The sequence below is a fragment of the Lathamus discolor genome, chromosome 2, assembly GCF_037157495.1.
Source record: "Lathamus discolor isolate bLatDis1 chromosome 2, bLatDis1.hap1, whole genome shotgun sequence".
Taxonomy (NCBI): domain Eukaryota; kingdom Metazoa; phylum Chordata; class Aves; order Psittaciformes; family Psittacidae; genus Lathamus; species Lathamus discolor.
This window is the reverse complement of record NC_088885.1, coordinates 54547245-54613249: the sequence shown is the minus strand read 5'-3', so window position 1 is coordinate 54613249 and position 66005 is coordinate 54547245. Positions and strand designations below refer to the sequence as shown.

At 37.3% G+C, this 66005-nt stretch overlaps 1 protein-coding gene across 1 annotated transcript; it reads left to right on the top strand.

The window, feature by feature from the left end:
- Positions 1–14366: 14366 nt before the first annotated feature.
- Positions 14367–54594, top strand: LOC136009028 (sodium channel protein type 5 subunit alpha-like). The gene is given in 26 exon segments (XM_065669117.1): positions 14367–14639; positions 16162–16280; positions 17122–17208; positions 18229–18357; positions 22534–22637; positions 24533–24775; positions 25368–25431; positions 26028–26172; positions 27399–27581; positions 29523–29714; positions 31304–31406; positions 33120–33358; positions 33481–33633; positions 34716–35069; positions 35838–36284; positions 40186–40297; positions 41448–41602; positions 44188–44395; positions 45800–45888; positions 48193–48447; positions 49130–49183; positions 50074–50215; positions 50746–50846; positions 51665–51929; positions 53419–54421; positions 54423–54594. Coding segments are annotated over 26 exon segments (5391 nt in total).
- Positions 54595–66005: the final 11411 nt, after the last annotated feature.

Sequence of the window (66005 nt, the reverse complement as noted above, 5' to 3'; positions counted from 1 at the left end):
CCTGAGGTGAGGTGTTGGAGGCTTTATACACACCCTTCAGAGTGTCCGGGTTCACCACCTTTGCTTTATGGATCTGTGGTGGGGCACATGCTTACAAGTGAGATCCTGCCTTGCCCCTTGTTTGAGGCTGCCCCTCTGAGTGGGTAGCGAAGACTCAGCTACGGTCCCCAGAGAACCAACAGATACTGTATTATTTTATCTAATGAGAAAGGATTCCTGAAAATGATTGTGTTATGGAATGAAATGCAATACTGCTTTCCAGAGATGCTTCCTCTCACCCCAAGTCTGGAATATCACTTTGGCCATTAACCATTAGTGCGTAATGTGTCAGCTGCGGCGGTGAGCATGTTCTGGGTGAGGCTCTGTATGAAGTTGTGTACACGACTGTCTTCTTGGCACACCTTTTTGATATACTGGTGATTTCATTATGGTAGAACAGTGAAGGTGCTATATAGTTAATTAGTGAAAAAAAATATTACCGTGAGAGGAAAAAAATGTGTAAAGAAATAAGGCAAATATGATACACTCACATTCTTGTTCAGTGCTGGTTGCAACCATAAGGAGAAGACATAATGGCCAGTTACTTCTGCTAATTTAATATTTGCTTTTTCTGATACAGATCACATTTTCTATCAATGCTGAATGCACAGTGTCATCATCACAATTGCAAGTGGAGGGCATGATTCTGAAATGAGATCTGCCTTAACCAGAGTCCATCCTTAACTGCTGTATTTCTATGTGGAGACCTCCTAGCAGCCTTCCAGTATCTGAAGGAGGCCTATAGGGATGCTGAGGATGGACTGTTCATCAGGAACTGTAGTGCCAGGACAAGGGGTAATGGGTTCAAACTCAAACAGGGGAAGTTTAGATTGGATATAAGGAAGAAATTCTTTCCTGTAAGGGTGGTGAGGCACTGGAATCGGTTGCCCAGGGAGGTTGTGAGTGCTCCATCCCTGGCGGTATTCAAGGCCAGGTTGGATGAAGCCTTGGGTGAGATGGTTTAGTGTGAGGTGTCCCTGCCCATGGCAGGGGGGTTGGAACCAGATGATCTTGAGGTCCTTTCCAACCCTAACTATTCTATGATTCTATGATTTGTACACTTTTATCTCGTTACAGACATGGAAAGCATATGATTTAAGGCATCTCCTAAGACAAATGTGAAATCCATTTATAATTTAATAATTTTTTTTTTTTTCCAAAAATAAAATTAAGTTGGTTTTTTTTTTTTGTTCAGGGTTTAGTTGTGTACTGGCTTCAGGCTAATGGTAATTGTAAAGTTATTTCAGATGCTGTCATGCATAAAATGTGTAATTTTGTTGCATTTTGGACTGGAGAAGAATGAGGAGGCATGAAGTTTTCTCTAAGTGAATCCTGAGCAAAGTGCGTTCCTATACTTCAGTATGCATTAGTACATTAAGAGGTTAATGACTTCTTTTTATAACAATGATTTTCATGCCTACTTAAAGTAATTTCTTCTTTCCCTTTAATATATTGAAATTTCTATATTGTTTTTGTGTTATTCTTTGATAAAATGAAATAATAATTTAATTCATAAACCCTAATCATCATTATCCATAATCACCAACAGATTTTCGTTGAGTAAAGTTCATATGGTGTCAAGGGCAGTCATCAGCTTTTGAATATTTCATTTTAATTTGAATTTGTTCATGGACATATAATTTTTGATTTTTACATTATTATGCAATTTCAAAATTGCTTTTCCTCTTTTTTTGTGCATCGAAGAACTTTCTGTGGATAGTCACTGCTATTAATATATTTAATGTGTTGTTTGTTAGATCAACAATTCGTTGCTCTAAGGAGAAAAAAAGTACAGTGGTCCCTTTGTTTCACAGAATCATTGCAGCTGGAAGGGATCACTGGAAATTGCCTGGTCCAATAAAGATTGTATTTACTGAGGGCTGCTAAAAATATGAGTATTGTGATAGCAATAATTTTCTAGTTTCTATGTGTATGTTTATCAAGCCTGAAGTAAAGACAATATTATGCAGAAAAATATTGTAGGTAAGATTGTTATGCTGTAAACCTTTCAGCCTTTCATCATGATAGAATCAGTCATAGAATGGTTTGGGTTGTAAGGTGCCTTAAAGATTATCTAGTTCCAACCCCTTGCTATGGGCAGGGACACCTTCCATTAGATCAGGTTGCTCCAAGTCCCGTCTAACCTGGCCTTGAACACTGCGAGGGATGGGGCAGCCGCGGCTTCTCTGGGCAACCTGTGCCTCACCACCCTCACAGGAATGAATTTGTTGATAATACCTAATCTAAATCTTCCATCTTTCAGTTTAAAGCTATCCTCCTTTGTTCTATCCCTATATGCCCTTGCAAAAAGCTCCTCGTGTTTGTATAATTTTAGGAAAGTGGTAAGATAATCTAGTTTATAATGGTAGCGGTTTGCTTTTGGATTTGGAAGAGAAGGATCGTGGTGAGTAGATGAGTCTAAGGATTATTTTTCAATTTCCATGAAAATCTGATTGTCTTTGGGCAAATTGTGAATTTCTGAGAACACTAGACTTAGCAAACAGGTGTTGAGCCAGAAAGGAAGTGGAGGAGAACCAAACATGCCTTGGAAGTGAAGCCAGGATGTTGAGATAAGGAGAGAAGTAAGGATGGAAATGCCAGAATGCATTTAGGGTGACTGATCGTTGTAATAAGTAATAGTATAAAGATGGTATTTCCTTAATAATAGTAGGTTTAAGATTACTATAGACCTTGCCAGCTTCTGTCTGCTGCTCCATTCCCTCTTTGTGAGGTTTGACACTCACAGCATTTAAAGCAAATGTTAGAAGTATTTAGAAATACACTGTAAGAATGATTTGTAGCCTGACAAGTACGAATTACGGTGTAAAGTTCAGATGGATTTTGTCTACAGAAGAGAAGATGAAAGGAAACATCATTTCAATTTTCAAATAATTGAGAAGAAATGTGGAATAAACTCATCTTTGTGTCCAGGATGAATGAAACAAGAAGTAACAGGTTGAGCTTGAAGTTAGGGAAATTCAGGTGGAGCACAAGAGGAATATTTTTTGGCAATGAGAATAGTGAAGCACTAAAATATGTTGCATATGAAGGTTTTGGAATTACCATCGGTTGCAAATAAATATCTCCAGGAATTACACCAGTGGAGTTGATGCTGTTCCGGGCTAAATCATGAGCTAGTTTGCTTTAGGATATCACTTCCAACTCCATTTTTGAAATTAAATTAAAAAACTACAAGTAGATTTTTTTTCGTAAACAAAGGGTTATTTAAACCTCTAGGAAAAGCAGTAATAAGTTCTGTAGTTGGGAAAAGAACTACATGAATTCAAGATATTCAAAGGACACGGTAGATACTTCATAGCTGGAAAATGAAAGTACTGTAGCCTATATATAATTTATGGGCATTACTCAGTAACTCTGTCATAACTGTTTGAAATTACTGGATATAGTCTTGTGTTTTATGGGATCTGAAACTTAGTGATCTTAATTCCTATTTAATTTTATTGTGTGACTAATTTTCCTGGCATATATTTTTCTACATATCTGCATAAGCAGACATTCAGATAATACCACCCACTGGTTGAAACTCCTTCATGTCCAAAATATTCTGTAAAAGCCACAAAAATGCATTCACAGACAACCTAATGAGCCCAGTTTTTGCTGTGGTTCTCCAGAAGCATTATGTCTATTACTGTTCCTCTTGCTGTTGGAAAAGGCCTGAAAATATGCAGAATATTATCTGGAATAAAGTTGTGATTTTAGGTGACAGGCAGATTCAAGGTCATGCTGGACAGAGCCTTGGGTGGCATGGTCTAGCTTAAGGAGCTCCTGCCTATGGCAGGGGGGTTGGAACTATATGATCTTAAGGTCCTTTCGAACCCAAACCATTCTATGATTCTATGTTTGTTTTTCTTGCACTGTTTACAATGAGGAAATATTTGTAGAAATCAAATTAAAACCACTGCAAATGAATTTGCAATAATTCTAATTTTGACTGCTGGATGGGGAGTTAGTTTGTGCACTGGTACATAGGAGTGAGAGAGTTAGAGGAGTCACTAGGGCAGCTGGCATGTCTGAGTGCGTGTTGCAACTGGCTACTTATGAGCAAGGGGACTGACAGAAAGATGACTACACATGCATTCTTAATGGCCGTAATTTCATAGAATCATAGAATACTTTGGGTTGGAAGGCACGTTAAAGCTCATCCAGTTTCAACCCCCTTGCCCCTGGCAGGGGCACCTTCTGCTAGACAAGTTTCCCTGTCCTACCTGGCCTTGAAGACTGCCAGGGATGAGGCAGCCACAGCTTCTCTGGGCAACCTGTGCCAGTGTCTCACCACCCTCACAGTAAATAATTTCTTGCTAATATTGAATCTTAATCTACCCTTTTTCAGTTTAAAGCCATCCACCCTTGTCCTATCCCTACATTCGCTTGTCAGAAGTCCCTGTCCAGCTTTCTTGTGAGCCCCTTTAGGTATTGAAGCTGCTGTATAGTCTTCCCAGGGCTTTCTCTTCTCCAGGCTGAATAAGGTACTTACTGCATGCAACTAGGAGATATGGAACCAGTGTGATGGCAACTGAAAGCAAAGGAAGAAACAAAATTTCCCAGCCATTTTGATAAACCAGATACCCCACCTAGCTAGAGAGGAGGGACAGACAGAGCTGAAATCCAGGATGATTGGGAGAAAGGAGTTAACTTATTATTTCAGCATTATCTTGCTTTTAAATTTACTTTTTTTGCATTACTGTAACTGCAAACAATGTCTATGCTAGTTCATTAGCATATATGGTTGGTCAGTTTATTTAAAATTGTAAAGCTGCATGGCATTACACAATATTTATGAGTTGCATTCTTGACATGTTGAAGTTTAGACTTTAATCTTACAGGGAGCTACAGTAATAAACAGGTTTGAAACCAAATGGCTCAGTCTTTGCTAATGCCCTTGTATTTGTCATGTCATGGCTGTGTTTGGAGGAATACAATAAAAGCTGAGACTTTAGGAATAAACTGTGTTATCAAAATGGCATCAGAAGTGCTGTAAACCTCTCAGAGACTGTAGTAGCAATATTTTACATGCTCTTAGCATCTTTTGAGAAATATAAAATGCTTCAAAAATACTAGGACTGTTTTTCAGAGTACTAAGAGGAAACAGATGGGATAACTTGAACTTCAGGCACTCAGCTAATTTTCAGGCTTATTCAGTGTACATTAGGTCATTAGGCAGAAAGCTACTTTGTGTAACAATGCATTAAATGTGTACTTACCATAAAAGCTATTTCCTGTTATTCTGTAAAGCCAATTAGCTATTTTCCAAATACCAAATTTCATGTCTCTGTCATTTCTTGTTTCATTGTCCAGCATGAAAAAAAAAAGGAAATGGCAACCATATAAATTATTATCTTAATGAATTCATTGTGCTTTATATTATTTTGTTTTATTGTTTATTTGCTTTATTGTTTTCTAAGAGGGATTTGGGTACACTTTCGTTTAGATCAGAGATACTTATTAGGCAGAGCCCCTCATTTTTCTGTGACAGACTCATGCCTTTATATATTTTGTATAATATAAGTTTCTGTTTGTGTGTTGATTTTGGTTTTATTCTTATTTGGTTTATTATTATTTATTCTGCATTCCAAGTATTTCCCCACTACTCTTCTTCTTGTCTGCTGTTCTGTATTATTTGTGTTTCAGGGATATGATAGTTTATAAAAGACATTCCTGGCATCTCATCTAGGTCTCGAAATTAAGAAGAATCCTGAAGCTTTTGGCTAGCAGCTAAATCAATTCAGGCCATGAAGGATGCATTTGAGTTTGCACTCTAATAAACATCAGTGCAGTGTGCATTATTTAGAGATATGATGGCTCTTAATGTGATACGTCAGAGGTTATAGTGTTTCCCAAATTGTGGCCATGCCTCTCCCTGCATGCCAGTTTAGGTTACAGACAGAAGGGAGGATTGCAAATTCTCTGAAGTTGCAGCTGTAGTAAACAGAAATCTCTGCAAATAATTTTCATTGCAAGTGTATCTGATGCAAATGCTTGAATTACCAATGTGTATGAAATTTTATTGCTGAGCCATGAACTGCCTCCACTACATAAACTTGTAAGGAATATCATTTATGAGCTGTAAGCCTCAGGGTTTATAACTGTTACACTGTTATATATTGAAATTATGAAATTATTATGAATCGAAAGAATGTAGCTCCCACGGGTTGAGAATACAACCGCTCACCACCCATCGACCAATACCCCTCCCGACTGAGCAGTGAACTAGCCCTTCCAGGTAACTGCCCCAGTTTTACATCCTGGGCATGACATAGAATCATAGAATAGTTAGGGTTGGAAAGGACCTCAAGATCATCTAGTTCCAACCCCCCTGCCATGAGCAGGGACATGATGTGGCATGGAATACCTCTTTGGCTAGTTTGGGTCAGGTGTCCTGTCTCTGCTTCCTTCCAGCTTCCCTTCCTCCCTGGCAGAGCATGAGACTCAGAAAGTCCTTGGTCGGACTAAACATTACCAAGCAGCAACTAAAAACATGGGTGTTATCAGCGCTGTTCCCAAGCTGAAAATCAAAACCACAGCACTGCACCAGCTACTATGAAGGAGAAAAAATGACTGCTACTGCTGAACACAGGACACTGTCCTATGAAAATCTGCTATCAATTCTCAAAGTGTATACATATGTATGCAGAGATAGGGGGAGATTAGAAAATGAAGGTATAGTGTAATTATACACTAATGATTTTGAGCATTTGAGAAGGCTGCAAATGTTCACAAATTGTTTTGGTACTTAACTGTCCATCCTGTTAAATATGTGTGCCCTTTTTTTTTGTCCACATTTGACTAGTTTCCATTTCAGCTTTTGTTTGTTGAATTGAAGAGCCATCCACTATTAAAGCTCACATTCATCTGTAAGTCCTTATGATGTGATCAAGTCAGATCTCTGCTTGTGAGTATGATGAAATAAAGTGGAAAGTATGATGGAAAATGAATATGATGGAAAGCGAATATGATGGGAAACATCCCTGAATTTCCTCACTGGTTTATCCTGTGCCACATTTTTTGAAGATATTTACCTGGAGCGCCTAACCAAGAAGAAATATTAGCTTGTCTACCTTTTAAACACACAAGCTTGTTTCCCCAAATGACTCTAAAAATCTGCACACAGACTAGAAAGTGTACTTAGGTTTTTGTGGTATTTGGCATTAGTGCCTTGACAAATGCTGTCACCAGGGAGACCAGATTTCAGCAATTACATCTCTGTGTTCCTTGTGGCTGTCCCGCGAAAGGGCACTTGAAGAGCCATTGCACTGAAAGCAGAAACAGCTTTCCCAGGCACTGATCAGTGATAATTCTGATTCGAGCAGAAGCAAGGAAATGATGTGTTCACACTCTGAAAATTTGTATATAGTGCTGTTGCTCCAGGGCAGCATGCATTTGATTTGAAGGCTTAAAATCAGATTCTTAATGTAGAAAACCTAAGATTTTTTTACCCAGAAATTCTGTCTGTCATGATATTTTTGCAGGCTTACCAGATTTCAGAAAGTTGCATTAATGAGGAACTGTTTATTTTTAATTTGAATGTTGCTTGGAAAAGTTTTTTCATTGCATATGTTCAGGAGGCAAAAATAACAACTGATTTCTGTTGATATCAGCTTTTTGCTATGATTATGATTTGTATTTATTATACGCAAACTAGACATTCTCTATTCCTGTGGTGTTGCTATCATTAAGGAAACTATAAATGAACCATACCTGTGCTCCGTCAACATGAGTTCCATTCCCTGCTCTCCAGAGATTGAGATTCTGCCTTTAGGAGAGTAGTTTGATGTCTGTATTTATACCTGTTTGCTGTTATGTACACAGTTGAATTTTCTGTTTTGTGGGGGTTTCTGTGTGAAACAGTGGTTTGCTTTTGCTGATTCAAATGGAGGATCATCAGCATCACTTGTTTGTTTGAAAATCACTTGTGGTCAGTGTCAACTAATGGGCAGGGAACTATATCAGAAGGTGCAATCAGCTCCATAATTAGTCATGATTTGTCTCTGTGAGAATCTTAACAGAAATTATACAGTCAAAAGATACTTTATATCAGATTTAATAGAGTTCTTCATCAGTGGATGACATGATCTAGTTATGTATTGTATGTTTTTGTTTTGCAGGATCCATTTCTTGAAAACATGAAAACCCTTTCTCAGGCTCAAGTAGTTTTTCTTCCAACTATTCTGGTTGAAGTTACTAGATGTTCTTAGTGTGTAAGTAAAGTGATGTTAATTTTTCTATTGAAATTTTTATAAGTGTATTTATTTTCTCTCTCTAAACCACTTTTGTACTCAAACTTTCTGTGCATGAGTGCTGTGTGAATAATAGTGTGGCTATCGAATAACTCAACATACAGATTTCAGAAATATTAGTTGCTGACAGTGACATTTTTGTTTGAAATTTAACATCCGTTCTGTCTCCTATCCATCTGGTATCTTGTAATTTTAGTCAGTTATAGACTGTATTGTAAAGATACAGCTGTATTTTAAGGGGGATACGGTGAGAAGGATTGGGTTTTCAACAATCTGAATTTCAGTATTCTCACATATAGTAAGGGCTTCCTGGTCAGTGACAGAAGGTCTGAACCAGATAGGTAAAGGAGGGAAATCATGCTGAATTTGTTAGAAACATAAACAGCAGTCTCATTCCTATAAATGGGAAAAAATAAGAAGAGAAACCTTGTATGAACCCTTCTCCCTCTAAGACAGAGGTACCTGATGTATGTCTGTTATCCTACTGAATACAGGAGACACAGATTTCTAGGATTATACCACAGAGTACTTCTCCACAGATAGAAGCTCACAGATGAAGCAGACAGCATTTGAGGATAAGAGTGTCACACAATGTGCAGGACTTGTCAAATGCCTTAATATCTTTAATAACTGTATTTATCTTATCAGTAATTTGGAGCAGCATCTAGTGTTTCAAGTTATGGCACAGTCACAAGATACATCTAATTATGCAAAAATCTGTTTTTTTTCAGCTTTTGACATCTGCACATTCTTAGTCATTAACTAATGGTGGTGTACTAATGCTACCAAGAAAGAAATATTTTTCTTGTGCTGTGGCAATAGAAAAAATAAAGAAGAGTGCTATACTTTGCAGTTAATGGAAGAGACAGATCCATGTCAAGAGCATGGTGATGAAATTAACAGAGTTAGTTATTTCTATAATGAACTTTTTTATATATATATTAAACTTTAGGTTTTGTTGTTTGTTTGCTTGCTCTTATTATACTAAGGAATGAAACTGGGAAGAAAACAATGTTCTTACTATGAAGTAGATTTTCTGCCCTCTCCTTCCCCTTTAAGAAACTCCCTTCCGAGCAGGAGAAGGTAAACTTTACACAGTAACACAAGAAAAGATACTTGTCTAAATGTTTTGCTCTTAGCTGCAAGTCCCAAGGCTTTCTTTTAACAGCCACAAGTCTAAATTTTGGTATTTTCCATGCTTTTCTTTTTTCTGATTGTAAATATTATAGTATGCAAAAGGGACAGAAGGAGTTTGAGTTCTGTCTTTACTCCCTTTGCCTCATTTTTCACAGGGACAGAGAGATGAAGAAGGCACAGCAGAAACAAAAATGTCTAGGTAAGGATCTGTTTTGTATTTAGTTATATTAGGTGGTACAGCGTTATAAATGTGGCTTCTTTTGACTGTAGCAGATATAAAGCTGTTATAGAATGATGCTCTACTGATCTTTAAAATTCTGGTCTCTTAATTGAACTTGTCTTGAGAACATACTGTTGCTTTCTGGAAGAATAACTTACGCTGGAACTTAGAATGGCTTATTGTTGCTTGTATCACAGAACACTTAGTGCTCTATTTCTTTAAAACCATCTTTAGTTGTTTCCTTTGCTGATGATATCTATCAAGCAAAGTGTTTGATCACAATTGTTTTTCTCTTTGCGTGCATTAAGGCTGCCTGGCTTTTAAGGACAGCATAGTTCTTTCAGTAGAATTCTTCCAGCAAACCCCATAGTAACTCTTACCATCAGGAAAGACGATAGAAAAGATTTGCAATCTACCCAATAAAGAGTGGGGGGAAAAAAATAAATTAAACAGTAATGGGTGCTGTTGATGTAACTGTAAGAGAAATAACTACTTAGCAGTAGGGCTTACCATTACTGTAAACATGTTACTGTCCAATACATGTTGCTAGCAGGCTTTATATATAATTTTCAATTAAACAAATGTGGGTGATTTCAGGGTAAATGTTGTGAGTTTTATTTTATTGAAACGTGGTTTGTGTATTTTGATGGAAGAACAGCATAATGTAATACTGACTGTACTTTGGGCTCTGATCTTGTATTTATGAAATAGTATATTTGACTTCAGGATTTTGTTTTTGTAAGGTTTAATGAACATACATTATAGCCTGGGAATAAATACAAAAATAAAAATAAAAGAATAAAACACAGTAATATGTAACTCTTAATTTCTAACCCAAAACTTTCAATAAAGAGCAAATTTTGTGCATATATTTAATATATGCTGGAAAGTTCAGCTGGTTAAAACCTCAGAATGAAATGTAAAACAGAACAGCTTTTGTTTTCGTCTGTTTTTACAAATATATTTCCAGCTGAACAAAAAAACCCACCCTTCTTTGCTTTCAATAAACATAACTACGATTTCAGCAGAAATAAAGTAATCAATAGTTAGGCGATTAGTCTTCAAAGTATCACCCATGCAATTTTCCCTTTTCTACAGCGTTCCCAGTGAGATCACAAAATTTCATTTACTGTTGTCAGAAGAGCAACTAAGCTCCTCCCTTCATCCCTCCCACAGGCATCCTGATACAAAAGAAAACTTCCTTCATGGGAGCTAGATAGGTAGACAGGATGTTCTTTTGTACAAAACTGTGCAGGTGGGAAAATGAAGACTCTGTCTCTTTGAAGATACAAGCTAGCCGAAATTAGTGAAAGAAATCAGTGTTCAGGTGTTTTATTTTGAAGGGGATGTAAGTATTGTGGTTTTGCTAAATGTTTGTATACTATGAGAAATCTCAACTGCTAATTTACTTAACTTAAACCTATGTATGTTTCATTAAAATATTCAGGGATGTATGCATACAAGTGTGTATATATATATATATAAGATGCATGCACACGTGTTTTGGAGTCTTAGATATGGTCTTATTTAAGGTATGGGTGATGCCAATTTCAGTGACACAGGTAGAATGTACCTAAGAAAACGTGTCTTTAATGTAGACCTATTCTATTGCTGTAAACATGTAGCTATTACTGTATTTGACATGTGACATTTTACTAAACATTAATATATTTCTCAGATTAATTACTGAGTACTTTTTTATCTTCTTGTTTTGTTATATGGGCTTATGCCCTCAAATTGGGTTTACTACTATCTAACCTGAGTTATACTTATCCTGACATAATGGAATTTCTTTGCCAACACAAATCTGGAATGTTTTTCCCACAAAATGCTGGTGAGGGGTATTTTTCAGGATTTTTAGGTAATGCGCAGTCTAGCCTGTGGCATGCATTTCTGATTTTGGGGGTATGAGTGAATAGATTTTATCATGTTGATATTGTGAATAACTCTGCATAACACATCTGTTAAAAAACAAAACAAAGCAACCAAAAAAAGACCCCACTGATAGATATTTATCCAAGCACAAAGGTTTTGCTGGGGCTAGGGGGAGTGGGAAGCAAAGAGTAGGGGACAAAGTGTGAGGTTCAGGAAATGGCTATGTATTTTAGAAACAGCAGTAGTCCAATAAAATGTCCAAGTTTGACTTTACAAAGGACTAAAATCTTTAAAATCTGTTCATAATTAATTGTAGTTAAATAGAAGAAAATGGTGATGAGAGAGCAGAAGTGTTTTCTTTTTATTGAAACTGGGTAGGTTATAGCAGTAGCTTTTTGCAAGGTATTGTACAATACAGAAAAGAGATAATTCCTACGCTGTTTCATAAGGTGCTTCTGTGAGCTGTTTTCTTAGTTTTTTTTGTATTCCAGGTGAACTGATGGAACAGTTGCTCATGTGAGATAAATATTGGAGCAAGTATATTTGATTTTGTGCTTTCAAACAAAATCCTACCACATGGATACATTTTTATTCTTCTTTCCCCATATCAAAGAATCTACTAAATGCATATTAACCTCCAACTGAACAGATATTTAACCCTTTATTTTTTCAGATCCAGGTGCTCACAGGAAATATTCAGTGGGTGGCTATTGACAAGGGAGTGGAGAGAAATAATTTGAGACCCAGAATTGATTATGGTACAAGCTAGAACTAGATTGAAACACAAGGACATTTTTCTGTTTATGTTCCCACTAGTTTTATTGAGGTTGGATGGGGCTTGGAGCAAGCTGGTCTAGTGGAAGGTGTCCCTGCTTGTGGCAAGGGGTTGGAACTGGATGAGTTTTAAGGTCCCTTCCATATACTTGGTAACTCCTCCTCAAAAAGCACCCCTTACTGCCTTTGATAGTGTTTTATTGGGCAGTTCTATTTGTTTAAATGCCTCTCTTACAGACTGTTGAATATCTTGCAGTCAATAGTTTGATTGCTGTTACCTTGCTGCATTTAAAAGGACCTCTGCATGCTTTTGGGGAGTTCTGAAATTCACATAAATGGAACCAAGCTAAGGAGTTGCACACAGTTGCTTGAATTTGTATTTTGTATTTCATTCTAAAAGTTTTAATCTGTTAGTTGTCATCTCCAGTGATTAGTCATTACCCTAGTGAGCAATTTGCAATTTGTGCCTGGGAAATACTGCATAAATAGACTAATTTTTTGACAGCACTTTGCTATCCTAGAGGAAATTGTCCTAAAGGTCATCTTTTATCTCAAGACATTTTTATAGATAATTGTGCTATAGTAATGCTCACATCTATTTTGTTTAATGACTTCTTGTTCATCCGTTTCTAATACTTTGCAGATCACTTGTTCCATCAATTTTACCACTATATATGGATTTCCTTGCGTTTTGGCATGAAAAGATTCTGTGTCATTTTCACAGTACCAGCGTCAGCCTTAAGCCAGCTAGGCTAACTGAAAACCGTGGCTAGTTGTACACACTGAATCATAGAATTGAATCATAGAATCCTAAAATACCAGGTTGGAAGGGACCTCAAGGATCTTCTGATCCAAGCTTTCCTGGCAAAAGCATGATGTAGGCTAGATAACCCAGCACCCTGTCTAACTGAACCTTAAAGCTGTCCAGTGTTGGGGAGCCCACTACTTCCCTGGAGAGAGTATTCCAATGGCTGATTGTTCTCAGTGTGAAAAATTTTCCTCTTTTGTCCAATAGGAATGTCCCTGGGAGCATTCACTCTGTCTTTTCAAAAGTCTTTACTCACCTGTTTTGCAAGGAGTTTTTTAGTCACATCTTCGTAGCTTCCTTTTTCTTAACCTAAGTCACAATCTGTAAATACTTGGCAGCTGATGAAAGGCCAGAAAGTCTGTTATTCAATGTAAGCACACATGCACTGTTGTTACAGGTCTTCTGAAGAAATCCTCTCACATTGTCTGTGGATGTTTGCCCACTTACAACTTCTAGTCACTGCTGCTGAAGGGGATGTATTTTTGTTTTTGCTCTTGATGACTGCTTTTTGACACATTCAGCCTTCATTATTATTATTAATATTTTTAAATTCAGCTCCAAAATCCTTAATACTAAAATTATGTTTGTGAGGGCCCTTGAATGTGTCCAGGAGAGGGCAACAAAGCTGGTGGCAGGGCTGGAAGGAATGTCCTGTGAGAAGCAGCAAAGGACTTTGGGCTTGTCTACTCTGGAGAAAAGGAGGCTGAGGGGAGACCTCATTGCTCTCTACAGTTCTCTCTACAGGAGGGGAGGTGGAGATGGAAGTGCTGCTCTCTTCTCCCTGGGATCCAGGGTGGATGCCTGGGTTCAAAGGGGATGAATGGTTCAAACCTGCACCATGGGAGTTTCAGACAGGACAGGAGAAAGTGTTTCTATACCTAGAGTGGTCAAACACTGGGACAGGCTTCCTAGAGAAGTGGTGTATGCACCAAGCCTGTTGGTGTTTAAGAGGTGTCTGGAAAATGCCCTTTAGTAACACGCTTTAACATTTGGTCAGCCCTGAATTGGTCAGGCAGTTGGACTAGGTGATTGTTGTAGGTTCCTTCCAAATGAAAGAGTCTATTCTATTCTATTTTATTCTATTACAGTCTGTTCTAGTCTAGTCTGTTCTAGTCTAATCTAATATGGGTTTCACAGAAGAACTCATCTGTTAGATATTATTTTTTAATTTGTGTATTATTTCTGTTATTTTCTAATTGTCAGTAGCTTTCTCTTTTAAGTTACTTCTAGCACTGGAAATAAACATATGGAAGGAAAAATGGATCCCTTGTTTTGGTCTTCGGAAACTAACAACTTTCGACCTTTCACCCGTGAGTCCTTGGCAGCAATCGAGAAAAGAATTGCTGAGAAAAAATCCCAGCAAGCGAAAACTAAAAGGGAGAACAAGGGCAAAGAAGTTGAAGAAAATAAGCTTACTCCTAAGCTTGATCTGAAAACCTGCAAAAAATTGCCATCTCTGTATGGGGATCTTCCTGTGGAGCTCATTGGGGAACCCCTGGAGGATATTGATTCATACTACAGTGATCACAAGGTTAAAACTTTCAAAAGCGTTATTTTATTCAATTTTGTCTTCTGAACTCTTAAGAGATAGTAAAACCTCTATTCAGGAGCTGGTGGGTTTTGATTTTTCTGTAGATGAAGATATTCTTCAAATATTATTGGTGGGTTTTGGGTCAGGAGTGCTAAGGTATGCTCCACATTGTGTAACGAAAAGGTATTTTAAGTTCCAGTCAGCAACTAGGATTAATTGTGAAAACCTGATACACTTGGTAGATACACTCTGATAGGAAGTATATTCTGGGATAGCTGATGCTTTGTTTTGCAGAGCAACTTGCATGATGTCTGTGGGGCTGAGCTTACTGTCATATAAACAGTTCTTGTCAAACAGTAGATGACTTACTGCATTTGTTTTGCTGAATTACAAATATTAAACAAACTGGGGGAGATATATGTGAGATATTTCAAGTACTCTGTGTAGCAAACCCACGTATTTTCATTATAGTAAATGAATTTCCAGTTATTTTATGTCTCATCAGTTTTGTTTATTGTACCATATTTATACTGCATACTCTCCATGGTATTTCAAAGTGGTTTGTGCTGTTGCCTACAGGACTGTGTAAGGTAGGTACTCTAGAAATCCCTTCTGAGTTAGATGTGTATTGTATGATTACTTACTATTAAGGGGTACTTGACCTGAGGAGCAGAAGCTTCCATCCAGCCCTATGTTGCTTTCTTTAATTTATACCAGCAAGTTACTGGAATATAATAATTTAATCAGAGAACATGCAGAATGCTTTTTTTCTTCCAGAGATTTCTTTTCTCAAAGTAATCAGTCTTGATGAAGAGAAACTAAGGCTGATTCAGTTCAAGGTATTTGCATAAAAGGTAGTGAATTCTGCTTTTTTAATTAAGAGATTTCATTTTTACTTCATGTGGCAAAAATACTTAGATCTTCACAGACCTTAAGGTAGCTTAGAGGGAATTTACAGTGCTACTTGGTAATTTAGGTATATTTCAAAACTAAAATTTTTAGTTTAGGACTAGATTCTGGCAGTCCTACACATGTGTTTTGTAAATAATTTTTCGTAGCCTGTAAAGCTATCCGAGAGTAAGGTACTTTTAACTATGATTAACACCATTGTTGAAGTCCCAAAATTATATCCTTCAATTACTTTGACCAAGTGAGTATCATCACTTGCTCTTCAAATTCATTCCCATTACTAACTTCTTCCTCACAGGCAATAATGAACTTTTGTCTTTTAACTTCTGTCCTGCTCATGGCAGGGGATGTTGGAACTAGATGATCTTTAAGATCTGTTCCAACCCAAACCATTCTATGATTCTGTGATTTATGTAGCTTCTGTCTTTCTTTCACAATGTAGTATCGTCAAGCCGTAGCTCCAAGTAAGAATACAGGAAAGCATTGCTCATAATTGCAGTTAGATATAGTTCTAGATGCAGATTTTAAAACCTGAACATTTAATTTTGGGGTGAAATTTTGTTTCATTAAAATGTTTAATACTGTGTGAATCTTTTTTTTTTTTTCCCCCTAGACTTTTATGGTATTAAGCAAAAACAGGACTATTTACCGGTTTACTGCCACGTCTGCCTTGTGTATAATTAGTCCTTTTAATCCAGTCAGAAAAGCAGCAATTAAAATTATGATCCATTCATATCCTTTTATTGGTTTCCCTTCAGTTTTAAAATATACTGTAACCTTTTCTGTTGTTCTGTTCCTTTGTTCATATGAATGTAAATGTAAGCTCATATAGCTGTGAGAGAGATTTTTCTAAAGTTATACTGAATGTTGGTTTACAACATCTGAGGTATTTGCATGGTGTTGGTATGCATTAAAATGCCAAAAAATCTCAAATCTGCAAATCTGATGATTTGCAGATACTGTTATAAAACAACATGTAAAGGCGACTGTATGATATTTTAGCCCTTATCCAGAGCTCTTTCGAAATCCCTACTGTGGTGACAAGCCTAAGTTTAGAAACCCCACAAAACCCAATGACATCCCGGGAAGGATGTGATTTTCAGCCATGCTTTGCTGAAAGAGTCTGATGTTATCCCCAAAAATGCGTTCCGCACTCCAATTTAGAAAGTTCTGAAGAGCCACCCATTTTTTTTTAATCTTTTTTTGCAATAATATGAATAAAGTTTGGAGTATGTAAAAATGTGAGGGATCGCGGGTGTAAAACCATAGGCTTAATAGTTTCTGCTCCTTCTGCCAAACATCTGATTTGACTCGGAATTATTAATTTGAAGAAATAGGTCCTTTTATGGAACTTATTGCTGACTCATTTTTATTTTTAAATCATTAAGTTTATCCATCTGAGCAGAATTTTGAGCTGACATTGTTTTCTTTGGAAAATGCATGAAAAGTCCTGATCGTATTCAAAACCAAAGAATTTATTTGAATACCTGTATGATTTCTTATGTGTATATCAGCAACTTCTTTGAACATCATTTTTAATAGAATAGAACTTTTTCCTTAACTTATTATTCACATTATTTACTTACTTTATTATATGTACTGTGCTGCTCAATTGTGTTTCCATGGCTGTAAACCTTCCACAGGACCTCTGCTGGATTGAGTAAGTATTTCGGTTACCATTTTTTACTCTTTCTTGGAATACTAACATGCTGGACTGAAGAATTTAAATAATGTGGTGATTCAGTTATGGGGCTTTAAAATTCTCAGGCAGATCTCTTGGGCAAGATTTGGGATTATTCTTATGATTATGTCACACAGTCTTCTGTGGAGCTTCAGTGCCTTTTCTTAGAGGCTTATACCATATGCCCTTTTTTCTATGTTACCTAATTTTGACATCTGATGTAACATAGAAGGTTGCCTCATTTTTCCTTTTAAGGATTAAGCCTTTTAGAGAGACTGTGCAGTAGGATTCTAACTTAATATCTCTCATTCTAAGGCAATAACCTAAATTTCTCCTATGGCTGGCTGATGCAAAAGCTATAAAGGGATAAATATTAATTCAATTCTTCCTTGCTGTTTACGTTAGAAAACAGTTACATTAGGAAGCCACTTAATGTTTTGCTACCTTTTATAATTGTACAATATATCAAGTGTAACTTGAGCTTATGTTCCAGAATTAAATCTTGAAAATGTGGCTGGAGCTTCAGAGTTTCTATAATTTTAATTCTTCTAATTTTGGGGTAAGCACAGTGATAATGATAGCTTAATTTTATGTAGGATTTGTCAGAATAAATGTATAGAATGTGCAAACTTTATAGGCTAAAAATAAATCTTTGCTGTTATTGTTCTGCCACAATGTTGAGGCTTGGTAATTTGCCAGCCTGCTTTGGTACATAAACACAGCCATAAAAACATTTCATAAGGAAATGTGAACCATCCTTCACGCAGAAATAGTATCGTATACTTATATGAACATATGTGTTTATAGTTTTACATAGAGATCTTATTAAAATTCAGGAAGGCATCCTCTTATACTCATGGTATTTACTTTACTTCACATTTTCTACCTTCATCTCCATCCAGTGACTAAATCATACAAAAGGTAGGAATGTGCCTGAATGTTTCTCAATCTCATTAATATTTTTATTTCTGCAAGTTTAATATGCACTTTCCTTCTCAGATATATGTTTACTGGCATATATACTTGTGAAATATTGATAAAAGTAGTAGCATCAGGATTTGTTTGGAATGAATTTACCTTTCTTCGAGATCCATGGAACTGCATGGATTTTGCCACTACTGTCATAATGTAAGTAGAATTCAGTGTTCTTTGTACTCGAGGGATAAACACCCAAATAAAATGCTGTTTGATATTGCTGAAGTTCTTTAGAGTGTTTGGCATCCTACCTGCTTACGGGTTACTGTGGTTGAATCATCCTTTGCATATCTGCAAAGAGAAGAATAGTCTAGGCCTTAAAGCAAGACCTAAATGCAAAGCTCATTTTAGAACTGATCGTTCTCAATATAGTACATATTTAAATTTTAAGAGGTGATTGCATGGACAGCCAAACCCAAGCATGCCCGTTTATGTTCTTAGTTGTAATCTGGATCAGCTGAAACTCAATTGAGAAGATTCCAAAGTGGATTACAATGGTGTTGAATGACATGGTGATAAATAAAAGGTAAATTCCAAGAATTATTTCCTTAATGCTTAAGGAAAAACACACTTAACTTTGCATACACAGTTACGGGTTCTGAAATGGCTTTCACTTGTTGGAAATATGATGTTGGAGTTCAAATAGATGATCTTGTGAAAGCAATTCTCTGGTGTGCAATCATGGGCAGAAAAGGAAATAGAAAATAAGGACCTTATGGGTAAGAAATAAAGAAGCAGAACATATAGTTGTTTCTGTGTGTGGTCTTGTATTTTTCTCTAGGACAATATGTCATTTTGCTCCTGACATCTCAAAAGAATTAAAAGAAGATACAGAAAAGCTGTATATCTTTTATTCAATACAATAACAAACAAAATAGAATAGAACTGTAATGAAAAAAGAAAATACAGAGCAGGAATAGGGTTGAAGTCTGTAGCATAAAGCCAAAAAGAGAATAAATTATTTTATTTTTTTTAATCCTACAACAAGAGCTAAAGGCACCAAATGAAGTCGTCATACGGCAGAATAAAAAAGGAGTAATTTTTCACCCTACATTCCTCCTATGGGAGGTTGTGGATGTAAAGAACTTAGTTTGATCCGGAAGTCATCTGCACAAAATCCCAGATAAAAACATATTAAGGGTTACTTTAAATACAAACATACTATGTCTTGTTCAGGAAGTGCCGGACCTATAAACTTACTGGAAAAATTAAAACTGGGAAGCATCACTGTCTTGAGTCTAAACTCCCCTGTAAGCGTCTGTTGTGGGTAATTCTTGAAAGCAGGGTAATAGGCCAGATGGAATACTGCTCTGATCAGTTTTAAAATCATGTCAAAACCAACTAGCTAGCTGGACAAGAAATGATGAAGAAGCCAAGTCAGAATTTGCATCTCTAATACAGAATGTTAATCTTGAAAGCAGAATAGTCGTACTTGCAGCAGTGAACAGATTCATTCATGTCCAGTCTCAGAGCTGTCAAAGCAAATCTGTCATGTAGCATTTCTGAATGATTTTCAGTTGTCATAGTCCAACTTATTAGGGGTTTAGAGTCATTTAGATTGGAAGGGACTTTCTATTGATCATGTGGTTCAGCTCTGTACTAAAAGCAGTGCTAATTCAGATTAGACTGCTCAGAAGCTCGTGCAGGGAAGTTCTGAGTTTCTCTAAGCATGGAGGTTCAGCAGCGTCTCTGAGCTAGCTATTCCAACCACATTGTGTTGGGGTTTTTTTTCTGAAATTTCTAATTGAAATGTCTTGTGTAGCAGCTTATGTCTGCTGCCTCTCATTCTTTCATGGTGAGCTTTCAAGAACAGCCTAGATCCATCTTCTCAAAGCCTTTACATTGGACAGCTGCAGCCAGCAATTAAGATTCCTGCTCCAGCATAACATTAGCCTGCTCTTCTTCAGACTCAACAAATCGAATCCAGCCAAATAATTTAACCGTCTGATTGTCTTACTGCCCTCCTTAGAGCCCTGGTTGGACCTGCTCCACTATGAAAAATGTCTGAAAATGAAAAATCTGGATGCAGCTTCATTCTCAGAAATCACTTCCTTCAATGTGTGAACTAGATTTCTCAGTGTGTGAACTAGACTTCTCAACATATGAGCTAGACTCATGCTAATCTAGACCAGCATGTGATAGGAGTTCTGTTTCACAAGTGTGCTCTGCCCATGACTTCCATGACCTTAAGTCCTTTTCTGCACAACTACTCATTATCTAGTCTGTCCTGAGCTCCTACTTGTGATCATGCTGACTTGGGGGCAAGATTTTTTCTTTGCTTTTGCTAACCTTCGTGAGATTTCTACAGTCCATAACTCCAGTCCATCAAGTTCATGCTGCAGAGCAGATTTACCACCCTTTGTATTGACTGCTTTCCCTCCTGGAAACTTGAAGAATTTGGGAACTTGAAGGCAAACTCTGTTCCATTCTTCAGGATGTTAATGAAATTGTTAAAAAATATTTGCCCCAGGACTGACCCATGATGGATGCCAATAGTTACCAGCCACCAGCTGAACTTGGACCCTTCAATCACAGCACACAGATGCATGGATATTTCACTTCCACAGATTTATACACTAGACTCAAGGACCTGGGAGGTCTGAGAGCAGACCTCACTAATCAAGGCAATACTGAGTAGTTTCAGCTTTTGAATGTCCTTTGGCACTAGGTTCCCTGCCCCTTTAAACAACAGGCCCAGGGTTTCTTTAGTTAACTTTTTACTGCTGATGTACTTAAAGCAGCCCTTCTTGTTGCCCTGCATATCTCTTGCTAACTTCAACTTCAGCTGAACACTTTATCTTTCCGTGTTTCATCCCTGCATGCTTGGCAATGTCTTACTGTCCCTTCCCAGAGCTATGTCTGCTTCAGCCTTCTGCACGCTTCCTTTTTGAATATGAGATTAGTCAGGAGCTCCCTGTTCAGCCGATCTGGTTTTCTGCCGCATCTGCTTGACTTTCTACAGAGTAGAGCGTGTCATTCCTGTGCCTTAAAGAAAATACCCTTGAAGATCAACCAGATGTTCTGGGGGCTGCTTTTCCCTTTGGGCAGTTTCAGATGCCTGAACATGCTGAAATCTACTGTCCTAAAGCCCAAGACTGTTATTCTGCTGTTCATCTTGCTTATTTCTCTTGGGGTCTTAAATTCCACCCTCTCATGGGTTCTGTAGCAAAGGCTGCCATCAACAGGTATACCCCTGACTGTTTTTTCCTTTTTTGTAAATAATAGGTTATGAACTCAGATGTCATCACACACATATATATGTATAAGAACAAAGTATTCTTATGGGTAATCTGTAAACTAAGGAGCTTACACATTGTTAATCATCAGCCACTATCAAGAAGTCCAGCAACTGTATGAACAATTTAATGTTCTTACTTTCCAACCCATGCTCCTAATTAATTTGTATTCAAGCAGATATAAGCACTTTTGCACTACAGTATCTCCTTCTGGATTTTTTTTGGAGGGGGGTCCTATCATGCAACAAATAAAAATGTTTGTAACAGTTAACTGAAGTGCAGTTGTTACTTACGGTACTTGAGAATTATTGAATATTACAGGCTAGGCAAAGGCATAGTGTTCTCATCTATTGCTGACAAAGGTCATGCTTTGAGTGAGAGGTCAAACTCCAAAGGTCCTTTCCAACCAATGTTTATCAGATTCTGTTATTGAGAACTTTTATTTTAAAGACTTATGTTACCGGTTATGATCCTGTCATAAGATGAATCACAATTCATGTCCATTCAGACATGAAAGACACCATATAAAATATGTTACGTAATACAAAGCCTGCTTAAGTGCTGTATACAATATGCTAAAGTATTAATTTTCTGATATTTTCAAATTGTTGAAATTATTAAATTGAAACTAGTTTCAATACTCAAGTACCTAGCTGACTGTTAAATAGAAGTTAGAAAGAGAGCCATGTGGTACAGAATTAACATACTGTAAACCTAGCTTTTCTCAACACCCTTCTCCTAAAGTATATATTGTATATTTTTGAGGTAGCTGCAGCATATATTTTCATGTGGTGTTCTAAATCAGATTAGCCTCTGGCAGTGATGACATTGAAGGTTTTATATTTATTTGACATTTGATGGATAAAAGCTCAAAAATTAAGCATCCAAATCAACATTAAGTAAAAACCTTATTTTTTTCAGAGGTACTATTCTAAAGTCTTATAATTTTATATCAATATCCAAAAATGGACTTAGATTCCTAACTTTATGTATCTACCTTAGGACATAGTTGACCTATTTTGTTGCTGTACTTTATTCATTACTGTGTGCTAAATATTCATACGCTCTGAAAAGCTAGATCTTTGTCATTCAGTTATATGGTGATTTAATTTTATAGCTGTGCTACTATGGGCAAGGGTTCAGCTCTTCGAACTTTCAGAGTACTGAGGACTTTGAAAGCTATTTCAGTAATACCAGGTAAGGAACAGCATGTTTTACTGATTTTCTCTGTGCTTCAGCAGTATGCTAATTATAATTCCTTTCCTGTTCTTGTCTTCAGTTTTCTGGTCAATTTTTATGACTGTTAAGGAGATTGCAATGTGTAACTGTTTTGCAGTCTGTAGTAAATTTCAGCAGCACCCCAACAGAATATTTTTTATCATTGTCGTGGTTTAAGCCCAGCTGGTAACTCAGTACCTGCAGCTGCTCACTCACCCCGTGCAGACCTTAGAGTGTAGAAAGTGCATCCACTTGTCTCTTGAGGCAAAGGTGCATAATGGACAGGGCTGCACTCGGTGCGCACTGGTGGAGGTCCTCCTGCAGCAGGGGCTGATCTGCAGGACACTGTCAGTAGTTAAAAGACATCAGGGAAGCTGAGAGGGAGCTGGACTGCTTGCTCCAGGCCCAAACTGTTCAGGGGCCAGGAGCGTCACTCACCCTGTTGTCATCATCTATATTACCTTTACAATTTCCATATAATTGTAAATATATTTTTTCTACTGTAACAGGAATGAAACATAAGAAATATTTAATTTTTAATATTAATCCCACCCATCAGTACTTTTTCTTTCATATTCAGTATGGAGAAGAGAGATTAAATGTAATTTTACTTTTTTCTTACCAAAGACTTCTAGAAAAATCATGGATATCACTCCCTGGCTATGTCATATTTCAAATTCAGTTATTCTGCCAGAATATTGGTCTTCAGTTTGTATGTAACCCATTTTCACAGAATTACAGAATGGTCGAGATTGGAAGGGACCTCTGGACATCATCTGGTCCAGCCCATCTTCTCAAGCAGAACCATCTAGAGTTGGTTGACCAGGACTCTGTTCAGACAGCTTCTGAGTATCTTTGAGGATGGAGACTCAGCAATGTCCCTGGGCAGCCTGTGCAAGTGCTCAGTCACCCTCACAGTGAAAATGTGTTTCCTGATGTTCAGAGGGAATCAGTTTGTGCACATGGTTTACGGACTTGTCACTGGGCACCACTGAAAGGAGCCTGGCTCCATTCTTTTTGCATTTTCCCTTCAGATATTTATACACAGTGAGATCCTCCCTGACCCTTCTTTTCTGCAGGCTGAACAGTCCCAGATCTCTTAGCTTTTCCTCACAGGAAAGGTGCTCCAGTCCTCGTCATCTTTGTGACCCTTTAGAAGACTCTTTCCAGTGTGCCCATGTCTGTTTGGTACTGGGGAGTTCGGAGCTCAACCCAGTACACCAGGTGTGACCTCTCCAGTGCTGAGTAGTGGAGAATGATCACCTCCTTTGACGTGGTGGCCATGCTTTGCCTAATGCAGCCTAGGATGCCATTCATACTTGTTGCAAGAGAACGTTGCTGTGTCATGTTCAGCTTGTGCCCCCCAGAACCCCAGGTCTTTTTCTGCCAAGCTGCGTTCCAGCTGGGTGTTCCCCAGCATACATACTTTTCCTAATGTCACAGATGCTCTTTTGTTTTTAAACTGGTGATACCTGTAAGGCATTAACTTCAAAGACAAAATTCCATGAGGTCAGCAGAAGCTATCCTTTATTGTAATGTATATTTGGCACAATGTGAAGTACTTGTTGAATGTTAATCAAGCACAGAAATCTGTCCATATTCATTAACATTCTTAAAGAGTTTGCTTAGATGCTGTCTTAATTTAGAATTTTCAAGTTAGCAAAATTAGTGTTGGAAGGAAGTAAAAGCCAGATAAGATATGATTAGGAATTTTAAGTAAAAACACATTAATCATTCCTATGATTTATTTTACCTCATTTAGTATTCTGAAGTTACAAAGCCACAACATACTTGCAACTGTTGTATATTACCATATGGGAATACTACTGCATTCCTCTTCTTATTTTGTGCATTGTTGAATCTTACTTTTCTAGGTCTGAAAGTCATCGTAAATTCACTTATTGAATCTGTTAAGAGACTTACAGATGTGTTGATCTTCACTGTTTTTTGCTTGAGTGTGTTTGCTCTAATAGGCCTTCAGCTTTTTATGGGCAATTTAACATCCAAATGTGTCCTCAATAATACTGCTTACAATGACACATTATGTAAGGATGCTAAGATCTATGTACCAGAAACTGAAGGTAAATTTTATTCTTTTCTCTCATTTCATAATGTGTGTATTTTGTTATGTATGTCTTGGGTTTTTTTTAACAGAGATGTTAAAATATAGTTGCACATATTTATCACGAAAAGGTATGCCCTTCTGTTTGCACAAGTAGCAATAGGAAGCCTCTGGAGCAGCTGAATGTGAGATTAGTGAATCCTGGATTTGGAGAAAGATTAGCAGTTTGTAGGACAGAAGAGATGGAATTTTCTATAAGCATTTCCTTCTTCACCTATGCACATTGCATGGGGATCCTAATTTGAGGGGTACTGCACAGAGAATGTTTCAATTACTTATTTATATCATTTAGGGATTTTGCCTGCTTCTGACAGACATTTTTATTTTTAGCAGAGATCAAATAAAATCTTACCTTGTGAGCTGTTCATGATTTTTAATTTTTTTAATTGCCCTAGGGACAGATCTGTTGAGAAACAACCCTATGTGCCCTTTGTTGTGAAAGGAGCCTTTCACAGAGATTTGGTCCAGCAAGGTTTTTAATTTTAAAGTGCAACAATGTATGGTTTACTGCCAGAGTGCTGTAAGAACTGACAACTTCTGATTTTTTGATTCCTTGATTTATTAATTAATAAATTTGTTTTTGTTAGATATCTGCGCTAGAATGAATAAATCTTCTGAAATATTGCTCTGTGGGTTCAGTTCATATCCTGAGTAAGTGAACAAAACAGTTTTAGTATACTTCCTTATTTTTTCCTCCAGGTATATTTTATGGCCTAAAGGAATGGTGATGAAGAGGGTGGAATGTCTGTGTGTTGTTAAATTAAAGCCCAGATATTTTACATCAGAAAAAGAATGAAGTATAGTACTAGGATGGAAGCAATTATTTATGTGCTTTGTTGCTGACCACTGGTAGTATCATGGTAATGTAGAATTATATGCATGAGTAGGGAGAGAGATAGTAAAGACTTGTGAAATATGAATAAACTCTCCTCCTCTTGGTGAATTATTTTTTAAATATCAATTTTTTCCCCTCTTAATTGTTTGAATGTAACCTACATTGGTGGAGAATTTCTGTCTAGTCAGAAACTTGGCAGAACTAGAGTTTCTGTCTAGCGGTTTGATTGGACAAATGACTTTCTAGGATTGTCTGATATAAATCAGCCCTTCTAGCAGATTTATATTGGGGAATAATGAAACAGACTTTCAGATAAACTCACCAAATATATATTTGATGTTGTATACTGGATGATTTCAGGTACAATCTAACACTGCAAGAAAATACTGTTTAACGTTTCTTTTGTTGCTAGTGATGAGTGCCCAAAAAACTATACCTGTAAGAAGATTGGGAAGAATCCCGACTTTGGTTATACAAGTTTTGATCATTTTGGCTGGGCTTTCCTTTCTTTGTTCCGTCTTATGACACAGGATTACTGGGAGCGTCTCTACAGACAAGTAGGTATTTTTATTACCTGCTGTAATGACTTTAGACATGCAGTTTAGAATGTTATGTCCACTAGGAAATTCTGCACCTGTTTCAACATCACTGATACCAAATTTCTTCTAAAATCAATGTAAATATTAACGAATTGTCTTCAAGTCACTAAGTTGCTACACCTTCTGTGAGTGACATTGGATGAGAGCAATCCTGCTGTGTATGCTTATTGGAGAGCACACTTGGGTCAGTGATTAATAGTTAAATATTAATATGAAACTGCCAAAGAATTTGGGTATATAGTGAATTTGGCTAGTGAGCTCACTGCTGCTGCAGCTGAGATGAGGACTTGTTACACACACTGTAACACTCTTCCTTTGAAGTCCTGACTCCTCACAAAACCCTTTTGGCTCAACATATACACCGATTTCAAAAAATTTTTGACAACTGATACCAGAAAAAAAACAAAACCAAAGAAGCTTTCATGTTTTGATTCAGAGAGCTGAATTTAACTTTCGCGCTCCATTTTTTGGTAAAAATGGTACAAAAATAGCATGTAGGGAACTCTCTGAGTCCCTTACATCTATGCAGGGCGTTTGCTAGAAAGGTATTATCCTCTGCCTTGTTTTGCAACTTTCATATGGTCTACCTTAACTTATTTACAGCAGCCTGTACAAATTGAGATAATGTAACAGCAAGCAATCAGTCAACTGCCTCTGGTTCTCTCATCACAGCCTCTTTCATGACTGTTTAGATAATCCTAACTTTCATCTGTATTACTGAGTTTTATTAATTTCTCTGCTAGCCACCTGTGTATCTCTTTACAGCTGAAGTTGTCTTCTCTTAACTTAAACTCTGATGATCATTTGTCCAATTTGCTGTGAGATATTAAATTTAATTTTAAGAATGTATTTTGTAAATTATTGTCTGCAATGGCATCATTATGAGTGTTTGATGGTCTGTTAAGAAAGAGTAAACATTGTGTGATCACAGAGACATTTTTAAGAGCTGAAATTTAATCACTTGGAGGCCAGGGGAACTCCTGACTAGATGTATTTCTACACCTTCTATTTAACTTAGACCAGAGGTATATCCTACTGTTCTTTAATGAAAACAGTGAAGTATGTTAAGCCTTTGTTTTGTATAGGAAAATAAATTGTTTGAAGTTAGTTAGAAATTCTATTTTAAAAGTTAGTTTGTATGAAAATTATGATAACCTTTATTTATTATAATATTTTCCTCACAGACTATCCGTACATCTGGAAAGTGCTACGTTTTATTTTTTATGGCAGTCATCTTTTTATGTTCATTTTATCTCTTCAATCTGATCTTGGCTGTGGTAACTTTGGCATATAAAGAGCAAAATAAAGCTCTAGAGGAAAAGGAAAAAATACTTCAGGATGCCTATCAAATTCTAGAGGAAGAACAGGTTTGTAAATTATTACAGATAATATATATATAATATATGGTTGCTTTTGTTTTCTTCTGTTTGTGAATTAGGAAAATAAGAGTTTTAATTAAGCATCTACTTTTTGAAATATTTTCTTACACTTCGTTTGTCTTTCTGTCGCTTTCTAAATGCATATGTGTGTCTATATATACAAATATATATAAATATATATAAATATATATAAGTATTTCTGTGTTACAAACCAGCAGAATAAGTCCAACTTAAATTGTATGAAGTTTTAGGATTTGCAGACCTGATATTGCACAGGACTGGCTTGCTGGCAAGTATATAGCTTTCATGGTACTGCACAGGTGTCTGTGCTCTGTGGTTTACCCCATTCTTGTACACTGCTACTATTGCTGTGTACAAAAAATCCTTTCTCTGAATACTCCTTCTTGCTGTTACTGTGCAGTTTGATGAAGGAAGTACGAGTACATAAATTGAAAGTTGGGGCTGTTCAGCCTGGAGAAGAGAAGGCTGCGTGGGGACCTAATAGCAGCCTTCCAGGATCTGTAGGGGGCCTATAGGGATTGCTGGGGAGGGACTCTTCGTCAGGGACTGTAGTGACAGGACAAAGGGTAACGGGTTAAAACTTAAACAGGGGAGGCTTAGATTGGATATAAGGAGAAAATTCTTTCCTGTTAGGGTGCTGAGACACTGGAATTGGTTGCCCAGGGAGATTGTGAGTGCTCCATCCCTGGCAGTGTTCAAGGCCAGGTTGGACAAAGCCTTGTGTGGGATGGTTTAGTGTGAGGTGTCCCTGCCCATGGCAGGGGGGTTGGAACTCGATGATCTTAAGGTCCTTTCCAACCCTAACTATTCTATGATTCTATGTAAGAAAAATTGTCATTTCTACGGTTCCTTGATATTGGAAGTTCTGATGCTGATAGATTTCAGGACTGATTTAAAATGTAAGCTTTCTGAGAGCCACTTGATTGGCTATTTAAGGCATGTCATGCCTTTTTTTGAATGACTGTATGCAGAAGGCCTACTATTTGACAAGAGCAGTCATAGTCTTTGTCCAGGCTAATGCCATTAGTTCCATATCAATGTAGATGGACATCCAGAGACTGTGTTAATTTCTTTGCTGTTGGTTTGGAGACCTCATAGACACACATCAGATTTCTACAGTGTTTCCTCTTGGCACAATATTGCCCAGATTCATTCATTCCTTGCCTGTATAGGAGCAGGTGTCACTTTGTTGGTATTTCTGAGAAATTATTTTATTTCTGAGAAATGAAGCTCTGAGCTGAGCAACAAGATAGACTGAAAATTATTGGTAGGACATTTTATCTTTTAACTTTTTATAAAAGGTACCTCTGATTTATTGCTAACAATCAGAAAAGTCAGACTTGTAAAAGGACATTCAAATATTCTCTAGCAACTATCCAATTTCATCATTCAGGTGAATTGCATCACCAGTTTGCCAAATTCCTCCTCTGTGGCTATTGACAGGACTGTGATGTTTCTCTGTCCAAAATTCCAGCTTGCCGAGCTTTACTTATTCTTCCACCTATTTTTCATTCAACGGGATTAGTAGTTCAGACAGGTTTAACGCTTTAGGATGTAGTTTAAGCCCTTAGTCTTCTGTTGTCTTTGGGCTCAAGGTCCTTTCCAAAGCAGGAAAAGGAGAGTAAAAGGATACACCAGAGTATCCTGTAATTCAGATACAAAATGCAATATCTAAGGTGGCAAAGACAGACTTTAATTACAGTAGCTGGTAAGTAACACCGTTTTATCTTTCAATACTGTAAATAGCATTTTGTACTCCTATCTTTTTGTAGTAGTTTAATATTTTAAAAGTAGGAATTGTTGGTTCAGAGCATGCATAACATAGTAATTAAATTGTATATAGTCCTAGTCCATGCATTGGCATTTGCCTTGTATTAATAGACAGATCTTTTGCTGATTCTTTTACAGATGTTGGCTGCAGGAGAAGGTAATAAGGCCCTCCATGTCGAATCCAAAGTGTCAGGTGCTGAATTGAAAAATTCAGAAGAAAAAGCGATGAAGAAAGAAAAACCTATTTTAAGAAAAAGTTCAATTTTAAGTGATCATGACAAAGATGAACACATTTTTCAGTCACAGCCTATTCACTGCCACAAGAAGCTTGTAAGTATTTGAAACAGGAGATAGATTCATTTGACTTACATGTGGTATGACAAGTAGATGAGAAGAAAAGCTTTCTGTATTTGCAATTGTTTCCTCTTTTTTTTTTTTTTTTTTTTTTAACACACACCTCCTCCCACCCCCCTCTCTTTAGCAATCTGAAAGCTAGATTTTGGGACCAAAGGGAGACAGAACTAGACGGACTTGAAAGGGAGGTTTGAAGTGGTCGTCAGTAGCATAGTTAAGACACAGTATAGACCTCAGCACTTAGAGCAGTGGAAAGATCTGTCAGCATCTCTATTGTGCTGCATAAATAAACATACAAAATCCTGTAAGTTGTAGGATTTCCCCAGTGGCCTAACCTTTTTCTTTTTTTTTTTGTACACACAGCTAGTTCTCTAGCCTAAATACTCTCTGGGTTGTAGTTAGTTCAGTATGAAGATATCTAATGTTAGGGGCATAATTCACTTTTGTAACTATAAGAATCTAGTGCCATTTTTAGATGTTCTTGGAAATCTTGGATATTCTGGTATCTTTGGTGTCTGTGGCACATCTTCCAGAACTGTGTGAATATCTCAAATACATTATGGCATCGTAAATGTTACAAAATTTCTAGATTTAGACAACTGGATTGTGCTCCAGGTTTTTGTTTGCAGGTGTCTACATGTTATTTACATTCTAAGCTCCCAGAGTCGACTATAGATTTGAATTTTTGGGTCACAAATTAATCCCTAGTGACATTAGATGTTTTCTAGAGTGTCTTACTTGGCCTCCACCTGCTCTACAGAAGGGTACAGCCATGATGTGTCATGTCTGCTTGGTCTGAGACTACGGACGTCTCAGATATCAAATGTCTAAACAGACAGTCTCCAATGGCTTCAGACACTTAGGTTTAGATGAATCAAACTTACATATATATAAAGCATCAATTATAATAAAGCAGATTTTAGATGCATTGTTTACATGAACAAATTAAACGTGGATGCCTGAATATTAGACTGAATCCTACACGTGCTGTTTCACATCTTGCTTACAGCTGTGACTTCTGGTTCCCTTGCTCAACACTCCTTTCTAAATCCATTAAGAAACTGCTCTTATGAGTTGAATTTCTTACTTTTCCTAATCTTGTTTTTTTTTTTTTTTACAGTACCTTTGACACTGGCGAAATACCATGTATCTCATGCACAGTTCTTACTATCATGTTACAAAGACCCCAGCACTACTTATATAATGGCATTATTATAATTGTTAAATATTTTCAAAAGGAAACAACTTCTTGAAAAATATTACTGTTTTTGATTAAATGTTCTTTGCCTTTCCCAGACATATGCATTACCACCACCACTGATAGTTATCACTTAAGCACAGTTGGGAAATGAAGGGTTGGGGGGTGGAACACACCACCACACCATCAAAAGCAAACACGTGGTATTGTTGTATTGTTTTGTTTTACATCCTTCCAGCAAGGTAAAGATTCATAAAGCTGTGTATTTAAAAGGCCATATTGATCTTATGCTGGACATAATTTTATTAATATTTGCCATTTCTTCATATTCTTTTGTTATATTATCTTCTGTTGTCTTTCTAACCAGAGGCAGATACTGCTGTCCTATGAATTGTCAGTGGACTCTATTAAAGATCCTTTTCAAAGACAAAGGTTAATGAGTGCAGCCACTATTATTACAGGTAATTTGTGTTAAGTCATTCTTTAGTGTTTTTCCTATGGTGATTGTGTAACTTGACCTAAGAGATCAAAATGTCACAAACAGCCAGCATTATTTTAAAAGTCACTGGAGGAAATTATGCTGCTATTAAATGTACCTTTCAGTACAGTAAATATTTTCATATCACATATCTGTAATTGTGACTTACAATTGCCAAAGGTAATACCTGGCCAACCTGATTGCCCTATACAGTAAAATTAATGGGGTTTGTGGATGACAAGAGAGCAATGTTTTCATTTACCTTGACTTTAGCAATGCTTACAACACTGTCTCGCACAGTACTTTTTCTTCCAAGTTAGGGTGTTAGGATCTGCAAGGGTGGACAACCAGCTGGTTAAAAAAAAAAAAAATGATTGCATGTTTGGACTTCAAGTGTCTGGTGAACAAGCTGTATTCTACCTGGAGGCGCATAACAAGTGGAGTACCACCGGGGTGTATCCTCGGACCCATCTTGTCCTAAGCGACCTGGAGGAGGCAACAGAGGGCTTGATCTTGAATTTTGCAGATGACACCACATTAGGGGGAGAACGTCCTGATACACTGGAGGTAAAAGCTGCTATCTGGAGGGACTTAGACAGGCTGGAGGAATGGGCCAACAAGAACCTTATGAAAATTCGACCAGAACAAATGTAAACTTCGACAAATCTGCAAGAACCTCTTGCAACAATACAGGCTATGAGCTGGCTGGCTGGGAAGTAGCTCTGCAGGAAAGGCCCTGTGGGTCCTTGTGGGCAGTGAGCTGCGCATGCACCATGCCCTTGTAGCAGCAATGGCTAACAGTATCCTATACTTATTAAAAGGAGTATAGCCAGAGGAAAAGTGATTATTACCATTTATTAAGCACCTCCTGGACCATATACTCTGCCCAGTTTGCCCCCCAGTCTCCCCAGTACCAAAAATACACTGAGTTCAGTAGGGTGATGCCAAGCCAGTTGCTGGAGCCCTTGCCCAGTGCTGGGCTGGTTCAGGCCAGAGAGAAAGCTTTGAGGCAAAGTTAATATCAGCCTTCCAGTGTGTAGGAAGACATTCTCAATAAGATGAAGCAAGGCTCTTCACAATGGTGCACAGTGGAAAATGAAGCAACAGACATGAATTGAAAGAAGAGAGTTTCAAACTGTAAGTAGAAACTTTCACCATGGGGACAATCAGGCAGAGGGATAGCTTATGTGTCTCTGCCCTCATAGCTGACCCTGCTTTGAGAAGGGGGTTGCACTACAGATCTGAGGTCCCTTCTAACTCATCTTATAACCCTATCCTCAACTATGGGACATCAAGATATGGGGCACACCCTTCTTCATTTTATCCTGGACTTTTCTTCAAGCCGTGCTGCATCTGTGACTGCATGGATGCAACACACAGGAAACTAGCTGACAGTTTCCAAAGACAATTAAGTTATTTCTCCTTAATACAGATCCTTTATCACGCTTCAATACTTTACTAAACATATGAAGGGGTGGGCAATATCACCTGTTTCTTTAGTTAAGAGATTTGTTGATAGTGGCCTTCAAATAGCCCGTAATATGTTTGTGTAGAATGCATGAAACTGTTTATTTTCAGGGATGCTGTTTTGCTCACATGAATAATTTTTCTTTTCAAACATTTCTATGAGTGATTGTCCTTTTCTTCATGCTATGATATTGCACATAAAATTATCTGTATGTCACTTTACCTCTTTGTCATTTAGAAATGCAAAAGTCAAAAATTGCATTCCCTTCTCGATGGAAACATCTTGCTCGAAAGTATCTAATTTGGAATTGTTGTCCATTCTGGAGAGCAGTCAAAGAGAAGGTGAAAATGGTAATTTTGGATCCATCTGCTGAAACCTTGATCATGGTTTGCATTATTGCAAATACCTTATTCATGGCTTTGGAGGAGCCTGATGTGAACCTTAATTACCAAGGACTATTTTATGGAAGTGACTTGGTAAGTTAGGTCTATGTTAGAGTGAATATGGAGTTATGACCCTGTATTTATATTTGGACAATCCCATAAAGAGACATACTTTTTCAGTGACTTTTTGCTGGATTTCTTTTTCCTCTTTCCAGGTCTTCACCCTGATTTTTACTGCAGAAATGATCTTGAAAATCATTGCTCTTGATCCTTACAACTATTTTCAGCAAAAATGGAATATTTTTGATAGCCTAATTGTAATGATTGACCTAATAAGCTCTAAAGAAAATCTATCATATTTCAGGCTGGTAATTATTTCTTTATTCTTTTGTAAGTATATGTTGTATAGATTTGTAAAAGATTACAGTGAAACACCCTCAAATTATTTTACTGGTGAACCTGTTAAATCACTTATCTTCATTAGTAAACAGCAAGCCAGTGTGAATATTTAATTAGAGTGAATATTAAATTAATATTAACAAATGCATTCAATATGATTATTATACTGTGTATATTGGATACTATAAATCCTGTGGCACAATGTGCTCTTTTGAAGATTTGACCTAGCAGACAGTTCACTGGCTTTCTGTTAGGTCTGTACAGTGGCACCACTCGACTACATTTCAGATCTTCCATTAGGAAAAGGTATTATATGAGCTTAGGGATAGCAACGGTTCCCTCACAGCTTTTCCTTTTGAGTTGAGATTTGTAAAATAACACAGCTTTCCTCAAGGCTTAAGTTTGGCCTTGAGGTCTTCTCAAGGCTTTCCTCCATCTTAGCGAACAGGAGGAATATCTCTGAGATGTCTATGTGTAATGTTATGTTTTTGTTTGCATCCTTACTATGTATTCAGAGTGCTGTATTTCCTAAATGTTTCTGACATTCTTCATAGCTTTTCAGAGTCATCACACCTAGAAATTAATTTGAATTCTGTTTCATCTTGTGTATCATGACTGAAAGATTGGAGCAGCCCTGATGCTAATTTTACTAAAACTGTCCTTTTTACTCATGAGAATGCATAAAATAGATCCCACCTGGCTTTTCAGATCCTATTTTAAGTCAGTTGTGTAAGAGGCAGAAAAAATTATTTTTTCAATTTTTCTTATGTATTTGATTTAGTCTACAATGCAGTCATTTCATAAGCCTCATGCAAGTACCTGTAAACCAGCTGAATAATTCTGTTATCATTGCTATTAATACTAACTAACTATGTGAGCTGAAGCACAGTGTTTCACATTGGAACAAACATAAACCTTTCTTTAGGGGAAAAGTTATGGTGCATTCCTGTAGTAAAGCCAGCATGATAAATGCAAGGTCTGTTTTTTATTTGTGCTGTGCTATCTATGTAGTGTTTGCTACTCACGTTGTTCTCTTGTGTTTTACTTACAGCTCAGGATCTTCAAATTGGCAAAATTCTGGCCAGCCTTAAATACTCTTATGAAAATAATTCTAAACTCAGTTGGTGCTCTGGGTAACCTCACTCTGGTTTTGATTATCACTATATTTATTTTTGCTGTAGTAGGAAAGCAGATTTTAGGTCCTTATTATAAAAGCAATTATTATAAAATAAGCACCAATGAAGAGTTACGCTGGCATATGAAGGATTTTTATCATTCATTCCTGATTATATTCCGAATATTATGTGGAGAATGGGTTGAAACCATGTGGGAATGTATGGAAGTGGCTGGAAAAGGGCCATGTCTTCCCATTTTCTTGATAATCCTGGTCATAGGAAATCTGGTGGTGAGTTTCAAGCTTTTTTTCAGTCCATTCTGAATTAATCCAATTACACCAGCATCTTTTTTTCCAAGGCAAACTTTATTGTTTGAAAAATATTCACAGTATTCTTTTTTTCTGGATGGTACTTACTGTATGTTTTTCTTCTGACTTTTTTTCCTTTTCCTCTTTCTCTTTTTCACACAAGAGGTAGCCGCTAAGCAAAATAAAATTATTTCTTCTACCCAGAGTATAGAAGTGCAGTGCTTTTGATAAATTGGTCTCTGATTTTTTCATCTTTGGTGTTACTAGGATCAATTAACCAAATTATTCAGTGCTTTTAATGCTTGCCAACTTATCCTTTTATTATCTAAATTCCCCAGATTTTCTGGTTTGTGTGCCACATAATTGATCTACTGTATATATGCGGGAAGACAAAATCTTTTGCATGTGCTTGATTTGTTGGCACATACCAGATCCTTTTTGATGGTAGTGTTACTAAAATTTATCTTCGCCTGCTGTTTTTCTATGTATCTACCTCCTTGTAGACATTATGGACATCAGAGCATATGAAATATATGTGCTAGATCCAAACTGTCAGTTCTTTCTTTTTGTTCCTGCTCTTCCTTCCAGAAAGAGCCATATTATAATATATTAATATTTCAGTATAATAGTAAATTATTTCATTGCAGCAGTTGATGAAGGCAAGACTGAGATGTTTTTATCTAAGGAAAGTTTTCTGAAATGCCTTTTCTGTTACCAGTAGTGTCTCCAACTTACTTTAACTATTTTAAGGTGCTCAACCTGTTCATTGCCTTGCTGCTGAATTCTTTCAATACTGACTCCTCAACGGATCAAGAAGAATCTGGACAAATGACCAAAAGTCGGATTACCATTGCACGGATTCGCAAGGGCCTGCAGTCTGTGAAAGACAGAATTTTGTGTCATTGTGGCAAAACAACGAAAGGAAGCCTCAAAACAACAGCCAAAAAGAAGACTTTGGTGAAAATTTCAGCCAAAGAGGAAAATAACTATCCCATGACAGATGTCAGAAAGGATACAGACAACAGCTGCTTAGACCTGGATTATTATAATACTGAAAGGAATTCCTCAGTAACAATGAAATATGAAGAAGTTTTGACCAGTCATAGTACCTGTGTTCCCATTGCAGTACCAGAGACTTACACGGATGAAGGCGGTGATGAACATAGTGTATGCACAGAAATAGAATACAGAAAACAGGTAGGGAATAGTAATATTTGAAAAATTATTGTAACTTGTGTCTATAAATATGATCTTGAAGACTCAATTGTAAATGTTATCCTTTCTGTCATTTCTGTCATTTTACTTTCTCTGTTCTTCTAGTAGCTTCAAAATGCAAAATAGACCCAAATAGTTTTAGTTATTTAATAATGTTGAATATTCACTTTTTCATCACTCTCATTGATAACCATCATTCTGCTTTGGTCTGTTTTGCTTCCATTTATGGTTGTCAATTGCGAAATGAAGTTTGATCAAGACAGAAAGTTTCCTTTGCCTTACAGATGGCACCTGGAATTTTTTGAGGACAGTACTCTTGTGTTGTTTTTACGTTGCTTGTCAGTTGCACAGAGTCCAGATGAAAAGCAAATAAAGGCTTTGCCTTAAAAAATTAATTTCTTAATTTTTTTTAATCCCCTTTTCACTTCTATGATACTTTGGACTCCCCTTTATATCTCTTAATTTTTTTTGTGTTGGGCAGGTAAAAGCTCGAGTCTTTCTGCATGCGAGGTGTTTATATTGCCGTGATAAAATAGTGTGATTCATTTTCTTGTACATAGGCATTTAGGGATATTTGAGATACTTGAGGTATCTGTCACATCCACATAGGACTGACAAATAAGACACAGATGCTATAGGAACTTCCGTTAACATCTGGTGGCCAGGGGTGTGTAGAAACACCTCAGATGACACTGGGTATCAGCCACTGTTAGATTACACCACTTAGATACCTGAATTTCAAGATTTCACGTACTACTCACCTTATAGATGTCAAGTGTCATTTGAGGTGCTGGGTCAGCTCATACAGCTTCTTAATGCCTCTATAAAAAGGTGTCTGTCAGTTCCTGTATATCCTGTGCTGTATCTAACATGCCATGGGTATGAATTAGACACCATCGAGGTATCTTAGAAGGCACAAAGCATGCATGAATGCATTTTAGTTCAAAATCATTGGGTCATACTCTGAGATTCTTATTCCTGTACAAATATTTTTGCCTATAGGGATGCTGGGGAGGGACTCTTTGTCAGGGACTGTAGTGACAGAACAAGGGGTAATGGGTTAAAACTTAAACGGGGGAAGTTTAAATTGGATATAAGGAAGAAATTCTTTCCTGTTAGGGTGGTGAGACACTGGAATCGGTTGCCCAGGGAGGTTGTGAGTGCTCCATCCCTGGCGGTGTTCAAGGCCAGGTTGGATGAAGCCTTGGGTGGGATAGTTTAGTGTGAGATGTCCCTGCCCATGGCAGGGGGGTTGGAACTAGATGATCTTGAGGTCCTTTCCAACCCTAACTATTCTATGATTCTATGATTCTATAGAAGGTAAGGGTGATACCTTTTAGCCCACTGACAATACTGCAGCTGTGTATGAAACACCCAATAGTAGTTTCAGCTTGTATTAGCAAAAAAGGACATCAGGCTAATTTCTTTCAGAAGCCTGCCTTATTCACATGCAGTTGTAATAAGAGGCAGCAGACTCCAATATACCTTCCTTACAATTTTTTATCAGAAGGTGAACAAAAAATTATTAACCTGTTGTAGTTTAACCCCAGACAGCAACTAAGCACCACACAGCCGCTCACTCATTCCACCTGTGTTGGGATGAAAGAATGTGAGAAATATGGATTAATAGGTAAAGCAAAAGCCACCCACACAGGCAAAGCAAAGTAAGGAATTCATTCACCACTTCCCATCAGCAGGTGGATGTTTGGGCGTCTCCAGGAGAGCAGGGTTCCATCATGTGTAACAGTTACTTGGGAAGGCAAACTCCATCACTCCAAATATCCCCCATTCCTCCTTCTTCTTCCCCAGCTTTATATGCTAAGCATTACGCCATATGGTATGGAATATTCCTTGGGTCAGTTTGGGTCAGCTGTCCCAGTTGTGTCCACTCCCAACTCTTTGTGTAACCCAGCATCCTTTGTGCACCTACCCATATTAGACTCTGTGTAGGAACTGCTCAGCAATAATGAAAAAATCGCTGTGTTATCAACAGTATTTCCAGCACAAATTCAAGACACAGCCCCATACTAGCTACTGTGAAGAAAATGAACTCTACCCCAGCCAAAACCAGCGCAGGACTGAGAGCTGGTTTGGATCACTTAGCTCTTCTCCCTGTAGCTAGAAAGATGAGAAGATTCTTGGGGTCCAGCTGAAAAGGTTGCTGCTGAGCTAGTCCATCTGAACTTAGTGATTTGGATGCAGGAATACATCAGTGGGCTAAATGTAGGTCATGAGCCATGGTACCTTCCCACAGTGTAACTACAGGAACACAGTATTTGAAATTGAAGAAAAAAAACATTCTTTTACGTGCCTTTATGGATATAATTTAATTATCTGTTGAAAGACAAACATGTTGAATTTTGTGGATGCTTTATATTCTGTTAAAGAATTTTTACTTCTAAGAATGTCAGAAAATGTGAAAAGTCAACTGTTTTGCGTTATTTTATGCAGGGAGACAGGGTAAGACATAGAGGAGAGTGCCGAAGTTCAAGTGTCTTCAGTCAGATTTCTGGGACTTCTGAAACTCTAAGTTGTGTTTCAGAAACACACCAAAAGAAAGAGCAAAAAGAGGTAATTATAAATTTTATCATCTTGCAGAATATGCTAGAGATGAAAATTGTCACAGTGGTTCCCTCATTCAGCAATGACAGGATAAGCTGGGGTTTTCCAAAGGGTACTAAGTAGAATCCTTGTGAAGATGGTACATATTTCTAAAGGCAATAATAGTTTAAAGCATGGAGGTTTGTCTCTCAAACAACCATGGCTGACAGTGTAGCTTCAGATATTAGTTTGTACAAAATAAGTAAGCAATTTAATCAAGAAACACACTTACTTTAAAGATGTGTTACATATTATTCAATTTTATAGATAATTCTGTTTGTTCAACCCTGGATGCAAAATTTTTTTCTCTAGAAACAGTTCCCTAAACAGACATACTTTTTCTGGTCTAGAAGCATAGTTTATTCTAATACAACAGCTCCACATCACAAAAGGCGAAGCACCATGGCTTGCCTCCAATGACCCAGCAACTTTCTGGATTACTACCTCCAAATGTCAAACCACTTTAGTATTTTTTGATTTTAGAGAAAGTGGGGAAGTTTTATTTGCTATACATTATTTAATTTTATATATTAATTATATTTAGATTAAAATATGAAAATGCTCATGAATTTAAGTAATTACATTTTTCTCTATGTTGAAGATTCCCTAGGACCCTAAGTTAGTGTAGAACAGCATGGCTGTCAACAACAGCAATTATCCCTTCCTCGGGCTTCTTATCCCTATCCTTACGCCTTCGCTTTCCGTGTCATACTGGGCACTTATATTTTATGGCTGATAGGTTGCTTTATTCCTTTTTCTTTACATTTATTTTCCTCATTGTCTTGAGTTTTATGGGTGTGTAGTTTATTTACCAATAACAATAACTCTTTGAAATGTGTAACCATGCGTACATTTCTTTCCTGCTAGGCCTTCCTGTCTTCAAGCCTTTTGAGACATGTTTTGTGTCTCTGAAAATGAAAAAAGAATTGGATTGTCATGAAGAAATCAGAGTTTTCTCTAAAGTAAAGCTGTAGCATAATATAGTCTCTTCTAAATATTTTTCTTGCTGCAAGGCCAATGTAGATGACTAGAAGATACTTTATTAAATTAAAGCCATGGAAACAGAGAGGAGGGATTAGCCTTTTCTGTCCTTTTGTTTGTAATTTTGTTTTGGTAGTTCAGCAACATTAAATTCATTAAGATATTTTATAGGGTGCAGTTTTTCTTTTTGTTTTTTTCTTTTTTCTGGGGGTGTGGGTGTGTGATAAGTTTAATTTATTTTAAATCTGGTAACCTTATTAATGAAAAGCAAATAAATCCTCTTCTTTACCGTCCTCTGCAGAAATTTGATGTTGGTAGCTATTCTGAAGCCAGCACTGTGGATCCAGTTATTCTCCTGGAGACCTTTTCCCTGCCAGCAAACTCACCCCTACCGAAGGACTGTTTTACAGAAAGTAAAAATCCTTTATATATTGTGGTGACACCAAATGAACCAGTGTTCATTTGTTCTGTTTAGAACGTTTCCAAATTGGCAAAAACTGAGACACTTGTTTATAAACACAGAAATTCAGATAAAGAGACCTGAAGCCAGCACAGAACTGTAGCAGGGCTGGGATGCCTGAACACAAGCATTTAGAACCATATGAGATGCCTGAGAGCAGGCAATACAACTTCATGAAGCTGGCAGAAGTATCACAGGAGCTGTACAATATTTGAAGAGGCCCAAATTGTTTTAAAACACCTGTGTTTAGGTAGCAAAATGCCATCTTTGGAGGATGATTCAGTCTTGTATTGAGGCATCAGGCTGTAGGTATCTGCATATGAGCAAAAGCACGCAAAGCATTTCTGAAAGTGCAGCTGGATGTCGGGATATGTATGTCTGTACCTGGTGTCTTAAATGGCACTTCAAGTGAATTTATCTGAGCTCCCAGCACAGCGGATGAATATCCAGTCAATACAGCTAATGGCATTCAGAGGAATTTACAGCTTATCCCAGTGTGGACACCTACTTTTGATTGCCTGAATGGTTCCTTAGACTCCATTGACCCTCATGGTTCAACCCTACTGCCTTTACAGATTAATGAAAAAGTCCATTTCTGGTGCAAAACTGTGAATAGGGAATCTAATTGTAAAGTCTCTGCAGTGCAATTGAGTGAAATAATCAGTGGACATACTAATTTACTAACCAACTTTTAAATTATCAATTTTCAAAGCATAAAGAATAAATGCAGGTTAAAAAAAAAGACCAACGGAAAAAAAAAGACCAAAAAAAAAAAAAAACCAACAACAACCAAACAAACAAAAAAACCCCAAGAAATTTTTTAGATAGAATTAATGGCTTTTTTTGTGCCCAGAGAAGGGCTTGTGGGCACAATGCTTTTCTGCTTTTTCCATGTATAAATTGCTCTATTAAAAGATATTTTTACCTACAAATTTTGTCTTTTATTTAGCTTTTGATTGCTTCAGACACAGCATCACCCCATAGGTAAAACATCGCATTACTTGTATAGACTGTGGAAACTCATATTAAGATACCTTGCACTTTTTATATTCCATGTCTCTACATTTTTCATGTGACAAATATGTTCTTCTTTCTCTTTTCAGGTTGTGTTGAATGTTTTCCATGTTGTGCAGTGGATACCACCAGGTTTCCAGGCAGAACTTGGTGGAACTTTAGAAAAACCTGTTACAGAATTGTTAAACATAGCTGGTTTGAACATTTTATAATTTTTATGATAATATTGAGCAGCGCAGCACTGGTAAATTTAATTTAATTTCTCAAATTTTGAATTGATGGTTGTCAGTAAAGGAAAATTATATTATTATATTTATTTCTTTTACTCTCACATTCCTTTCCCCAGGGAGAGACAAGTATTATAAACATGTCCTTTAGAAGTTATAAGGTTCTCCTCAACTTGGACAAGATATTTAAATATATGGCATCATAGTCTTCTCATAGTTCTTCACAGAATCATAGAATCAACTAAGTTGGAAAAGACCTTTAAGTGCAACCATCACCCCAGGACTGCCAAGACCATCACTAAACTGTGTCACTGAGGGCCTCATCCACACTGTTCATGGAACATAATTTGTCACACACTTGTGTGCTTAACTAGGAGGCTAAATCAGAGTGTGAAATTTATTGAGAAAGCTTATATAAAAAACCAATACCAAATCCTTTTCATTGAAGATGTATTGTAGTGTTAAGAACTTTCACATTCCTAAGATACTGTTGTCCTATTGTGAAAAGGGACTTGTCCATTTTCTGTTTATTTTTAAAATTGTTTGCTGATACAGAATTTCCTGAAGCAGCTAGAATGAAGGAGCACCATACCATCAGGCATGTCCATGCTTGAAAGTAAATCAAGTGAAGTGGTAATCATAGTAAGAATGCATAGAAAAGTATGTGGTGAATGCTCAGTGCTCAGAGCAAAAGAAGAGTTAGAATTTTGAAAGAGTATCACTGCTAAATGATGAGTGATTTGACTAGTAGGTAGAAATCAAGGTAGTCAAGGTTAAACAGTGAAAAAGATGGCATTACTTATCAAACTTGCTCAGAAAAAATATAGGAAATGGTAAATAGGCTTATGTACGTGAATGCCAGAACTACCCACAGTCTAATTAATAGTCCTGTGGACACAGTGACAGTTCTGCTCTGTAGACATTTCTTCTAACAGTAGCACAATTGAATGACCACTGCTTTAAAGACCACTTAGGTCCAGAAGGAGTTTTGCTATTTCATTATACTGTGGAGTAGGACTGCTTAAGTTCCACCAGATAAATGTGACTGACAATAACTCATAACCGTTAAGGCCTGCTGTAGCTGAGCTAATGCTTGCAAAACCACTGAGTTTTCTTTGCTGCCGTGTTCCCCTGAACCAAAGGTCTATGGACCATCTAGGTCATGTAACACAGCCCACTGTTTCCTTAAATGGTGTTGACTGTTCATGATCTTATTAAAAAAATAACATCAGAATAAGAGATTTCGGAGTTGGGTAAGGAGCTGTTAAGTGAAGAGCTGATGTAGATTGAAACTGGATGTGGATTAAAGTTTTGACACCCTCTGTTTGGTTCCTGATCTTTGTCACAGACTACAGCCATGTGACTTTAGGCAAATTAATTGATCTTTCTGTACTTCATTTGCTGTTCTATAAAATAAAGATGCTGTGGTCCAACATCCTAAGGATATGAGATAGTGTATTCCTTCTGAGAGGACAGACAAATTCTTAAACTTCTCATTTCGTCTTTTTTACTTGTCTCATGGCAAGAAAGAAGACAAAAAGTTAGCAGCTGCAGGGGCTATTTCAGAGAAGGGGACACAGATTTGGAGAAGGATAAAAGAAAGGGAAGTTGTTAAATGACCTGTGCTCTAGAGGCACTTTCAGCTCTTGAGACAGTGTGAAAAAGAAAAAGACAAAAGGAGATTGAGTAGTTTATATCTAGGGATAGTAGAGGGTCAGAAAGGGTGTGGTACAATGTGGCTTCTGATTTATCTACATAAGTAACAAAAGTTTTAAGTAAAAGTCATGACAGACGTGGGGGAAATAGTGGTAGTGGAAATGGATGGCTAGATCATGAGAAATGCTGGCAGCAAAGGAGAAATTGAATGGAGATGGAGCTATAAAGTGAGGGAGAAATTAATGAAAGGAAGAATGAAGACATCACCAGAGGCTTGGTGAGGAAGTAGTGCAAGGTGCTAAAAGGAACTGGGAATAAAATGGCAGTATCAAAACTTTAAAATAAATTAGCAAGGCAGCAAATATATTAAACACAAGCAAACAATGATGTAAACTAAAGCAATCAAGAAAACATTTTCCAAACCCCTTACTGACATCAAAGTAATGTCAAGGTGTAGGTGAAAAATTTTGAAACTCTGGCAATTAACAATTCCAGGTAAAGTGCTTGTCATATTTTTTCATTTATTTATTGCATCTTTCAGGCTAACTAAAGATGACACATTTGGAAGACCTAGGTCTGAAAGGCAGTGGTTAATGTGTTTAATTCAAGCTTTATTGTGAAGAATTTTAGACTAACACCTTCAAAATTATCCAGCAATTTGGGAAGCCAAGATTTTTGGTAGCCACGATTGACCCTCATGAGATAATTTTTTAAAGAAGTGTCGAGCATAAAGATCTGAAAGTATGTGATTGTTCAACCAATCTGAAAATGAGATTGTGCTTACTTTGCAATTTAGGATTTTACTTCTAAGCATAAAACTATGTGGTGGTTGCCCATAACTTAATATGGAATGGTTATAATAAGCCAAACTGTGTAGTCTTGTGGAATTTAAAAGATTTTCCATAAAACTACCAAGCTGTTTTAAAACTGAATTCTGAAATTCCAGGCATTTGAAGATATTCACCTACAGGAGAGACGAAAAGTGAAAATGCTCCTAGAATGTGCTGATAAAATATTTACCTACATCTTTTTCATGGAGATGCTTCTGAAATGGGTGGCTTATGGTTTGCACAGTTATTTCACAAATGCCTGGTGTTGGCTAGACTTCATCATTGTATGTGTAAGTATTATATTCAGCTTGTCTTACGTATTGAATTTTGATATTTTCTGTATAGAGAACTGCATGTAAGAACTAATTATGAATTAACACAAGTCTAAAAGACAGTTTCCAAAAGCTGAAAAAAATATAATCAAAGTTGTTTATAACCATAAGTTGTGGTCCTCAAAAAAAATGTTGGTTATGAAAACATATAAGTGGAGAGAGAAAGTGCAATTAACAATCAGAAGTAAAAATAAAATAAATTAATTAAGACAGCAGAAAAATGTGAAGCTGTTGTCCGCTCTGGTATTTAAAAGCAGAAGAAAGTAGAGTTGCTTCTTTAAAGAAGAAATTTGGGTGGTATAAGTAGCTGCAAAGTATTATTGGAAAAATAATTAACCAGAGAGTTAAAGACATAGAAAAGTATGTTTCGCTTTGCGATCTAAGAAATGCTAACAGTCATTTCTACAGCTGTAAAGAGAAATGCTGAAATCATCAATACTGAAATGGAGGTAGTGGAGTGTTCTATATATACATATTTATTCTGAATTCAAAGTTAAATAATATAATCTTGTTATATAAAACTGAAAAAACATTTCAGTATCTTCCCAATGCATCTAAGCAGCTGACTTCTGGTAACATCAAAGTAGCTGTTTGATAGCCTCTGAGTAGTTAGCATTGAAAGTTGTAAAGTACTAGGAAATATCAACAGAAAAATCTAATATCATGATTATTTATGAAGAATATATAACACGACTTTGGCAATTACAGTTCTGTAATATTAATAACAATGCTGGTTCAGAATGGAGGAAAAGCATGCAAATATGCAATGGCTAGACAATGAGACAAAAAAATTCAAATAGGAAGAGGCAAATCATGAGCAGTGAAAAAACCTGAACTGTTGAAATAATAATGAAGCATAATGTTTAGAGTTCATTTTTTCTCTTACAAAAAATAAAATAAAGACCGGCTACCTTTTTAAAAATATTTTTTATTTCCACACCACCATCTTAAGTTATGATAAGGAATTACTGTATGTGCTTCCAAGAATAACTATGCAGAAAATAGGAATATTTTATTTGAACAATCCTTTCTGGTCTGGTAGTGTATAAAATTACCATAGTTACCAATTTGGTTGCTGTACCAGCATTCTGAAAAAAATTACAAGAACTGTTTTTAGGAAAAAAAAAAAAGTGTTTCAAATTAGAATTAATTTATCCCATTATTTTTAAAATATTAGGAAATACCAAAGTGTAATTGTACTATGATAGCTTTGAATGTGTATTTTCTTCATTTGGCTTGCTGGTCAATGAAGACTTACTGGAACATTCAGGTTATGATTGTCTGCTGACACAAATAAAATAAATTTTTGTATAGCATTCAATAATCTCAGTTTCAATTCAATGAACACAGCTGTCATTTGTTTCCTGGGGAATAAGTACTGCTCACGCCTCATCACTTTGTTCCTCTGAGAATGCCCTGAAATCTCTCAGGACTCTTAAAGCACTGAGGCCTCTCCGAGCTTTATCAAGATTTGAAGGGATAAAGGTAAGGATATTGGAGGTGTGTGTGCATATTCTCTAATAGCTGCATTTGAAGTTTTTGTGAAAATTACACCTTGAATCTCTTTTTGAGATTTGATGGCATTAAGATGGTTCAAATTGCATTCTTATATGTATGGCTCTTATTTTGAAATAATACTTAATGCTTTCACAGAAATTTATAAGTACAAATGAAATAAGGAAATTGAATAATAATGTGCTACCACAAGGAATCATTATGTACGGTAATGTGAACACTAGAACATCTTTCTATATTTCCAGTTTCATCTTGGCAGTTACCTAGACAGGCTCATGTGCCACATTTCAGATTCTCCAGGGTGGATTTGAAAGACAACTATCCTTTCAAACTTAAATAGTGTGGGATTTTCTTAATAGGAGATTGCTGTATCTCGATTTTAAAATCTGCTGTAAGTGAACTGAATCTTAAAGTCAGTGGGGAGAAAGGCCACTAAGGACAAGAAGGAATCAGTTACAAGCAGCCAGCATGGATTTAGGAAGGGAAATTTTTGCCTCTCAAACCTGATAGTCTTCTATGATGAGATGGCGGAGGGAGAGAAGAGCCATCTGTGGTCTCAGATACCCGTTGTATCTGTTTTGGATTGACTGAACTGCAAAGTTCAGTATGCAGAGATCATTGGGGTCTTCACAGAGTGGTGAAGAATGGTTAAAAAAATATAGATAGTAGTCCTCAAATTCCCACAGGCAACAATCATGGTCCTGCCTTTCAGCATTAATGAGCTGGATTTGCAAGTAGAAGTTCTTATCACTGCTTGTGTCAGGTCCCTTGATGTCAGCAGCACAAGCTCCAAAAGCTGGAATACCATTTTCACTGGTACCATATCTGGAAGAGGCTTACTGGTCATCCTGGGTTTGCATTTTCCTTGTCCTCAAGCAAGTCTAAATGAAGGAAGACTGCTGACCAAAACAACTTAGTCTTTTGGAAGCGAGACTTTCTACTTCGTGCAGTCAGTTGCCAGTGGTTATTGGGTGAGGTTCACTTTCTTTACGTAGAACAAGTTGTTCTCTTGCAAACCCCCTCCAAGATAAAAGAAAGTGATATTTATGATATTATGGTAAATAATAGGCTAGAGTGCACCCTCAGCAAGTTTGCTGATGATACGAAGCTGGAGGGAATGGGTGATGCATCTGAGGGATGTGTTGCCATTCATCAGGACCTTGCTAGGCTGGAGAAGTGGGCAGAGAGAAACCTAATGAGATTCAACAAGGGCAAGTGTAAGGCATTGCACATGGGGAGGAAGATCCCCAAGTACCAGTACAGGCTGGGTGCTGACCTGCTAGAGAGCAGTTCAGCAGAGAAGGACCTGGGAGTATGGATGGATGGGAAGTTGACTATGAACCAGCAGCGTGCCCTTACAGCCAGGAGGGCCAATAGTATCCTGGGGAGTGGCCAGCAGGTTGATGGAGGTGATCCTACCCCTCTACTTGACCCTGGTGAGGACACATCTAGAGTACTCCGTCCAGTTATGGGCTCCTCAGTGCAAGAAAGTCAAGGAACTACCAGAGAGGGTCCAGCAGAAGGCTGTAAGTATGTCTAGGGGTCTGGAGCAACTCTCTTATGAGGAGAGATAGTAGGAGCTGGGCATGTTTAGTCTGGATAAGACTGAGAAGGGATCTCATTACTGCATATAAATATCTCAAAAGTGGGTGCCAGGAGGATGATGCCAGACTCTCTTCAGTGGTGCTCAGCAACAGGACAAGGAGCAATGAGCATAAACTAAAACACAAGAAGTTTCACTCTAACATAAGGAAGAACTTAGCATTGAGGGTGACAGAGCACTGAAACTGGCTGCCTAGGAGGGTTGTGGAGTCTCCTTCTCTGGAGACATTCAAAACCCACTTGGACATGTTCCTGTGTCACCTGCTTTAGGTGGCCCTGCCTTGGCAGGGGGTTTGGACTAGATGCTTGCCAGAGGTCCCTTTCAACCTTAGTAATTCTGTGATTCTGTGAACCCATTCCTCTATACCTGACTTTTAGATCCCTTAGGTACTACAGACTCGGAATCTTAGGTATTTGTTTTACTCAAAGATAATTCTGGCTGCCATCTGGTTTACTTACTTTCTCAAAACGGAAAGATAGACACTGCAGAATTACATGTTAAGACAAGATTGAAGTTGAGCTGAAAGCCAGCTTTATGTTTGTCATCTGCTAGTTTTTATATGGGTAAGAATCTGCAGTAGATACAGAAGAAGAAAAAATAAATGTTCTTCTGGGAAGGTGTCCTATTGAATGTAAATAATCCATTCTTTTCATTCATTTTATTTATTTAAGGTTGTTGTGAATGCACTCTTGGGAGCCATCCCCTCAATCTTGAATGTTTTGCTCGTCTGTATTGTCTTCTGGCTCCTATTTAACATTGCAGGAGTAAAATTGCTTGGAAAAAAATTTTGGAAATGCACACTCTCAAAAGGAAATAGCAGTTTAATTTGGAACAGAAGTGATTGTACTCACTTTAATGGCACATGGACAAATAGCGATGTGAACTTTGATAATGTTGGGATGGGATACTTGGCTCTCCTCCAAGTGGTAAGTTCTATAAAAACATGCTCAGTTTTGTTTCGTTCAAGGAAATGAGTTGAGCAGCCCAACCATGTGATACCACTGCGCTTCTGTTTATCTCACTGAAATTGGGGGATTTTAGCTTCCATGATATTTTTCTTATCTATAAGCTGCTCAGTTCTTCCTAAAGAACACTTAAGAAATCTTGTGTTAAAATCAAGCACTGTATTACATGGGTTTTCAATTTTGTTTCTATTTTGAATAATATACTAAGCCTGAAATAGTCTGTGTGTTACTGGATTTAAAGTTATTCTCATTTTCTTTAATAAAAGTTAGTTCAGAGTGGATAAGAATGAAAATGCACCATGCAATTTATATTTCTATATTTTATTTTATTGTATAAGTCATAAAGTATTGGGATGCTAATTTATTGATCTCCCTAATACCACAACAAAGCAGAGAAAGGCATTTTTAAAAGTGGTAGTTATCCCTGTATCTTTTCTAAATGAAGTTCATTGCTGTATATTCTCCAAAGTGTTCCATGATTCTGCAGAGCTGCTAAAAATCGCAGGAAGGAATTGTCTGTTGTTTTCTTAGAAATTGTTTTTATACTTTTAGGATATATTTACTAGTTAGGCTGAATCTTGTCCTGCTTTTTCAACAAGCAGGAAATTAAAAAAAAAATTGAATTTATGTTTTTGTTTTCCAGGCAACTTTTAAAGGTTGGATGGATATTATGTACGCAGCAGTGGATTCTCGGCAGGTGTGTCACTAAAATGAAATTTTAATTCTTTTCCCCGTCCTTCTTTCCTTTTCTATCCATACCATTCATTTTTCAGCTTTATTTACAATATCAGAAATGCAAGCAGATGAATGCATCAAACTACACAGTGAAATGATAATCCTTGGAGTACCAAATATCAGGAATTTAGACAAGAGAAAACTGGTCAAAATGGAGTGATACTAAAACTTACCATATCGAGAAGGCAGAGGGAAGAGGCTGCAAGTTTTGCACAAATCTGTTTTGGGAACAGAGTTCAGAAGACCTTGGAGGGAATGTGCATGCATCTTTAGCAGTTATTTCTGGAGCTTTTTTCCCTATATTCAACACCCTTATTATTTCTTCCCCATTTCCATGTGCTGTTTCTCACTCTCTTGTTAGTACAGTGTCATTCAACTTTTGTATGTTTAAATTTATTTGCATGTTCTTTATTCATTTAAGCACTATATACTTCAATGTATTGAATTAGCTGCTAATTAAAGAGTTTGTTCCTTTTAGGGCTGATCGTAGTGAGCTGGATTTTCAAAATCGCGTCTTGTCTGAGACAGCGTTTAAGGGGTTGGAGGTACACCGTTATGTTTAGTCTGAGCTGTTGTTCTATGTAGGAAATTCAAGTATCACTTCTGATTGGAACTGTTCATTTGCTACTTAAGTAGTATTAAATTTACTAGAGCTGAATTGGGCTATGTATCTTTGTAATTATCTTTACAAACAGTAACAAGACAGAACAAGGCAGTTCTACTTACGCATCTAAATAAAAGTTTCAATGTGTAGAAATAGAATTTTTTCTTATAAATTGAAAATGATAAAGTTGTGATTATCTGATTTTTACCAATATTGTTTTTCTGTTTGGATTTTTTTTTTTTTAACAGATAAATGAACAGCCAAAGTTTGAAGCATTCTCAGCCATGTATATGTATTTTGTGGTTTTCATTATTTTTGGATCTTTCTTCATGCTGAACCTTTTCGTTGGAGTGGTTATCAGCAATTTCAACCAACAAAGGAAAAAGATAAGTGCTACATGAGCTAATTCAGGGTCTCTAGTTATCCCAATTTCATTGTGTGAATGTTAGTTTAACATTGTCATGGTTTGAAACAACTAAGTCCCATGCAGATGCTCACTCACCACCCCCCCTTCCCTCCTCCCTGGAGGGACGGGGAGAAGAATCAAAAGAATGTAAACACCATGAGTTGAGATAAGAACAGTTTAATAACTAAAATAAAGTAAAAGATACTACTAATAATAATAGTAACGATGAAGGGACTAACAAGCAGAGAGCATATTAAACCAAAAGGGGAAAGGAAAAACCCAATAATAACCAGCAGTGATGCACAATACAGTTGCTTACCACCTGCTGACTGATACCCAGCCCAACCCAAGCAGCCGTTGGTCCCTTCTGTGTAACTCCCCCCAGTTTATATACTGGGCATAACGTGCTGTGGTGTAACTTACTTTTTTTTTTTTTTTTACATAAACTTCTTAGTGTTTATTTAGTTGACTGCTTAAACTTCAGCTGAACAACAGTATTTTTTCTTTTACTTAGGTGGAAAAGATCTATTTTTGACTGAGGAACAGAAAAAGTATTATAATGCCCTGAAAAAACTTGGATCAAAGAAACCTCAAAAACCCATCCCCAAACCATTGGTGAGACCATTTTAAGTAGAATATGATTAATATACAAAGATGGTAACCATATTTAAGCTTAATACCCAGGCATCTGGAATAAAATTCATGTTAGAACCCACCATCTTCCTCATTCGATATAGTGTTTACATTTTACTCTCTATTTCTTAAATCCATCTAATGCAGCCTTTCTTTGTGGGAGTAAATTGAGGAATTTCACAGCCTGTTTATCACCTATTCAAATGTACAAATTACTTATAAAGGTTCATATTAAATATTTGATAATCATAAATCCATGAGCATGCATCCATGTGATCTTGACATTTGAGTTGCATGATACTGCTTCTGCAACTAGATTGGATTATTGCAAGTGAGAATAAATAGGGAGTAGTACATGCCAAATGGCTGTTACTTACTTTCAAATAATCTTACGCTTTATTTCATATAGGTTCTTAAATTTAAGTCCATGCCTGGGTTCACATAGTAACTACTCAGAGGTTTTCTTGATTATGACATTTTAGTTCAAATTGCTTATCCTAAAATCTCTGCTTCAATAACTAATTCTATTAAAAGAGCAATCACAATGTACTCTGAATGCTTTCCTCCTGAAAAATTATTTTCTAGGGAAATATGGTTGCATGATGCCTGCAAATATTTCTCCAAATACTGAGTCTTTTCTTCGAAGGTCTAAAGAAAAGACCTAAAAATACTTGTAGGAGCTTATAGTTAAATTTATATTCTCTTAAATTCTCTTTCTAAGCATAAGTTACTGGTTTATGTTTGAATGCAGTCTGGGTCTTGCAAGTAGCATTAAGCAGCTCTTCTCATTCTCTCTGCAGAATATGTTCCAAGGATTGCTGTTTGACATAGTATCGCACAAAGCATTTGATATTACCATTGCAGTTTTGATCTGTCTAAATATGGTCATTATGATGGCAGAAAACAACCAGGACAACGTCAAGAATGTGCTTAATAAAATCAACCTCTTTTTTGTAGCAGTGTTTACTGGGGAATGTGTCATAAAAATACTAGCCTTAAGACATTACTTCTTCACCTGTGGCTGGAACATATTTGATTTAGCTGTTGTGATCCTTTCACTAGTTAGTAAGTATTAATCGCTATTAGATCAGGTAATGTGTCTTAGCAGTACTAAGCCAAATTTCAGTATGAAGTAACCACTTATGTATCTGATAAGCAAATTCCAGATCCATTGTACTTTTTCAAACCATATGCTAAGTGATCCTTTCTAAAAGGATTTATTGTTGTTTTTCCTTATATTTTTACAGAGTGCTAGAAGGTAAATGGACAGTTTTAAACTTTTTGCCTTTTTTTTTTTAAGTATGAGATTTATTGAGTAATTAATATAATAGGAATTTAATGAGTAACATATTTTCTAAGTTATTGTACTTAAATTTTTGTCTTGATGTTTTTATGCCTTCAATTTATGTGTAATCACCTTAAGCATTGTTTTCACAGTAAAAGCAAATTCAGGTTAAAAATACATTTGTATGAAAAACAGAAAAGATTAATTTTATTTTCCAGGACTTTCTTTTCAGAAAGCAGATCCTGAGGACTGATTTAGAAAGCTCAGGAAAATTTAATTGCTCAGCACCATTCTAAATCTGGGCCACTATTGGTGACTGTGAAAGTCATAAAAACTGGCTTGGTTTTATTTTGCTTTTCAACAAAGACTAAATGCATATCATTTCCCCTACAAAGGTTCATATACAGCTTTAGTTTCTTGTATGGTTTATTTGGTCTATGCTTCCTACCAAGCTCAGGCTATGCAATAGAAGAAGGGATGGGAAAGAAACTGATCTGAGTTCTCTGCCTCATCCCTAAGCGCAGTTCCCCTTTGCTATCTCATGCAACCCAGAAAAATTGCTTGGATGGTGCTTTGAGCAGCTTGGTCTAGTGGAAGGTGTCCCTGACAATGGGAGGTGGGTTGGAACTAGGCGACCTTTAAGGTACCTTCTAAATGAAACAGTTCTATGATTCTATGAAAATGCTGACTTCTTAAGTCCTCCATTTGTAATAACTTACATTACTACTATATAATTATTCTGATAGTAGCATCATAAAATGAGGTGTGATGAAGGATGCATATGAAAGACAGTTTTCCTTTCTTTTCTTCTTGCTCTTCTCTGATCTCATTCAAGTACCAAGCATTAATAAAAGTCTCACATTTAGCATGTGTCTTATGCCTGTGGAAGAAGCAGCAATTAGACAGCAGCTAGGAGACAAGCTCCATAGCTTCCAGCACAGGAGCTGGCTGGATTTTAAAGGACTTTTTAGTACTTAAGCAATGTGTAATTTTATCCCCTGAATTAGAGAAAACTGGGAGAATGCAGTTGCCAAATTATATGAAACCTTGATCCTTCTTCAAGATTTAAAGTTACTACAATTTGTCTTCCTTTTCCTAAGCTCTTTTGTAAACAATTGCAGTATTGATGATAACATTTTTGGTGAAAGTTTTGTAATATGCTCAATGTTATTTTCAACACCTAAAGCATGCCATATAGCAAAATAGACATAAATAGGGAATTTTACTGATACGGCTTGACAACATTCTGTTTTCTTTTTAATTTCAAAGGTACTGGACTTGCTGAAGGCTTTCGTGCTTTGTTCTCCCCTACGCTTCTGAGAATTTTTCGTTTGGCAAGAATTGGCCGAATCCTGAGATTAATTCGACAAGCTAGAGGAATTCGAGCTCTGCTTTTTGCCTTACTGATGTCTCTGCCTGCACTGTTCAACATTGGTCTTTTGCTTTTTCTGGTTATGTTCATTTATGCCGTTGTGGGCATGACAAACTTTGCCTGTATTGGCTGGGAAGGTGGGATTAATAACCTTTTCAACTTTCAAACCTTTGATAGTAGCATTCTCTGTCTCTTCCAAATTACAACGTCAGCTGGATGGGATGGTCTTCTGGCCCCTGTGTTAAAAGAATCTAATTCATGTGCTCCCAACTTAAATTTAACAAGTGAACAGGAAAAAAATTGCACAAGTAGGGGGATTGGTATTTGTTATTTTGTAAGCTATGTCATTATATCATTCCTTATTGTTGTAAATATGTACATAGCTGTCATTTTAGAGAACTTCAGTGTTGCCACTGAAGAAAGCACAGATCTTCTTTGTGAGGATGACTTTGATATGTTTTATGAGACCTGGGGAAAATTTGATCCCCAGGCAACACAGTTCATTGAATATTCTGCTCTTTCAGACTTTGCAGATGCTCTGGCAGAACCCTTACGCATTCCAAAGCCTAATAAAATTCAGCTCATATCCATGGACCTCCCTCTAGTTAGTGGAGATAAGATCCACTGCTTGGATATCTTGCTTGCTTTCTCTAAGAGGGTCTGGGGAGAATCTGGAGATTTGCGTGATCTTGAAATGCACATTGAAGAAAAATTTATGGCTGATGACCCAGCTAAAACTTCTTGCAAGCCAATTACTACTACCCTTAAAAGGAAACAAGAGGAAGTATCAGCTTGTATTATTCAAAGGGCCTTCAGGAGGTATTTGGTGCAGCGCTCTTCTAAAAAGAAACCTTTCTTATACCACCGTAAACGCTACAACAGTGCTGTCTTTGAAGAAGAAACATGAGAAAGAGGGTCTTATTGCATCAATGCTTAATAAAGATAATGGTAGGAAGCTAGACAAATCATGGACAACATCTTCCATATCTCTTCCTTTATTTTATGATGGTATTGCTGAAACAACAATAATGTGGACACACAAGATTGCCCCAGGCTTCAGCATTTTTGGCTAAATCAGTGTCAGTTATTTTCAGATGGAGAAAATATTCAGACGGAGCATGATATTTTACATCCTGAATAATGCTGTCAGCCTTTAAGTATTGTGATTGCACTATTTTGCAAATGCTCCTTGAAACAATTAAGATTTGAACAACTATGTCAAATGTTAGAGGAAAATCAAACTATGGAATTTTTTTTTTTTCTCAGCTACTGGAGTAGGTGAGTTAATTTTTACAGCAGTTGTTTTTTTGTGTTACTTCAAATTTCTGCGTTTACAGAAGTAACCCGTAGTTCTGCTGTAACTGTAGAAACAATGTAGACATTGTTCTACACAAGTCTGTAGAACAATGTGTATCTCTTTAGAGATAAAGCCTGGGTTGAAAAATTGGTTATTGTAGTAAAATAATTACTGCATTTTATGTTAAAGAGCTTATTCAAGACACTTGAGTATAATCCATCACTAATTTCTATGTTGCTTGGGACCATCTTCCTTCTAGTACCTCTGGATGGATTTGTTTATTCTTAAGAATCTTTGAGGTGTCTTTATATATGCACCTAAGTGAATTTAACATATCATCCTCAGGTGTCTGTGCTTAAAAATTGTATATGATTTGTTCTAGGTATCATGTGGCGAATGAAAGTTGTGATAACAATAGTTACCAAAATCAAAGGACGTTATGCAGGAGATATTGTTTCAGAAAATCTTAAGAATTGTTGTACATACATTTCATCAGTATAGTTCATCCAAATGTGATAGAAAGTATTACTTAGTAATCTGAAAAAGAGTTCATAGTATATCTCACAAGACAACATTTATTAAAGTTAGAGGAAGCATTTATTTCACTGGTTTTGGAAAAAAAGAAAACCAAACCCATGTATGAACAATGTGTATTAATATTACTTTTACTGTTTTTTTGCAGTTTAGGTTGGTCAGGTGAAGTGTCATGATGGCCTCAGAACTAGTGAAATAGGATATTAGATTCTTCAATAAAAGTGTTCAGATGTTTAACGTATTTTTGTCTCTTTTGTAAGGGGTATGTTCAGTTTCAGTTTGTTACAAGACATTATTAGAGGGGTAAAACCACAGTAGTATAATTTAAAAAAAATAGCTACCTATAAAGTATAAGAAAAGTGTAAGTGCTTTCCTTTTTTTCATGGAATCAGAAAAGATTTAGAATTCTCAGGCAACCAATAGCAGGAACAATAAGGTAATTGCTCAATTTCTACTGCAATATTCTTTGTTCTATGATCAGATACCATTAGATGGCAGCATTTACTACGTTTTAGAATACAACCAGTCTGAAGAGATGTCAACTTGTGAGTCAGCCAGCATGTAGGTATAAAATTAATTGTAAATAACATCTAGAGGAGGGCCACAAAGATGATCAGAGGACTGGAGGCAGGCTGAGAGAGATAGGGATATTCAGCCTGGAGATAAGAAGGCCCTGGTGAGACATTCAAGCAGCTTCCAGTGCCTAACAGGGCCGAAAAGAAATCTGGAGAAAAACTTTTCACAATGGCATATAGGGATAGGAAAAGGGGGGATGGCTGTAAGCTGAAAAAGGGGTGGATTTAGATTATACATTAGGAAAAAGTTCTTCACTCTGAGGGTGATGAGACACTGGAACCAGTTGCCCAAAGCAGCTCTGCCTGCCCCATCCCTGTCAGTGTTTAAGGTCAGCTTGGATGGGGCTTGGAGCAACCTGGTCTAGTGGAAGGTGTCCCTGCAAGGCATTGGAACTGGGTGATCTTTAATGGCCCCTCCAACACAAACTATTCTGTGATTCTATGAAACAGTGTCATAACTCTGATTTTCTGTCCTGGGCTTTCAATCTAGCCCCAGGTCCCAGTAGGTGCTTGTTTTCTGATGGTTCTGTTTTTCACATATGACAGATTGGCAGAATCCTCTGTGCTTGGATCTTCCAGTGGGGTAGTTTCCAGCATGCCTTTATAACACCATAGCAAGAAATGTTTGCTAGGAAAGAAATAAGAGTGCTTTGTTCTTGCATACTGGAAAATAAAGAAAGACTGGAAAAGCCATATGAGAGAATTTTAAATACTAATCTGTAACAAAATGCTTTTCTTTTTTATTAATCTGACCTTTGCAATTTAAAATTATATTGTTTGAGTGCAACAGCAGTGGCTATAATTAGAAATATTTCAAAGCTGAACACTTTATGTCCATTGTAGGGACAGCAATTTTGGACTAAATCATGCCTGACATGAACACATCTTTTGTGATTATTTTACCTCGGAAACAGACAAAAGCACCTGAATTCACCACAGTGCAAATTTAGAAGGCTGAACAATTTTATAGTATTGCTTAAGCCTTAAAATAGCCTTATAACATTATTGCAGGGTTGAAAAGAGAATGGTGATATCCAGCTGTTGCAGCTTCTCATGCTGGAATTGTCCCAGAGCCAATTCAGCTGTTGAGGCAGCTCAGAGTTTCTTTAAGACTGTGTACAGTGAGGAGTTAATAGCAACGAAGATGTGGGAGTTTTTTGACAAATCTGGTATCTGGAACTGTGAATTCCTCCAGGTAAAGCTGCCTGGACATGTGAACTTCATGAGAAGTGGTCAGGCATGCTTGGAACACAATGGAAGAATATTACTTTCTGTTTGTGAAGTTTGATACTAAAATCAGAGAAGAGCAAACCCGAAGGAATATTGGATCCTTCCAATTAGGAAACATGGTGCATGTAAATTTACTAGTGAATTCCCGAGAATCAGCAATATAATTCATAGCAACATTGCCTCCTTAGTGGTGGGTCAGAACTCTATTATCGCAATTCCATTTATCACTTTCCTGTGTGGAAATAGTTACCAACTGACCACTGATAATTTAGAGTTTTCTCCTACTTTTGTGGTAGTCCTGTATCCCTGAAAACAGGCTCCGTAAAGGTTTTGTGGAAAATGCCTTTTCCTTTGTGGAGCTCTTCAGTTACTGCTGGCCTTGCAATATTTGCACTACGCATAGTGTTTCTTCAGGACACAAAGAGGCCCCATATGTTGTTATTTGAAAAGAAATGTAATAGAAAGAGAATCTCATCACAGCATATTTTCCCTGAAACTACCAAAGGTCACTGTGCTTGACAAGTGTGTCATTTATAATGTCACTTTCCAAAGCCAAATGTAAACATTCTGTTTCAACTTGAGAAATCCCTGTAAATTATGTTACACAAGAAGACATGCCAAAATGCGCTCGTCTAACTCATATTTAGGGTGAATGCTCCCATAAGAATAGCACACCCAACAACTGTAGCAGCTTTAGGCAGAGCTCAGGATTATTGTTAGAATTGAGGGAGAAGACATCTGTCATATTGTGCTGAAACTGAGTAGAACAAATTTTTCAGTATTTATGGAAAAAGTTACAAAGTTGGAGGAATTGTGCTTTGATGCTCTTGTTAACTACCACCAGCTAATAGCAGGTCTGACTTAGGCTTGCTTCAGCAGACTTTAAAGGATTACTTTCTGAAGTCTCTCTGCCTCACCTGCCAAGGAAAGGTTCTTCCAATTGCTTCACAGAGATGAACAGTAAAATGGGTCTGCCGCTTGCCTATCTCTTCTGCTCCTCAGAACATGGACTGCCTTCACTATGAACATCTAGACCCTATCCCAGAGTATCTGCTGATCAGTAACATCCATTCCAGCTGCTGGTCCTGTTCTGCCTTGGAGTTGCATTGGACATACATTGGAGAACTGAACAGGTATATTGTAGGTATTGCAACCTAATTCAGCAAGCATATGCTGTCCTGACAGGTAGGATTATCAAGTTTTGAACAGGCCTCACGCCAGTGAACCTTCTCTATGGTTTCCCAAATCTTTTTCTTTTTAGTGTTAACATAAGATTAATGTACTGTCTGTTAAGTCTGGTAGTTGGAAGCCCGTGCAATGACTGCCTGTGGAAGCCAAAACTTGCATGCATGTTAACTAAATGGTTCTTATGTGTAGATAATTGTGTGGAAGAACTATCACTTATAACAGTGTCTCATCACAGATTCAAGTTAAAGGTAAGAAAATGCCAGAGATTGTGGTAACTAGCCAAATAACAGTGTAAAACCCCTTTCCCTTTGGTAACCCTAAGTGTCATGAATTTCTAGCAAAAGAGGGATAGAAATGAGAGATTAGAAGAACAAGAAATGGTACAACTAAAAGGTCAGATTGATTGTTTAGAAGCAGCTGGTACAAAAGAAACCTTTAACAGGAAAGAGTAGTTCAGAAAAAGAGAATAGATATGGATGGGGAGAAGAGATAAACTTTGGATAACAACAGACTATCTGGTACGTTAAATATACACTTCAGGGAACTCTGGCAATCACATATTGCCTGCTGAATCTAAGAAGGTTGAAAGGAGCATCCATTATGCTTTCCCTGCCCACATAACAAATGAGAGATTTTAATTCCAGAAGTAAAACCTATATCATAAAAAAAGCCTTTACCAGTATCTCAGAGGTCTATATTGCTAAGAAATACATAAGTGGTTCCCAGCAAACTTTGATCAGGCTACACTGGAAGGCAAAATGTTCAGTATTTCCGATACTTTGAACAGAAGGAAAATTCCTACTTCATCCCCAGTCTGGCAACAAATTAGTCTAAGTTTTGCTTTAAACGAGCACGTACTGACCCAGTTTATCTCAGCTTTTACCAGTTCAGCCACAGCTTTTCAGTGCTTTACTGCCATGTGGTAGTCATAAATGACTAATAATCAAATTAATGCAACTAGAATATTGTCTAGTTGTGGGTTTCTCAAAAGAAGAGACATATTAAAGCAAGTTCAGTGGAGGGCCATCAAGATGCTGGATCATATGACATACAAGGAAAAGCTGAAAGATTGGTTTGTTCAGTATAAAGAACAAAAGGTGAAAGTGTGGATCTTACTTTTGATTTCAACTACCCAATGGGTAGTTCTAGAGAAGTAAAAGCCGAACTCAGATGTACACAGTGATACAGATAGGAGTCTACAGGCATAAGTTCCAACAGGGGAAGTTCTGATTAGACATTAGGGAAAAAAATCCCCAGTGAGGATGAATAAACTTTGGAACAAATAACCAAGAGATGTTGTGGCATCTCTGTCTTTGGAGAAATTAAGAACTTGACTGGAGAAGACACTGAACAGCCTGATCTAGATCCAAACTTCAATATACCTTGGAAGATGGATCTGCCTTGAGTTGTGTTAGTTGAACTTCAGGGTTCCTTCCAATCTAACTTACTCTGTGATTCCATGACAGTAGCTACATGCTTTTCAAACTTAAATATCGTGGCTAAACAGGACTTACCTGCGTTAATCAACCACCATTTGTATTATCTGAGAGTCTGATTCTATACCAATAAGTATTACTTTGGGTATACAGTTCTACCCTGTTTGTATGATAGGGAGAAAATTAGTGCAAATTAACAAATGATTTCTTATCTGTCCACCCTGGGAACCAAATGATGAGTCCTTTGTAACTTCATGTTAGATCATGTCAGAATTTTTTTTGTCCGAGATTTTCTTCAGTACTCCATCCATTATAAATATTTGGAGGAAGATATTGAGTGATTTCAGAGCTGAATGTGGGGGCACAAGTTTAGGCTTTTTGCTCTGCCAATTCCAGAGAAAATACGTGAAGGCATCAACTCTGTAAGTGGTTTTATTGATCTACAGGGACTTTGGAAGAGCAATAGAGGTATTTTGGCAACCCCTCAGAAAAAAATAGCCATTTGGGCAAATCCATTGCAGTTATCTGCTTCATGGTTTCATTGAGCTAACGCAAGACAGGCCAAACTGATTTTTATAATAGTCATTACCTTAATCAGAGCTGCTAGAGTTCTGGGCAAATTGAGGGCAATGCAGTTTCCTCTTCTCTCCAGGTTCTAGGCAAGATGGGCTTATGCAAGAGCATTCAAATGTTAGAGATTCATAGGTCAGACTTAAGACAACAGCCACCCCAGCTTGCTACCCAAACACTGGGAAGAATTTGTCCCCAGTGATAAATTAAAGTAGTCACTGGAAAGATCAACTTTTATGTACATTTTCTTTTATGTATTCATAGTCTTCTTGAAAGGAAGAGAGTAGAACTGGAGACAGTATTTTAATAGCGATCCTACTAGGCTGCAGAATTTGTCAGCAAAGGTTTCACACTAATACTTCAATTAGCTATTTTTTGTGGGGATATGGCTGGAATAATAACACAGACATAATGAGGTAAATAAAAAGTCACCCTTTTGTTCTTCACTTGATATGCTGTTTGTTGCTACTACTAGTGAAGCTTGTAACTGCTGCAGCCAGAAATCTGTGTTCGTGTAATAAGACAGATTCTGCAATATCTGGACAAATTCACAAAAAATACCTCCAGCTGCTGCTTCCCCCCTGCCTTCTGAGCAGCATCTGTAGAAAATTTCTCCCACTTTTCAATGAAATAACAGTAACTTTCAATCCAAATAGCAGCAACAAGACCCCACCGCAGCACCTTGGAGAATGACATTCAGTTCCTCCCTACATGTATGGTAGCGCCCATCACTCATTTCTCAGTCTGTCTGACATCTCATTTTGCATAATACTTGTGCTTATGTCCATTATATCTGCCCTACTTATCTTCAGCTTCCTTATACAAACTGTTCTGTCTGCCAGCTGTGCAAAAGTTAGAATATCTGATGGCAGTGAGAACATCCAATATAATGGGTAACGGTTAAGGTCTCCTACTTTCTCCTGAGTAGCAGCTCATCCCTTAAGAAGCAGTCAATAATCCAGATGGCAAACACCCAAAAAATGCAGATAGGAAAAAGAGAGTATTAATGTACAAGCATGGCAGAAGTCAGTGCAAGCCACACTTTCTCATACACCCGTGAGTCCACCAACAAAATACAAAGTCATAGGGAAAGCTAGAGTTTTGTTAATTCTGCTGCTTATGTGACTGGTTGGTATTTGAGAATACTAAATCTAAAAGTATGTTTGCCCTGTATGTTTTTACTAGTTTACAGCCCGGAATTTCAGCCTGAAACATGCTTAAACTGATGTCCTGGGTTTACCAGGAGCCGTTTTGCTCCTTCTTAGTAACTGGTGCAGTGCTGTGTTTTGACTTCCAGCCTGGGCAGAGAGCTGATAACCGATTGTTTTTAATTGTTGCTAAGTAATGTTTATTCTGGCCAAGGACTCTGTGAGTCTCATGCTCTGCTGGGGACGAGGGAGGCCGGGAGGAAGCAGAGACAGGACACCTGACCCAAACTAGCCAAAGAGGTATTCCATACCACAGCACGTCATGCCCAGGGAGGTAACTGGGAGTTACCCGGAAGAGCAGGCTCTCTGTCTTCGGGGGGGTCGAACTCGTTTGGCGGTGGTATCGTATTCTCCTGTTATTTTCTCTTATCACTATTATCATTGGTGGTAGCAGCAGTGGTTTGTGTTATACCTTAGTTACTGGGCTGTTCTTATCTCAACCCGTGGGAGTTCCATTCTCCTGATTCTCCTCCCCATCCCTCCGGGAGTGGGGAGGGTCGGGGGGAGGGGTGAGTGGACGACCTGTGTGGATTGGTTTAAACCACGACAACTGATAAATGCTTTACATGCTTAAAATGATATTCTACTTCAGTTTGTTGTGGTTTAAACTCAGTCAGCCCCACTGCTCTCTCTCTCACTCCCTCTCTTTCCTCCCCCACCTTGCTCCCAGAGGGACAGGGAGGACAATCAAAAGAATGTAACTGCCACGGGTTGAGATCAGAACAGTCCAGTAACTAAGGTGTAACACAAATCACTGCTGCTGCCACCAATGATAATAATGATAAGGGAAATAACAAGGGAAGAGAATACAACCGCTTACCACCCGCCGACCGATACCCTGCCTGAATCCCGGCAGTGATCTAGCCCTTCAGAGTAACTGCCCACAGTTTATATACTGGGCACTATGTGCTGTGGTATGGAGTACCTCTTTGGCTAGCTTGGGTCAGGTGTCCTGTCTCTGCTTCCTCCCGGCTTCCCCTCCTCCCTGGCAGAGCATGAGACTCAGAAAGTCCTTGGCCAGACTAAACATTACTGAGCAACAACTGAAAACATGGGTGTTATCAGTGCTGTTCCCAGGCTGAAAGTCAAAACCACAGCACTGCACCAGCTACTAAGAAGGAGAAAAATGACTGCAACTGCTGAACCCAGGACACAGCTGAATACAGTATCAAATAAAATAGAAGTTGTTTTTTAAAATTAAAATTATCTCAGAGTTATTTTGTTTCATTATATTGTATTGTCTCATTAGGTGCATGGTGACATGCATATATCTACCTGACTGCCAGAAGAGAATCTTTTTTGTTAAACTGATATTGCTTAAGGAAGTTGGGCCCATTCTCAGCCCAGGGCAAAAGCGGTTTCTTCCTGTAGGACTACCCTGGAATGGAGAAAGGCTCAAAGGAGATGGGCAGGGGTGATATGCCCAAGAAACTCAGGGAATAATGTATGGTGTGACTGACTACAAGTGCTGCAAAGAAAGCCCATTTATCTCAGCACAAATGAGCCTGAAGGGTAGCCTTTGTTTTAGATAAACAGCCATCAACAGTTGAGTGGATCAACAGACTATATCAACAGTTGAGTAGATCAGCTGTGTAAATATTTCTCCCTAAGTTCATTAAAAGGGAATGTTTCCTTGAGCTAATGAGAACAGTATGGGGGAATGTGTGTATAGGTTGGCCCAACAGAGAGTATAAAAGCTAAGAACAGTAACTAAGCAAAGAATTTAAAGAGAGCAACCTGCTTAGAGAGCAACCTGCTTCAGCCCTTCTGGCTGCTCACTGGGGATGCCTAGCATCATGATGGTGGGCATATTATAGACAGGGTAATGGAGATCAAATTGGTAGTGTGATTGAATCATATATCCTAGTTTCTAATTTTTGCTGAGTATAACGTTACGTTTGTGTTGTGATTTTAGCATATTATATGTCACTCTGCTAAAACAAAAATTCCATATTGCATCAGATATCTTCAAACAAGTAAATGTGATATTAAACACATATTCCTCCACCATGTATCTGAAAGAATCTAAACAAATCTGGTCAGGTAGTGTCAGACTCTGCCAACCTGGCATGGCCACTCTTCTTCCTGCAATTGTCCCTAGCCATGAGTGTAAATAAGCACATATTTAGAGAAAAGAGTTTTTTCCTTTGTTAAAGATGGGGCAATAGTAAAAGAAAAAATACGATTTTAGAACCTATTCACTCATCTTAATGATAATAGAAACAACAACAGCCATCTTCATTTATGGTTGTAAATTTTGTATGTTTATCTATGTATACAGAAACAGGTATTTTAATTGCAGTGCAATTAAATTAACTTCATAATGTTTCATAGCATGCCATGAATAATATATAAGAAGTGAAATCTGTCTCCGTAATTCCTGGTCTGATGATGCCAATTAGTGGATTTGAATACTACATCCAGCTGTAGCAAAGAACACAATGAGCTTGATTGGCAGAGGCTTTCAGTTCCAAGTGCCACATTATTGCCCTGCTTGTGTTTTAACAGAGCACACTGTCCAGTGAGCCTTTTCTCACAGGCAAATGCAACGGTTAAAATCTGTCTTTGTGATCGCTGCTTAGATAGTGCCCATATTTCAGAGATTTAGGCAAAAAGGATCACTGAAATATCTGTGGAGTAATAAGCATTTCCTCACAAGACACTTCTGGTGTTCTGAGGCTGATACTGTAAACCTGCTTCTCTACATAGTTATATGTCATTTCTTCCTTCTTGTAAGTTTTTTGTCTTTCCATGTTTCTATGGTGTTGAAAAGCATGAAGATATTTACTGGGTTCATCATGCTGCTGGCCTGTTGCTGATGCCTGTCCTACTAAATACAAAGTTGTATTACTAAGTTCTTTAACGCAGTATAGAGAAAGTCCCTGGCTGACTTCAGGAAGAGAAATAAATCACCAGAAATCTTATAAGAAGGTCTGCCCTTACCAAACAGTTAGCAGTTGGATGAGTTGTGGTATGTGTATGTGTACCCTAACTAATAAAGACAGTCCTATGGTTGCCCAGTCTTGGAAGTGAAAAATTGTGAGCATGCTTTGCATGTTCTTGTAAATCCCCAAAGTTTTCATTTTTTTGTATCAGTTCTGGTATTATGAACTGTTGATTTTGCTTTTAAAGGAAAAGATCTTTAATGTCAAAAGCCTCACTGAAAAAGGAAGCCGAATCCTGTTTCAGTAACTGAGTAAGATGCTGTGAGAAACTTGTGGATTAATACAAGCACTTCCTTCTTCTCCCTCTCACCTCTCCCCACTTTTTCCCTTTTCAACATTAATTTCTTTTTATTCTATGTGTTGCAAGAAGCTGAATGATAAAAACATTGTGGTTAAAATATGAGAATTAAACCAACCTCTAAAATCCTGTGCACTGTGTTTCATGTCTGGTACCTAGAAAACCTTTATATTTTTATAAGTAAGAATGAAAGTGCTTATAAAATAGCACCGAAGTGTGGCCCCAGCTGGAGGACATATGGTTTACTTGGGGAAAACCCACCAAATTTATGCATTTATATGTGTAAATACACTTGTGTGTTTATGATATGCTACCACAGGTGCTGACTACTGTAGGCAGATTGCCTGAATTTTCTCTGTTGGAGGTTAATGGAGTTCACGGGTAGCAAGAAATATTGGGATGACTAACACAGGTGAGACACTGATTTCAGGTTTTTACTTCCTCTGGCCTTTGCACTAATTTGACACAAAAATACTTGTGGCTGGCAAAGCACAGATGTTTATAACATAATGTGTTTCAACAGCAGGATACCTTCCAATTGCGTGTCCCTATTTCCACAGATTCAAAGCTCTAGTTTTAGCTTTAAAAGATGAGAGTGAGATGAGTGATGGAACAAATCCTAGCTTTCCTTTTTTTTTTTTTTTCCCCATTCTGTTTGTTGAATTTGATGGACTTTTAAAGCATGTCTTCTGAGAGGCAATTTCAGACAGTTCTCTTAGCACTGTCCAATTATGCATTGGCTGCAGCTCACTGTATCTGTCAAAGTGTCACAGATGCTTTCATGGACACAATATATTGCTTTTTCAGACCCAAGAGAGGGGAAAAATCAGGCACCCCTGCATCTTCTTCTTAAGTAGGTGTCGAGCAAATTAGTCCCATTACAATACAGCATGCATTAGTCCATTAAAGAGCTGGAGGAAGATTCTTCTGTGTAAATGACCAAATGGTTTTACTGTATATTTGTATTAGTCATTTCCTGTTGTTCTTTAAAGAAAATTCTTGATACCTGATATTTAAAATGTCTTAATTTCCAAACGAGCCTAACTTCAAAAAAAAAAAAAAAAAGAAAAAAAAAAGAAAAAGGCAAGCATTTCCACATATTTAAAAAGGTAATTAATTCCTTTTTAATATCATCAAATTAAATTACTTTTTGGCTCAAAGAACATAATTTCTCAATTTACAAGTGCCTATATAGTTATCCTG